At 33.0% G+C, this 60948-nt stretch overlaps 7 protein-coding genes across 8 annotated transcripts; 3 read left to right on the top strand and 4 right to left on the bottom strand.

Moving 5' to 3' along the window:
* Positions 1-686: 686 nt before the first annotated feature.
* On the bottom strand, positions 687-14106 carry LOC130641229 (28S ribosomal protein S22, mitochondrial-like). The gene is made up of 8 exons (XM_057447947.1): positions 14015-14106; positions 13590-13919; positions 5904-6074; positions 5444-5590; positions 5271-5354; positions 4938-5083; positions 3318-3414; positions 687-993 (listed from the first exon to the last, which is right to left on the bottom strand). Exons 2-8 carry the CDS (start codon positions 13896-13898, stop codon positions 916-918), a joined length of 1032 nt encoding a protein of 343 aa, XP_057303930.1. The 5' UTR covers positions 13899-13919; positions 14015-14106; the 3' UTR covers positions 687-915.
* Positions 14107-16531: 2425 nt separating this feature from the next.
* Positions 16532-18081, top strand: LOC130641236 (signal peptidase complex subunit 1-like). Its single transcript, XM_057447955.1, has 4 exons — positions 16532-16663; positions 17404-17463; positions 17666-17752; positions 17936-18081. Exons 1-4 carry the CDS (start codon positions 16580-16582, stop codon positions 18035-18037), a joined length of 333 nt encoding a protein of 110 aa, XP_057303938.1. The 5' UTR covers positions 16532-16579; the 3' UTR covers positions 18038-18081.
* Positions 18082-29486: 11405 nt separating this feature from the next.
* On the bottom strand, positions 29487-31066 carry LOC130641235 (bursicon-like). The gene is made up of 2 exons (XM_057447954.1): positions 30973-31066; positions 29487-30467 (listed from the first exon to the last, which is right to left on the bottom strand). The coding sequence occupies exon 2, from the start codon at positions 30433-30435 to the stop codon at positions 30064-30066; it is 372 nt and encodes a 123-aa protein (XP_057303937.1). The 5' UTR covers positions 30436-30467; positions 30973-31066; the 3' UTR covers positions 29487-30063.
* Positions 31067-35741: 4675 nt separating this feature from the next.
* Positions 35742-36988, bottom strand: LOC130641231 (uncharacterized). The gene is made up of 2 exons (XM_057447949.1): positions 36819-36988; positions 35742-36706 (listed from the first exon to the last, which is right to left on the bottom strand). Exons 1-2 carry the CDS (start codon positions 36847-36849, stop codon positions 36303-36305), a joined length of 435 nt encoding a protein of 144 aa, XP_057303932.1. The 5' UTR covers positions 36850-36988; the 3' UTR covers positions 35742-36302.
* A 3143-nt stretch (positions 36989-40131) lies between these two features.
* On the top strand, positions 40132-45455 carry LOC130641233 (bursicon-like). 2 transcript variants are annotated; one of them, XM_057447951.1, is made up of 3 exons: positions 40132-40291; positions 44529-44689; positions 44813-45455. In XM_057447951.1, exons 2-3 carry the CDS (start codon positions 44542-44544, stop codon positions 45040-45042), a joined length of 378 nt encoding a protein of 125 aa, XP_057303934.1. In that variant the 5' UTR covers positions 40132-40291; positions 44529-44541; the 3' UTR covers positions 45043-45455. The 2 variants fall into 2 exon arrangements, with proteins under 2 accessions (XP_057303934.1, XP_057303933.1); XM_057447950.1 differs by lacking the exon at positions 40132-40291 and adding an exon at positions 41076-41194.
* A 2100-nt stretch (positions 45456-47555) lies between these two features.
* On the top strand, positions 47556-48995 carry LOC130641234 (SCO-spondin-like). The gene is made up of 2 exons (XM_057447952.1): positions 47556-48087; positions 48628-48995. Exons 1-2 carry the CDS (start codon positions 47934-47936, stop codon positions 48867-48869), a joined length of 396 nt encoding a protein of 131 aa, XP_057303935.1. The 5' UTR covers positions 47556-47933; the 3' UTR covers positions 48870-48995.
* On the bottom strand, positions 48102-57234 carry LOC130641228 (serine/threonine-protein kinase RIO1-like). Its single transcript, XM_057447946.1, has 5 exons — positions 57151-57234; positions 56323-56568; positions 54704-54898; positions 50372-50515; positions 48102-49942 (listed from the first exon to the last, which is right to left on the bottom strand). The coding sequence occupies exons 1-5, from the start codon at positions 57206-57208 to the stop codon at positions 48996-48998; spliced, it is 1590 nt and encodes a 529-aa protein (XP_057303929.1). The 5' UTR covers positions 57209-57234; the 3' UTR covers positions 48102-48995.
* Positions 57235-60948: the final 3714 nt, after the last annotated feature.

The following is a 60948-nucleotide window of genomic DNA, read 5'->3' as shown; positions in this document are numbered from 1 at the left end:
GTTGTTTTGCTATAACTTCTGCGATATTTTAAGGCCCTGATATGCAGTCACAGCAGACATACCTACAACACCCCTCACAACGCATGAAGCCGCGAATAAGGAAAAAAATAAACACTTTTAGATATAAAGATTTGTTTAAAAATCGTCCACTAGTACTAAAAAAAATTGTCCTACAAATTATTCGAGTTGTGTATTGTTGTGAATTCTCAAATAACTAGCCACTCTGGCACTATTTTATCGACACACTCAGATACTGTTAATGCTTAATTAGGCGCCGTGGCTTGACTACGAAAACGAATTATTGTTACAGCTGTGGTTGGCGCGGTAGTACGCACGAAAGTTGTTATAGTTTGATCTAGTTGCAGCATTTATGCGCTGAACGAATCAATACATTCCATTTATGCGCTGCACCAATCAATACAATCAATTTAAAGTTAATTTTAAAAAGGCGCTAACTCAGAACAGAAGATAAATCGAGCATTGACGGTATTGTAACAAGGCTACATGTAAGCGACAGCCTTAAAAAGCGAAAAATTAAATGTCCAATATAATAACAAAATTATTTAAAGGGTTGCATCAAACGCACAACACAGCAATACTGAATCATGCATCATAAAATTAGAAAAGGAAATACGTAACTTAACCACGGTGCAATATCAACATGGCAAGAGTGATAACATTCCCGCCGACAAACAAGACAAAAATATTCGAAAAACACAAACAAAGTCGAATCGTAAATTATACATAATTACTTTGTTGTGGCTAACATAACAACAGTTTCTGTATGATGGACTGACTTGATATTGTTAAACAGCCACAAATATTTTCATCATCCATCGAAAATAAACCGTTGGTTTGTTTACCTCATACGGCAAGAAACAATATCACGACCACGACATATAATTATTGTCATAGTTACGTGGATACGGCATCATCAGCATCAGCCTCCATAATTGTGAGCAAATCGTGCAACCCTTCGTGAGTTAAATAGGCCTAAAAAGAAAAAGGTCCAAATTGGTGAAAAACAAACTCCACACGATGATTAGGAATTATGATTCTCAGTTCCAATTTAAAGTTCTATAGCGAAAAAAAAAACGCTTTTATTTGTAAAAAAAAAAGAGAAATAGTTTGATCTCTCTCTACCCAAGTTTGTGGGGCACAAAGTATCTACGCCAATTACAACAACTCGTTACATTTTTTTTATTTTTTTCCTCAATACCAAAAGTTGACGGGTTTGATTGAAACTGTGAAATTTTTAGCGAATAAATTTCTACTTATTAGGAGGTTGTGTTATTATTTTCCGTAAAAACATTTTCTGTAACATTAGCTTTTCCATACCAGTGTATAATGACATTCATCCGTCTTTCCAAAATGGTTGCACCGCAGCGCAACAGGCTGACAAAAAAGCACGAAATATGTATGTATGAAGTATGTACAACGGATGAAAATCTGAGGACTGGTGAACCCGTGCATTTTTTCACGGGCTTGGCTGCCGATATCACTTACACTAAACCTACACAAATACGGTTTTGGCTAGGCGCTACACCCCATATGCAATGACATTTATTCTGGCTAGTCTCTTTTTCGACACATATGCCGTCTCTATGTTTATAACACACCAAGCTGGTTCGCGCTAAAGGACACACCTCTCGCGGAAAAACAAGTTGATTTTATATAAAAGTGCTTAAAAATTTTCATTTTTTAAAAATATTGACTGATTCTCAAAATATTTTATATTTATTATTTAAGGAGTTTTATTTAATGTAATGGGGTAAGCTAATTACTTCGGTATTGTTTATATATTTACATAAATATTAATACTTAGTGATCTTCATTATTAGTCATACCAGTAATAGTTTAAAACATTTAATCCGTAAAGTTGTAATTTCGCATAATGTTAACACATTTATATTGCAAACGAATAAAGACTTTTAAAGCTTCATAGACAAACTTTTAAAACCCCTTCATATGAGCTCATATTGTTGTTTTTTTTGGCAGGATGTCAGGTAAGAGTTAAATTAATTTTTTTAATAAAAAATATAAATTTACCCAAATTAGTTCCATGTTCGATACATAACTTGCCTGCAGGTTTTATTTCAGGTCGGTTTTACGCATGAAAAACTCTCGCAAATTCAAAAACTCGAAAAATTCTAGATATCTAAAACTGTAAGGTTTTCCCAAGATAAACTTTCGTGCCTTGTAATTTAAACCATTTTTTATAAAAAGGATGTTTTACGTATAAAACAATGCGCAACAGCCAAATGCACTTTATGCACATATATATTTCCGAGTTTTGTGAAACATTTGACAATTCGAAGGGGTAACAATGTACAATGTTACCTTAAGTAGATAAACTTTTGCGAATCAGTGATTTAAATTTGTTTTATTACATAAACTTTCGCGAAAAAGCCCAAAAATCGCGAAATTCGTTAATTTGTCAACCCCACTTCCGTCGGCCATAATTTTGTGACCAAACCTAATTTATTACCACCCCAAAATTCCTTTACTCTGCGTTTACGTCGGCTGATAAGATACAATGTTTGAATTGCAATAACAAAAGGTTCTACTTTCTTAAGAAGAGTTTTTATCATGTAATAAAATAGCCAGAATCTGTTATCTGCAATGGTTTTCAACTATAACGTTATGAGTTACCTGCAATGCTATTGACCACATTTCACACCGAGAAACCGGTTTGTTTGGAGACAACCATGACTTAAGCAATCATAGCTCGAAAGATAAATGCCAACATTTTATGGCCCAAACAAGATCACGAGGATAGAGATAGATAGATATGTATATTTGACATTGTTATTCTCACAAATATCGAATGATATACCCTGTCTATATTTCCAGGAGGGGTCATGGCTTAGACGGGGAGTCCTAGAGTATTGAATGCTAATTTTGAGCTACAAAAACCCAATTAGGGTCCGCGCTCTACTAGACACATTCGTGCAACCAATACAGTGTACCATCTCCCTAATTTCTGTCACATGGCTTTGGTTAAACCAGGGCTATGGTAAGATTCACTTGCCCATATTGAATTGCCGCCAAGGGGAATCGAACCCCGGTCTCCCGCACAAAGTGGGAGAGTTATAACCACTAAGCCACGGCATAAATTGGTTATGCCGTGGCTTAGATTAAAAAAAAAAACTGTATAATGTGACTAAGGGGGACTTTCATTATTTCAGAGCCTTGCAAATTTACTTTGACAGCGAAAACAAATTTTACTTCATAAAAAGAAAAAAACTGACAAGTTTTCTATCTACTTCTGTCTACTTTTTAAAATCTGTAAAACGGATTTGAAACCTGTATCATACCTTCAGTAATTCTTCACCCTGTAAAATGTCAGGTTTAAAAGAGGTGTCAGCATTCACCAGCAAGTGCAACTTAATGAGATCTACTCCGTCAGAAATTCTAAAAAAACCCATAAGAAACAACGCATTAGATTTTATAACAGCACAATTGCTTCGAAAGCAAGAACTATACTAATATTTCAAAGAGAGGAAATCTTTACTAGAGTAGGTTATCCCTATTTGCTTTAGATATTTATTCGATTTATGAAATTGAAAAGCTATAAGCTTCATAAGATGCAGTTTGTTAAATAACGAACAAAACACTTCATAATTTAGTACTTTGCTGGTTTAAACTGTTATCACAGTTGAACATGGTGGTTGTGATGTAATTCTAATTGTGCAATTCTTTCTTCAAGCACTTCAGACACAAGCGGTTAGGTTGAAAAGAAAAGTAAACAAACAACGGTAAAGACCAAAAAATAAAAGCAAAAGCCACCAAAAATAAAGTTGCATGATCTATATGCAACTATAGGTGATTAAAGTTAATTTTGAAACCTGCGACATGTAATTTTTTGAAAACCCGCGAAATCAAAAGTTGTTCAGCCCGATTTTTGTGATGTCTCAGAGGCATAAATAAGCTAATGTGCATATTCTCTTATCACTATCATCGCTTGTTTGCGACACACCCTTCTGGTTTGCTGGAGGTTCCGCGAAAATGTGGTGGTTTCCTTTTTTAGTTTATTATTTATTGTTATTCTGAATATTTATACAGGATATAACCACTTTAGTGTTTGAAACACTATTGTGGTTCCTGTGTTCGGAGTGTAAACATTAAGTATAGACCAGCATTACCTACCCAATTTCCCTCACATGGCATGGGTTGACCCGTAGATGTGGTGAAGACACTTGCTAAACATGTGGACCGAACAAGGAACCTTGTGATTACAAAGCAAACTCCATAACCACAAGGCCGCACGCCAATATCTATAAGGTTCTGAGTGCTTACTAAGAACTTACCTGGGTAAGATTATACGAATTATATATTTCAAAAATATTTAGCTATCAAGACTTTAAAGTTACTCTATGCATATTATGTAAATGTTTTGTTTCATTCAAAGCTTAAAAAAAAAGACAAATTCTGTAAAATTCCCAAATACTACCATTGTATGCTAATGTTAAAATGGTTTTATCTCGGAAATACTTAGGACTTTAATTCGCAATGTGGGAATTGTTTGTTATTTGTCCAATTATTTCCTAAACAAATTGTTTAATTTTCTACTATTTATAGACAGACAGACAGACAGACAGACAGACAGACAGACAGACAGACAGACAGACAGACAGACAGACAGACAGACAGACAGACAGACAGACAGACAGACAGACAGACAGACAGACAGACAGACAGACAGACAGACATACATACAGACAGACAGACAGACAGACAGACAGACAGACAGACAGACAGACAGACAGACAGACAGACAGACTATGATTGACGCAAACTATAAAAAGACCACAAATTTTGATATTAAATTTATTAAATGTAAGAGAGAATTGAGAACCTAAATCTAGTTTCCCTAACATCACACAGTCATGTACACATACCGATTTTAAATAGCAAACAAAATCTGTCCATCATACCGATTTTGTCTGATGTAGTATCCTAGCAAGGTGTTAGTTTTCTTTCTTGTGACGTAATAAAACACCATGCCACCATAATGTCTAGTGGAGTCAAGCAGATGATACATTTGACGTTGTTCCAAGTCGTCGTAGACACGTTCATGTACCTGTACATAAGAGATTTTACAGTGAAAGACGTTTAATGATTGGGTAGCAAAAGCTAGATACAATTGATAAGCAAAAATATGAGGTATATTTGCAATTATTTACAATGCTAGCCTCTGCTTACTTTTAGACTCGATACTTGTATGTTATTTTTAGGCTAATAATATGATTTTCATAAGGATAGCTTACTCGTATATAATCAGGAGCATCTGGTTCACATTGAATGTTTATAAAATCCAGTATATCTTCGTGGCGCAACTGGTCAAAAACAAGCTAAAGCAGAATGTAAAAATGAGTATACACAAAAAAGTTTGTTACACTTTATACTGTCTTCCTAAAAAACACAATTTACAACATCATACCGGAAGATGTTCATCTTGAAGCATTGGTACAATTTCGTGGTGTTGCCCTTCTTTTGGCCAATATATGAATTGCATTCTGTCTCGTTCGTCCCATGTGCCCTCACGTAAAACCCCTGTGTCGTTTTCTCGAACTAAAACTGCACGTGTCTATAAGATAAAACTAAGATGAAATTGTTTTTAAACAAGATCTTAGATTTTTCTAGCAGTATTTTTTTAAACTATTTACTTTCCTAGAGGCCCTAGTTAGTGTGCCCTACAAGAAAGATTCTTCCTTATCTTAGTCATTGTAAAATTATCCTAGACACCCAACCTATTCTATAAGAATCAAGGGAGTTGTAACCATCATAAACAGAATTTGAATCAAGGACATCTGGTTTCTAAGTACAATGCCCTACCACTAAGCCATTTCTTTTTTATGATTTACACAAAAGCAATTTACTAAAGTTGTGTATAAACTTACCCTTGAGTCTTTCGAAGGGCTTATGTCAGTGAAAACAATGTTGGCGCCATCCTCATCATGATTTATAATTTCAGGATCCTCTGATAAAACAACTTTAATTGGTTTTCGTCTTGCCATAACTGGAGGCATCTTCAGTAAATTTTCAGCCTTTTTAACAACACTCTCTTCATCCTGGTATAAAAAACTACAATTACAACTACAATAACATTTCTTCAGAGTCCCTACAATTTTAATTTAAAAGTACTTTCTTCGCTAAGTCTAGTAGAGAATTCATTAATTCAAAAACATAAACAGTACAGAACCAGGGTTGCCATTCTTTTTTAACATTAAAATTTAGAAAAATTGACAATTTTTATGAACTCAAAAGAAAGCAAAAAAAGATTTAGGAGTTTTTAGCTTAAGCTAATAAACTTTACATATATTTCAACAACAATGCAAATAAAGTGAACTCTTCAATCACCATATAGCAAATTTTGCATGTTTTGAATAATTCTAATTTGGGGGGGAATGCCGAGAGAACATTTTAAATAATGGTACAGGGAGGACGATTGGTGGGATTTTTCAAAAGACTTTTTAAAATTGGGGAGAGCTGCGGGGTGTTTAGGAGGTGCGGCAACCCAGAAAAATTGAAACAAAGATTTTAAAAGTCAAAAACAATATTAAATGCTCAAAAGCTTCTACAATCGCGTGAATTGGTTCTGCTTTGTAGCTAAATTAAATTCACCCATATACATATTATCAGTTTGTGCCAATGTGAGCAAGCAGTACCCAGTCCATAGAGAAAATAAATCTGATTAACTAAAAATTTTTTAACGTGGTTCTATAATAGAAATATCTAACTACATAAAATTTTGAATTTTGAACTATTCCTGTTTTCCAATTTGGACCTCAAACTGTCAGAATTTAGGCTTTTTATGTTGGACTTCTTTACCACAAAAATAATAACTTAACTTCGCTACAACCCAGGTTCTACTTATGTGCGTGAAAATCAGTGTGTTATTCCCTCTTGTTTCCCCATCGTACATTGAATAATCAAATTGGTTTAGTTTTAGTTTGTTTGAGCGAACATGTTGTTGTAGTTTGCTCTGGTTATCTACCAATATATAAGTGTTGATATTGGCAATTTGTGTTTCGTTCTTTTAAAAAACTAACTGAATAATGAGATCATCAGTTGATTTCTACCGTCACTGGAGTTTACGGATCCGTCCTAGCACGGACTAATCAATAACTCCTCGTGATAGTGGGCCATACCTTGGTTTAGGTATTCTCATCAGTTAGTAAAAACAATTTTCTTTTTTCAACTTACCGTTCTTATTGTCGTGCAACTGAAACAAATTCAAAGGGTCGTTTTGATTCATGATGCGTATGTATGTCTTGCTACGACAGCTACTTGAGTGAAAAGAGGTTGATTATAAGACATGTGCAGCCATATATAGTTGAAAGGCCGTTGTCGACTGTTGTTCGTATTTTTCAAAAAAGCGCAATGTGAGTATTAGTTGTTGCCATAGCGATATGGGTTATAATCAATTTAAGAGACCGGTTGCAACTTTGTACTCAGGTCTCTTTTAAAGTAAAACACAATTTAGGATTTTAGTACAGCTTATTTCAGAGTTGGACACGGCTAAAGGTGTCTGTGCGTTTCGTTTTGTTGAAGATTTGTGTCAACAGGACGTTCTACAGTATATTTTTGTTTGATATTTTGAGGCACAATGTAGGTGCATATTGTTGCTATGGTAATATGAATTTTAGTTGGTTTGAAAAACAGCTTTAGTTGGGTTGAAAAACAGCTTAGGTATCAAGTGTCGTTTAGAAGTTGATTTGGGCATAACTACGTGTCTCTATGTTGTTGTATGGCCGTGGTAACAGACCGTTATTACATGTCGTTCGATTCAACGAATCGTAAATATTTTTTTTCATATAATGAGTACAATGAGTTGCTATGGTGAAATGGATTTCTCTTCTTTTTGAGAGAGTTGGTATATGGTAGCTCATGTCACGATGTTGTTGTATTTTGTGTTTCAGAATTCACAGTACCTTTGTTCGTTACACTTCTTCATAAAATGATGGAACAAGTTAGTTCCCAGTATCTTTTCATTAAGGGTATTGTGATGTTGTGTTTTATAACTGTGTATACTCTTTTCGAAGTAGTATAATGTCCTTTGTTATCATACGATACCGCAGGGCTTGTACAATACTCTGTTTTGTGTGATATGGATGGTAGGAGTTGTAGTGCAATAACGTTCGTGTGTCAGTAGGTTTGATGTATAGCTTTGTTTTGAGGTCTCCCATTTCTGGATGAAGATAGACAGTGGTATCCAGAAAATCTATTTCCTTGATGGAAAATTTATAAGTAAACTTTATTGTTGGGTGTACTGAATTGAGGTACATAAAGAACTCCTTGAGTTTGTTTTCTCCATGCTCCCATATGAAAAAAATGTCATCTAAGAAGCAGAGGTAAATCGTAAGAAGGCCTGGAAACTTTTTAAATATGTGTAAATAAAACAAATCGTAGTTGTTTATCAAAGTAGTTAACAAGTTTAATTGGTAAGAGTAAATGCTCGCTGTATTATGTATATTAAAAATAGTTTTTAGGGTCAGTTTACAATCTCTTTGTGAATAATAGCTGCTTTTTTTCATTTTGCAGTCTTTGATATGACGTTAGCTTATAGCTTATGTAAGTTTTTTAGGTGAATACTTTAATTTTTAAAAGTTACGATCGCAAAATACCAGTGCTGAAGATATAGTGTTAGAAGGAATGCTTGGCTTATATATAACCGTTAAATTAGTAATTTTCTAGTCTATGAAATCGCATTAGGTTGTTCAGAAGGAGGTTGTTTAATTACATTCCTTTTTCTATTGAAAAGCCCCTAGAAGGATGGTTACACCAATATCTATACTTATGCACAAAAATTGATCAAAATCACCTCACATTACACAAAGTTATTTTGAGAGTGATGACGTAATGAGTACATTGATATATGTTAGTTAATGTATGCTAATACATTTCATGCATTTGCCTTCTGGATTTCTTTTATTATTATTGCCTGAGTAGGCTTTTTCATGAGTGATGTATTATAGGACACCAACCCACCCACACATAAATTAATTAAAATAATAAATTAATTGTCGAACAAAGCAATGGAAATAATAAACAGCTTTTTCTAAAAGAATTTTTGAAAGACTTTGATATCCCTGACGATAGTCTTTACCAAGCTTCACCAAGGTTTGTTAAAAGTGAAAGAGAAACTTGGAATGGACAGCTTTCCTTCCTCTCCCCATGACATTAATCCGATTATCAACTCGATATTGTGTTACCCGGAGATAAAAAGAAAACAAAAAACAATAAAAAATAAAAAATAGGGACATATGACCAGTGATGAAAAATCCTAACAATGCAACATGACAAAAAAATAGACTAGAACTAATTAAGGAGGCTAATCAAAAAAGAGATTTGCAAAAGAAAAGAAAAAGCCGCTGCTATGAGCGAACCCACTCTTCCATTATTGAAGATATCATTTTGGTTTGTCTGTTCAGTATTCATATTACTGTGGAAAGTTTATCATTTCTTGAACATGATAGTTTAGCAGGCGACGTTTCGGGAGATCCTTCTCCTAAAATCGAGCAAAGTAAAATGATGTTGAGCATGTATTTATATAATTGCAGAGGATCGAAATTCATAAAAAATTAACCAATCAGAAACGAGCTGATAATTACAGTTAATTACGGTAATTAACATTTTCGGACCTGGTAACCAAATCTCAGGAAGTTGATAAGAGATGCTGTATATGTGTTTGTTACGTGCTATACTGTTGATGGTTTCTTTAATCTTCCTGGCCATCGTTCTGGATTCTCTGTCAATGATTTTCTTCTTATCCAAATTAAACTGATGATTTTGCTCCAGCTGTGGTCCGCAATTTCGTTTTTCTTCACATCTCCGTTTCTCACTGCGCACATATGTTCTTGTACTCGTTGCTTAAACTTTCTATGTACACTGCATCACAATCTTTGCACGGGATTTTGTAAACAACATTGCATTGTTCTTCCAGGTTTATTTTGTCTTCTGGTTTAGACAAAGTGCTTCTTAGGGTGTCTTTAGAATTCAGAATGCATTTGATCTTGTGTTGCCTTAAAACTCGACGAAGGATCTCGCTAGTACCTGGTACAAAGGGTTAGGAATGCTAATGCGATAAATTCCTCTGATGTTTCTTTGTTGTCTCCGTTGCATCTTCGCTTCATTTTATTTTCTACTTGCATTATGACTTTATGACTGTATCCATTTGCGATTAATGCATTTCTTACACGTCGAATTTCTTCTTTCCTCTCCTGTTTGTCTCTGACTACGCTGTTGGCACGATTCAATAATGAAGATATGACACTTTCTTTGCAAGATTTCTGATGGTTTGATTTGAAGTTAAGGTACTGGTCAGTGTGTGTTGGTTTACAATACACTGAAACTGAAATGGAACCATTCTTGTGTTTGACCAAAGTGTCCAGGAAAGCGATACTTCCATCGTGTTCAAGCTCAACAGTGAATTTGATTTGTTGATGTAGGCCATTGATGTGTTCATGGAACTCTTCTAGATGAGATCTTTTGATTATGGCAAATACGTCGTCAACAAATCTTTTCCAAACCTTTGGACGTCTGTCTGATGTGACTAATGCTGTTGTCTCGTGTGCTTGCATGTATATATCTGCGACTACTGAAGATGCAGCGACCGTCATGATACATCTTTAAACATTATAAAAATCAAGTAATTTATGTCATGAGAGAATAGCGCAATTAAATATGAATAATTGTTGTTGTTTTTTTTTCAATCAAAAATATTTTCGTTGTCGTAAGCTTTTTTCTTGTTTAGACTCTAACTTATTTAGTTGTTCTACGGGCCAGTCCGACCCTAACTTTCACGATTAAAAAAATAATAAAATAACAAAAAAACATTTTCTTATCCCATCTCATGAAAAAAAAGATTATGAATCTCGTAACACCCTCCTTCGCTATGATTAATATATGTTTAAAATTACGCTGCTTGCTAAAATCTTAAATAATATAAAATATATACAGAATATGCTTGTGTTGTTTTGAAAGTTATATTTATGCAGCAAGTTATTCTCCTCCCACTTAAAATAATATAAAAAAAAGCTTCAAGTGTTCTTTAAATGTTTTTTCCGCAGTCTTATCAGAAAATCTAAATAAATCTAAGTGCAATTTTTTTTTACGGAATATAGTTTAGTTACCAATATTTTAAGTCTTTTTGCAGCATTAAAGTTAATTAATAATCATAACGAAGGAGGGTGTTACGACAAGCGTATTCTGCTTTGTTTTTATATCACATTTCCTATATGGTAGACTATTTTAATCGGAAGATTATACATTTTAACTGGCGTAATATAAATCGTTGAATGTACAGACAAAAGATATAGCATTTCTTTTGTGTGCAGAACAATAACATTCGCATAAGTGTTTACAAAATCGGAGATACTTTAACAAATAAATTCATGTGTGAATAAAAGATGTTCGTGTGCTAAAACAATAGAGACACGAAGGGTAGTTAACTTTTTAAACATTTTTTTGTGTTAATCCCTTAGCAGCTGCGGTAATTATAAAAAACAATAAGCCACACGAAAATCGTTAAAGTTCTGTTGCTACCGAAAGCTCGAGTAAAGGTGATAACTATCGTGCACATGTAACATTACATTTAGGCGGTACTGTAAACTATAGTCTGTGAAACTTTTTTGCACTTAAATATTAATTTTATTATAAGACTGCACAAAAACAATAAAAGAACACTTAACTTTTTTATTAAAATAAATTTTGTGTTTTATTATTTTAAATGGGAAAATAATAACTTGCTGTATAAATTTCGAAACAGCCTATGTCTAACCTGATGTATATCTTTTAAAACAACAGGTATATTCTGTATGACTTTCGAAACAGCACAAGAATAATTCTTGATGTAGAGCTTTAAAACAACACAAAAAAACTTGCTGCATAACTTTTGAAAACCAGTTTTTTAACATGCAAGTATTTTTATCTTTTCACCTGGAGTACTAGTTACATTTTTTTAGTGAGACAAATTATTATTTTTCCTTGGCAACTAAAAAATATAAACTGTGTGCGTTATGCGAAAATACATAGAAAACGGTTGTTGTAACACCCTCCTCCGTTGTTATTTTTTATTATTATTATTTTGTTGTTGTTCCGACCATACATTCTTATTTTTCCATGAACTTTTATTAACTCGGACATTTGCTAATTAAACATTCGCTAATACAAGCAAAACATACATAGAAAAATATACTTGTCGTAACACCCTCCCCCGTTGTTATTTTTTTTTTTTGTTGTTCCGACCACTTATACATTTCTAGATAAAATTATTTTTATTTCGCCAACCGAAAGATCGTAAACTACTATCTACTTCGCGCTTATAGAACAAGTAATTAAGTTGGAGTCACATTATTTCTAAAATCCAACTTCTAATAAAAATACAAGATGCAAAAGAATTTTTAAATGTAAAAAAACAAAAACAAAGACACAAGATTAGCTATACATATCTATTGTTTAATATTTTTAATGTTATTCACGATAGGATCGCGGATCGTGTCACGCATGATACGCGCTCCCGATGTTAGGTGTCCTGATTCCAGTACTGTATCATGTTCAAGAAATGATAAACTTTCCACTCTTCCATGTTCACTGCCAACCCTGTTTGTTGAACATGCACAGTTGACACTGGAGATCGGTGTATTATAACAGAATTAATTTTTATTATCCCAGATATTTTATATAATCTGTATTAGACTATTAATAATTATTTTAATTCACATTATTTCAGAGATATTGTGGAGAAGACATTTGTCTAATATTTGTTTTAGGGGACTTTTTTTTACTTTTTAGTCCAAATTTCAGACAGGTGTCCAAAAAATAAATAATAACCAATAATATAGACAATTTATCTGCAATTAATATGCTTTTAAAGGATATAAAAGTTTTTTCAAGTGTTCCTCTTTAACTGCTTGGAAAAGCCTGGGCTTGTCTGAAACCGCCTGAAATGGGCCTAAAATTCAACACGCTTGAGCTCGTTGTGCTCATTTAAATTTTGTCGAGAAGAAGAAAGGTGCTATTTTGTCGATGTACTTTCAATTTATTAGTTTTGGGATTGTATTACAACTATTTATGGAATAAATGATATAAAAACAGTTTTTTGAGAAATTCTTCAACTAACCACTGCTTGACAAAAAAAAAAATATCATGTAAAAAATGTTGTTTTGGGTTAATTCAGGTTTTTCTGAGCTCAAGTTAAGTTTTTTTTTTAAATATTGAAGTGGTCTGACAGCCCTGTGGTTTTTGCAGCGTTTCCCCGGAGAAGGTGCCGATAAGTTGCTGAAAAACCCTGCATAGACCCGAACTTTGCCTGAAAAAAGAAAAACAGACACTATTTTGATTCAAAAACTATTAAAATAAACTTAGTGGTAGCGAAGTTTTTAAAAGAACTGTTTTTGATAGGTTATAATAAGATTTACTTGATAAATAACTTATATATTAACTCCTTTATCTTCAGGCACCTTCTTCCAAACTATCCGCTGCCGCTTATCGGCACCCTCTTATCCCCGGCGAGTCGGTGCCCTCATGACATGATCATGGTTCCTACAGCTGCACAACAGGAAAGATAAAATAATGAAAATTACCTGTTGGAGCTCTTGCTCGTCAAGAACTTTATAAACAGGATTCTTTAAATTCTCCTTCCTAGTTTTAAATACTTTTTCCAAATTTAAACCAGTCAGCCTTTTGAGAATATTTTGAACTTCGTTATTTTCAAAAATAATAGATTTTTTGCCACTGAAGTCGTTGGCTTTTGACATCAATACATCCGGTGGAACTTTCGCAGGACTACAAAAGCTTTTACTTGAGATGTTGTGATGCGGGGATACTAGTCGTCGAATAATAGTGGCCAAATTATTATTCGCACGAGCACATTGCATACATCTGGCAGCCATTTTGAAAATGTTGTTTACATCCTGTGGGGCATATATCAGTGATAAATTACATAATGTAACGAAGTATAGTACTTAAACTATTTTTTAATTACTAATATTTATTTTGCGAATAATACCTCTGTGCCAAATTATACAAACACTCTAATCGTCAATATCTTGTAAATTTTGACTTGTTTCTACTTCTTAATACTTCTTTTTATATGTTGTTTTAAGAAAAATGTCGATCATGCTCGTAATTAAATATCCCGTCTGCATGCAAACCCCCCTCTGTTTGGAACACGTAATGGCTGCCATAAATGATAAACAGAATTTCCAAACAGGCCGCAATTAAATTTTCAAATTATGTACTTTAAAGAATCTAATGCCTGCAACAGGATGACATGACGGATAATTTTTCCTGTATTATGCTTAGATAATAAGATTTACAGTTCTTGAAGTTATGTAATATAACCAGCTAGCTAGCTATAGTTACCCCTCCAGTTTTATTTCTATTTTTCAAATGGCTGAAGGAAGTTACGTATGAGTTTTCTTTGAATCTTTCTATTGCCTTCTTTGTTGTTTCCAACAAGGTCACATTAAAAACGAATAGCGGCGGTAGAACGGTGTTAGCAAACCTTTCCACACTACTGTACAACCAAATTTAAGATACAGTCAGGGTAAACACCTAATTATGTGACAGGACCTAATTAGGCGAGTCGTTTAGTTAGGCGACGTGATGTAGTTTAATTAGGGTACCCCTAGTCTAACTAGGCAATCGAAAACTTTCTGTTGTAAATACGTCCAAATCATTGCGTTTCGCACTACAATTTTTATGTGAATCAAATCTGTCCACTTTGCAGATAATTTTGACAAATTATCGTCTTATTTGCATCGCGCATTGGTAACTTATGGCCCAAATCTCGTGTGGCACTATTTGTTGTTTTAAATAATGGATTTCAGCCATTCACGCCGCAGGGAAAAAATAAAGATGGCGAACAAAAACGTCACCTAAATAGGCGACACTTAACCTAATTAGGTTATATATTTCATTTTAACATAATTCTTAGTTGCGCGAACATATCGAGGCACGAGTGACAATTTTGGAATCATGGTCGTGTAGACTATCCATTCTAAATAAAGATTTTTTGCGATTTTTTCTTAGAATGTGTGAAAAGCCATTAAATATTGTAATGTCTTACTAGGTTACATATGGCCTAACTAGGCTACAATGAGTCGCCTAAATAGGTGGTATGCCCTAATTAGCCTACCGTCGCCTAATTAAGTGTTTACCCGACTGAAATATGGCTGCCCAGCTGGGCAAATAAGATGGCAAGGGTTTACATATGCAATTTATATTTATTGAAGTAACTTTATATTATAATACTATTTCTAATTCAACTCCGATAACTAATTTTATAATGTAGCGCAAACAACTAAACTTTTATATTTAATTACTGCAATTAAAAATTTCAAAAGAATTTGCGCAAAATAGATTGCTAAAATTGATCTTGCAACCTATTGTGATTCAACAATCGATCGCATGGGGTCATTGTTTATCAGCGAGGCAATTACTTTCTTAAAATAACAAAAGCTATCACAATGTTATTGTTCTGTGTAACTATTCATGCGAGTTAGGCGTCCGTGCGTAGTAGATTATACATTCAGACTGTACCGTAGCTAAAGCAATTGGCTATCTATTGCCGTTCAACCATTGTATGTAACCTTAATGAACCAGTTCCATTGTAGATATTCCATCGTCCCAGCGTAATATGTGCAACAATGCAGTCACATGGAGAAAAAAATTTATTAACCTGACACATCGGGTAAGGTGGACGAGAAAACTACCAAGTCTTGGGAACAACAATTAACATGAGAAACTGTCTTTAGTTCTATTCATTAGTCGATGTTATTTTTTTCCATTTTTCTGTTTCTTTTAGCAACATTCATTTGGACATTCAATGATGTTTTCTGTTGTTTTTTTCATTTCTAACTGTCTGTTTTTTCTGATGTTATTCCTGATTTCCATCATCTTCTTTATGGTATTACTTGCTTCTTCTAGGCCCATGTCTCTGATGTATAATGTTTTCCTAACTTTTTATTTTTCTGATGTCTTATCTTTTTCATCACTTCTCCTGTTCTCTCCATTTCTTGCTATATCTTTTCCATGACCTGGCTCTCCCTTTCTGTATTCGTCATTGGTTTCAGATTGTCAAATTTAATCCTAATCTTTTTTTCCAATTTTTTCCGTCTCCATATATATACTATTCCTTCTGTCCACTTTCCTTTTGGTCTTCTATTACCTTCTTCTTAAGCCTTTTATCGCAGACGCATCATTTTGATACAGCATCAGTTTTGATAAATAATTTTTTTGTCCATCGTCCATAAGCCCAGTTCCCATGATTAATAGTTTTCTTTTTGGAAGTTTTAGTGCCTTTTCACTATTTTTTTTTCTGCATTCAGCCTTTTTCTTCGCTTTTCTGTTATTTTCGTTCCACAATGCTACAGTTTTTTCATACAGTAGCAGTCTGGTTTCTGTCACCTACCTAAATTCGTGGCTATTTTTTAAAAAAAAACATTTTTTTACAAAAAAATAGTGGAATAAAAGTCCTAAACACTTTAACAATCTACCTATATTTATATACATCTAATTTGTTTGATATGTATTACCCTAACTTTATTTTTTTAGACAACATATAAGTAAAATGGAAACAGTCAAAAATGTTCTTCTAGGCCTCCCTTTTATAAAAGGACCATATGATTACATTAGCAGTATTGAAACACACATGGTACGTATATATGCTATCATTCCTTTCCTTATGTATTTTGGTCTCAAATCATCAAAATGTGATCATATGGAACTTAAAAAACGTCAAATTGTGTTCTAAAAATAGTATTTGTAATTCAAATTTGTTCATGTTGACAATTTCTTGACAACGTAATATTTATTTGGCTGCTTTCTTAACATGTCAGCATTCAATCCGACAATTGCTGACTGCCAACGTAAATCACAAAGGCTGAACGCAAAAATATTGATGAAAAATCATAAAAATTAAATCATATGGAGCTTAAAGAAACTTTGTTTGCAAATATGCAGCTAAAACATAAACTTTGTGGGCAAAAATTTTTTCGTAGATTAATTAATATTTAATTCGAACCCTGTATTTCAATTTTACTAAAGAAATAATATATATATAATTTGTTAATGACTTCGAACTCCCTCAAAATTATAAGGATAAGGCATTTTTTAACAACCCCTTCTTCTTGATGATGGAGTGGTCCTAAAAAACGTAATAACGGCTCTTTATTGCAGTTCCTGACTTTCAAATATTTGTACAAAGTGCAACTTTTCTTGTCAATTATATAAAGCATCGAAAAGTGATTGCATGAAATTTAAAACTTACCTCATTGTGTTTGAAAACTATAAAAGCCAAATCGTACCTGGTTAAATGCCTGTGTATGTTTTGTTTATGTTTTTGTTCCCTTCGTGCAATGTAAAAATAAATTTAAATATCCTAATTGTTTTTAGGATTATGAGGGACAACGCAAAGCTGAAAGGATTTACCAAGTTATTATCACGCTGTTCGGAGTGAGTAACTGGTGGTTTTATATTTTGCTGTTATGTTTTTTATTTCCGATATTTTGTTATCAACTGTAGATATCTGGACTATTCTGTTTCTGGGACTTCTCAAACAACATATTTGCTACACATAGCTACTGAATATCTCTGTAACTTTACTTATTCGTTTCTTAACAAATATTCCTAATATCTCTATCATTTATGATTTTAGATTGTTGGTTTTATTTGGGGATTTACAATTCAACAATTATCAGCCACAGTTTACATTGTACTCGGTGGTTTTGCTCTCTCCTGCTTAGTAAGTCTTTAATTTGTTGTATATGTGTATGAAAAATATGTGTATGGAAAATGTTACACAAACTATAAAATAGATTTGATGTGATCCCAAGAGAGTCACCACGATTTCTTGACAATCGGACATGACACACTCAATATATTCCCTATTTTTACCTCTCATTGTATTATACTCGATATATTTTAGATTGTTCTACCACCGTGGCCATTTTTCCGTCGCGATCCTTTACCATGGCAACCAATCGAAAAAGAAAAACCGTCGAAGAAAAATGAGAGCAAGAAGAAATGATATTGTATAATTGTTTGGAAAAATAAAAAATACTTGTAGTGTTATATTTTGCTGATGTTATAAAGTTTGAAGGTTTTTATTTTATTCAACTACGTAATATCCGAGATGGCTGTGACGTGTGGTAGCCATTTTTTTCTTCCATATTATACAATGGTTCTTCGTCCTAAAATCAAATAAAGAAATAAAAAGAATAAGTACATACACTTTAGATAAATTATCAATAAATATTAGTTTAAAACGGATAAAATCAGAATTGAAGAGTACATAGAAACTGGCTTAAAAATTGCATTACGGTAGAATGAAGAGCGTGATATTGAAACCTGGAATAGAATGAAACATTGAAAAAGAAATCAAACAAGATTGGCAAAATAAAATCAAAAAGAAAGAGGTTAGAATCAAACTGATAATGCACGAGCAAGAGCTTTGTCCCTATAAAATTGCTTTGCTTTTGAATAAAAACTATTTTTCTTTTTTATTTGTCTGACCGCCGAAGGAAGTTTATTAAATATCTTCGCTTGACTTTGGAAGGTTTTCGAGTCATTAGTGTGATCGATCATTGGACCTTCAGCATTAGATCGTAATGTTCTCGTGTGGCTAATTATTTTCAGTTTGAGGTAAACTGGCCAAAGCTCGTCGTTGAGCGCACGATACACCAGTTTAACGACATAGAAATCAATGTTTTCTCGAATTGGCAACCAATTAAGGGACAATACTTCAGGAAGCTTGGCGTGACGACCAAGAACGTATCCAGGAGCACAGTTTTGAAGCCGCTGTAACCGTGTTTGAATGTAGATTGAAGATACATACACAACGTTACCATAGGCGAAAAATTACTGTTTATAATTTCATTTGCAGAAAAAAGTATTTAGCTCAAAAGTCTGTTTCTACGATTGTAATGCTTATATTTGAGTTGCTATAGATTTGTCAGAGATTTAGGTTTAAGCCAATTTGAAAGTTATACAACCGAGCTTAAACGTTTTATTCCCTAAATTTCGCTAATTTGCCTGCCAGAAAAACTTTTAAAGTGAAGTAGGCAATAAGTGTAGAGAAGTGTGAAGGCAGTTTCAAAATTACACGTGTTGTCATCTTTGATGGTCTGTTCTGTTTCTTGGCGTAGGTTTCTAAGTTTTGGACACAAAGAATAAATGATGCAGGGTTCAGACTGACCATTTTCTTTCGACTGTCTGAAAAACACGTTTGTGATGATTTTAAATTTTTAGATAAATATTCTTTCAAGTCAATATCATCAACTTAAATCACTCTGCTTGACCAAGAATCATAGATAGTTTGGTTGTTTTTTGATATCTTTCATACTTTTGTTATTTCTACCAAATCTATATTATGATGCCCATATACGTCTGTCTGTCTGTTTGTCTGTCTGTCTGTCACGCAAAATGGTAGCTTAGCTGTGCAGTAGCGAGAAGCACGCAATGCGGTATAAAAAGGACGGGCGAACCCGTGGATTTTCCACGGGCTAACGACTAGTATTAACTGATTTATCAAACAATCTATTTAAAATGTGAAAAACGCTTTAAGAGCTTATAGTTAATTATTGGTTTCATTCATAATTTCCGCTTAAGCAATTTTGTTAAACAATTATGCTTTCGTGATTTCACATAGCTATTCCACGTACCTTCAACCTTTCGTTCATGATGTACTCTTCAACAAGACATACCATATATTTAATAATAACCTCTTTGTGTGCAATGACAACAAATGTCAATTTCATTGCATTTATCGATTTTACTATTTGATTTTCTTTCTTTAAGATTAACGAGTTTGGAATTTAACAGAATAAGAAAATCTGACAAAATTTGGAATTTAACAAACACTTATCGTATAGTATTTTCCCTTTCATTTTTGTTCTAGATACCTGCAGTTTATACCGACAGTTTTTAAGTGCTTGTTTTTGATGTAGGGAAGTTTTAAAATATATTTCATATCTCACTCCAACTCAAAAGATGCTTTTTTAAGGAATTACATTTTACTCTTTCTTAATTTTTCAGCAGTTACACAAATTTACAGGATGTTCTGGAAGTTCTGACGCCAACATCTGTTTTTTTTCTCAGTTTAAAGTTATATACACATTTAATAACTGATTCCACAATGCGCAAAATATCTTGAAACGAAATTTATTTGGCTCCAGATCAAATGACTATTCTTTTTTATTAACCGCTTGCTCTATTTTCAAAGAAGGGTTCTTAATGATTCAACGTCACCCAGTTGTAACCCTTGATGGTAGTCTCTTTTTTTGTACTATAGTCTGATAATTTACGATAAGAGATACATTCAATCAAATTTTATTTGAATGTATTGATAATACAGTAAATTTTTGTCACTCAGTTTTGACCACTATTTCAATGTTATATTTTCGTTGTTTGCCAATGCAGTGCGATTTGGCTGGCTGTAAATTATATATAGTTCACGCTAAATATCAAAACTCTCAGGAAAAAAGTTTAAAAATATCGAAAGCCCGAAATAAAGGATAGTCAAGATATCGAGCGTCGAGGGGCTTTAAAGTTCGCGATAGTGAAATATCCGTACTTGTTTACGAAAGTTCATATCATATTTCAACCAACATTTTTACCACGAGCTTCCACTTGGTAGCCATTTTTGAAATGAGGAAGATTTCAAAAACCTCAAATGGTACACATTTGAAAGTCTTTTTTTCGTATCTGTCGATCTTTTTATAAAATCGAATGTTTTTGCTCGAAAAATCGGGAAATAGATCGAGATAACGTGATAAAATGACCATAAGAGGTCGGAAAATAGTTCGACAAAGCGAAAGTTCGAGATTTCGAGCGTCAACTGTTAGTAAGGTTCACACAATAATCTTTTAACTGTTTCACGCAGAAATGTGTTTACCAGAGTATGTGTTCAGCTAGAGGTTGTGACATCTTAACAGGGACAAGGCCATTCGAACATCAATAGACACGAATGCAAACCATATGTTCGTCTATATTTTGTATAAATAACAATATGTGCAAATGATTTGCTGGCATCAAAATATTTCGATGCACTAACTTAAAAAATAACCACAATCTTTAGGAAGGACAGCTTGATATAATTTGACTTTCTTGATGGCAGAAGTCAATCTCGAAATTGTCTTTCCATATGCTGCGTAAACTTATCGGAATTTAATCATTCCATTCTTAAAACCAAATTATAGTTTTTGAGCAAACATACCAGGTCAATCTTATATTTCTGCTACTTTTGAAGCACCATGCCATCCAGTTTCTGGAATTGATGAGAAATTATTTGTCTTTTTACCTCTGAATTCCCTAGTTGAAGACTTTCGCAACAACATAAATTAAATCAGAAAATCAGAAATTTCGATGCCAATATCGGCGTTGTCTATATCAATAATTAACTAACCCCTTGCAAATAGGATTAGAACATCAACCCAACTATCATACTCTGGGATAAATTGATAGAGTCGGTTTAATGTTTTATGTTGACCATACCTCATTCAGCATCTGTTTCCTTCCGTAATGATTTGCATTTCCCTTCATCACTCTACTACTAGTACTGTAGGTCAACCGGTAGCCTTAGTTACAAAGTTTTGTCTTTTTTTCTCAACTTACTTGTAATTTTTGTCAAATGTAACTACGGATATGGCGAAATATGTTCTACTATCTGAGTAGTTTATTAAAATGTATCGCAACTTAATCTTAGTCTACTCTACATTCATTTTACTGTTAACAAAGGTAGTTTATGGCATCTGGTTATAATGATAAGCTTGCAGAATTTTGCTGTCTCTGAAGCATAAAAATATAATCTTTCATCTTGCTAGATATTGAATGATTGATTCACTGCAAGCTGGATGTACCAAGAGAACAAGTGGCGGCAACGATGTACGTTCCTCTGGCAGTAATGTAAAAAAGCAGAAGTTGGTGAAGAGCCTGCTTATTCGCCTTATTCAACAGTTATTTATCACTCGGACAAAAAATGCGCAAATATTTGTGAAAATAAAATAAAATATTTTCAGCTGACAATAAAGGGTGTAGTTGCATGGTAAGAGACATTCCTGATATTACCACTTTTAACAGAAACTTTTTTTGTTAGCGTTGCACATGAAAACGTAACTGTTGTAAAAATTGAACGATTCAACTTCAAATTTAGTGATATATCTTTACTACTGTTTTATTACTGCTTTGCTTGAGCTCAACAAATTTAACAGAAAATTTGAAAATGTAATAAACAAGAAAATTTTGCCATTATTTTTAGCATGTTTGAGATTCATTTAACATTCCAATCGCAATTAGGTCAGAACACTTCTCGCAAAAAATACATTAAGATTTTATAATACATAATAATACAGACAGCCAATCCAACGACGATAGATGGTTGCTAAAACAAGTTTAAGACAATTTTTGGAAAATGTCATTTCTGACATTCAGAACAGAGCGTTTAGTAGTTACATTTTTCTATCTGTTGATTATTTAATTTTTTACAACGGAAAAATCTGGAAGATACTAAAGTACAATCAGTATGCTGTAGGTCATTCTTCTATATTAGAAACACTTCTTGAAGAAAAACACTTGAGATTTATAATTGGAAAAGTTATTTTTAGTGTATTAACTATCAAAAGTACACTCAAACACTTAGTGGTAGAAGTTTTGCTGACTGGACAGATCTCTATTTGACTTATTTAATCCTTTCCTTTTTGCCTTGAATCCTTTTAGCGCAGAGCATGCTATATCGGTTACCATTTTGAAAAAGGCTATACCTTAAAATCTGATTACTTTTGCACTGTGGAGTAAATGGTTCCGGGGCCGTCCTTTTGTAATGCTGAGGCGCGGAGAAACTTATGAATTAGCTACTGCGAATCTGCTAGAGAATACAAATTTTAAAAACAAAATTGATCGAAACAACTTGATACCACATAAAAGCCTATTCCAGGTGGAAGCTTTACTTGGTAATTTTTTTAATTTTCTTGCAGCTAAATTAGCCTTCTCGCGTAATAATAACACTGAATAACACTAAAATTTTAGCCACTATCACGCGATTGGGTGGTTATTTAGTTCTTAGTGTGGTATACGTCATAGAGTACAATTGATTGGGTAATAGTTTGTAAAAATGTACCATCCTGTTTGTTAATTTTTTACGTATTAGGTGTCCTTCTGTATATAAACAAATATAGTCCTAGGACGATCAAAGTTTCAAAAAAGCCCAGAGGTTTCCCTACAGTGTGGGTAAAAAATTGATTTCAGCAAGAACGGGATTGAAAGAGCAGCTTACACGCCATTATTAGTCATTTGACCACAACGAAGTGTGACAACGGTACTTAAAATCATTTTTGCTATGGAAATTATAAAAATAGAAAAAAATTCCCCACAAAAAACCATCTATATCAACCTCTTTCATTTCAGGTTTCACGCGGGAAAAAAAACAGATTTCTCGAACGAGTTTCTCTAACTTAGCAGAATAAAAAAGAGCAAAGTTGATATCTGCCTAAATTTAATTTATTATTTAAAAACAACAAAAGTGAATCGTTTTCTTTGTTTGACGCTTTTTGTTCATTTCTTAAAGGCTTTAGCAAAAAAGAGCCAAATTTCTTTGGCAACAGCACATCAAAATCATCTAATTTTCCTCAAAAAATTTTTTTCCGATTCGCAAAGAACAGAAGAAGCTTTACATAACATTTCTCAAGGAGAGCAAAACCACGTTGTGTGAAAATAAATTTCGTACGTGTAAATAAACCAATCAATTGAAGCTATTATTGTTTTTTCAGTTTATACCACAGAATGTTGGAATAGTTCCAACATGTTTTTTGTTGTGTTACGCTAGTGTACATTAAGTGATCTTTGAAGGATTTCCATACTTTTAATACCCCCAAAAAAACTGGTTGTAATTTTTTTATTTATTGCATCATCTTCTTGGTATTGTTCGCAAATGCGAACTTTAAAAGAATAAACTAACCACAAAATTGTACACGAAGATATTGCGTTTTATTCTCCTAACGCCATTTATCAATGATGTTGTTGGCTATTTTGTCAAAATCATATTTTCCTTCGCAAGAGATCGTATCAAGAATACTGTTATTCTTAAAGTGATTTTGGACACACTGTTTTCCATTCTTTTTTCAGTGTTTACGTTATGAAAATATTAAAACATCCAGGATAAGTAATGAATACAGTCAGGACAAGTAATGAATACATTCAGGATAAGTAATGAATACATTCAGAACAAGTATTAAATACATTTAAGACAAGTAATGAATACACTCAAGACAAGTAATGAATACATTTAGGACAAGTAATGAATAGAATCAAGACAAGTAATGAATACATTTAAGACAAGTAATGAATACATTCAAGACAAGTAATGAATACATTCAAGACAAGTAATGAATGCATTCAGGACAAGTAATGAATACATTCAGGACAAGTAATGAATACATTCAAGACAAGTAATGAATACATTCAAGACAAGTAATGAATACATTCAGGACTAGTAATGAATACATTCAAGACAAGTAATGAATACATTTTGGACAAGTAATGAATACATTCAAGACAAGTAATGAATACATTTTGGACAAGTAATGAATACATTCAAGACAAGTAATGAATACATTCAAGACAAGTAATGAATACATTCAAGACAAGTAATGAATACATTCAAGACAAGTAATGAATACATTCAGGACTAGTAATGAATACATTCAAGACAAGTAATGAATACATTCAAGACAAGTAATGAATACATTTTGGACAAGTAATGAATGCATTCAGGACAAGTAATGAATACATTCAGGACAAGTAATGAATACATTCAAGACAAGTAATGAATACATTCAAGACAAGTAATGAATACATTCAAGACAAGTATTGAATACATTCAAGACAAGTAATGAATACATTCAGGACTAGTAATGAATACATTCAAGACAAGTAATGAATACATTCAAGACAAGTAATGAATACATTCAAGACAAGTAATGAATACATTCAAGACAAGTAATGAATACATTTTGGACAAGTAATGAATGCATTCAGGACAAGTAATGAATACATTCAGGACAAGTAATGAATACATTCAAGACAAGTAATGAATACATTCAAGACAAGTAATGAATACATTCAAGACAAGTATTGAATACATTCAAGACAAGTAATGAATACATTCAGAACTAGTAATGAATACATTCAAGACAAGTAATGAATACATTCAGGACAAGTAATGAATACATTCAAGACAAGTAATGAATACATTCAAGACAAGTATTGAATACATTCAAGACAAGTAATGAATACATTCAGAACTAGTAATGAATACATTCAAGACAAGTAATGAATACATTCAGGACAAGTAATGAATACATTCAAGACAAGTAATGAATGCATTCAGGACAAGTAATGAATACATTCAGGACAAGTAATGAATACATTCAAGACAAGTAATGAATACATTCAAGACAAGTAATGAATACATTCAGGACAAGTAATGAATACATTCAAGACAAGTAAGGAATACATTCAGGACAAGTAATGAATACATTCAAGACAAGTAATGAATACATTCAGGACAAGTAATGAATACATTCAAGACAAGTAATGAATATTTTTAGGATTTGTGACTAACTTCTGTGTTTTTTTTGGAAATGCAAAACGAAGTCATTTCGTATCGCCTAAAATAAACAACATCTCATCCTACAGTACATAACTTGAAGTGGTCTGTTTATCAACTTTTTAGGGATTAATTACATGGGAATTTTTTGGCTAAAATACCTTTAGATTTAGCGGAGCAGAATTTCACTCGAGTATCTCAAAGAAAATCGCGATTATATGGAAAAAGATCCAGCCGGGTTAGCAGTGTTAAAATTATGACCGCATTTTTTTTCCGGGCTGAAATTGCCGTAAATTTTCTTTTAACCCGGGCTGAATATACGCTTAGTAGAATTTAAAACATTTCCAAATTTAAAAATTTTGCTAGCGCATTCAAGGGATAATGTTTGATAAAGAACTGTTCCAATGTATATACATTTAGTATTTTTCACCTGGTATTTCCTTATACTTTCATGAGAAACAAAATGCACCAATCCTTATAATAATAATAAAAATAGAAAAAAAAAAATAATCCTTCGTTTTTGCTAATTATTAAAACAAAATTTATTGGTCGACAAAGAATACTTTTCGTCAAATTGAGATTTAGCACTTTCGCAACTAACTGTCAAAATAAGTGCATAGCAACGTCCTTAACAACTATTTCCTCTTTCTTTAACTAACCTTTGTTACGTTACCTGTATTAAATGTATTACAAGCCACACATGGAACTTATGGAACTCTTATCATGGAAATCGTCGGCCTTGCAGGCTTAAGCACTTAGGTGCGGAAGTACCGGAAAGAAAATCTCACGGCATCGCACCTCCCCAGTCGCTTCCCAATTTGCACAATATAAGAAAGAAAAACTGTAAGCTCCGTTTACTGTATAAAATCTCGCTGGCAAGATATCGCAGGGGTATCGTAACTCTTTTTCGCCTGTAGGCATTGTTACGGCCTAAGCATTGAGAAACCGGATTTCTTGCAATGATTTTTCTTGTGTTATTTGTCCACAAAAATGCTATTTTCTCACTAGAGGTTGCGCATGTGTTTGCAGGAAGACGATTCCACCTAAAAAAAAACTTTTTTCCATTCACATTTTAAGTTCGCATACTCAAAAAAAATCTTTCGGTTCTGATCTGTAGAAAATTTTCATGAAGTGGGAAACAGCCTTCATTACTTGTACTACACTTCTTGTTTAACAAGAACTAATCGTTAATCGGCGGTATAATTCACGGGTTCGCCGGTCCTCAGATTTTCGCACGTCGTACATATTTCCCGCATCCGTATTTCGAGAATTTTGTCCGCCTGTTAACGTGAAGTAACGAAATTATTCAGACGAGGGTTCGAAATAAATCTGCGGGGCTGCCATTTTGAATAGACAGACCAAGTACGGCTATTAATAAAGAAAGACTTTGTGAGATCTTATTCCAACTCTTTTCTGACCTAGATCCTTATACAATAAAGAAAATTCAACAAAGCACAGACGTGGAAATATTTTCTCAGAAATCAAGCAGGATAACTACTGTCCTTAAAAAGGCTGTCTTAACGTCACCTTTGATCGTTAAGATTATAACTCCATATTTGAGGGGTGACGATGAAAGTTTGTTATACTTTGTGGTGTGACGTCATTTTAATACTATTAACAATATTTGCTGAACCATCAAATTATAATCTAATTTTAGCTTATATTAGTCATTGTAATAGGCTTTTTTGTTTTCACAAGAACAACACTCGCAGCTTCTCATCACAATCAATGTTTTTTGTAAGCAGATTAAACTGTCCGGGTAAAGAACTTTTCAGAAACAAAGTAATGCGTGTGGTATATATGTGGTGAGAAAAAATAATCGATAAAATTGTCGTGTGATTACTTATGATGAGTTTTCGGATGATTACGGAAAGTAGGAAGACAAGGAGGAGGGTCCTTTTTTTGCTTGGCACTGTTCAGTTTGTTTCAAGAACTGACAAAATATAGATAAATAGGGCAGCCTGGCGGAGGTAATTGTCACATTTAGCAGGTATTTTTAGCGGATAAAATTTTTCTCCGCCCCTTCCTCCTCTGTCTTTCTAAACTTCGAAATTCCTTTAAAATTGAATTTTATTTTTTCATATCTCTTTGTTTAAGGAGTTTTAGTTTAAAATTGGAAAACAAATAAGATCAAGTATAAAAAAAAATTTAAATCAAATGTTTGTTAAAATAAAATCAACAAATCATAAAAAATGGCATGACGAAGAAATGTGTTTCGTGCGTACAAGAAATTCTATGCTAACTAGTCGTTAACCGGTTTAAATATTCACAAGTTTTCGCCAGTCGGCAAATTATTTGCTTTGCGGGGGACCATAAGAAAGCTCCGACGAAACCATTTTACGCAGTTCGTTCGTCAAGGCCGTCCAAAAATCGTCCTCAGATTTATTCCCGTCGTACGTATTTCTCGCATCGGCATTTATTGTATTTTTACCCGCTTGTGAGGAGAAGGTAATAAAGTTATCCGGCGGAGGAGAGGGGGAAAGAGGGGAATGTTTTCGAAGTGAATCATTCTGACCACACAGATTACAGCTTTTATTAAGGTGACAAAGCTAAAGTGTTTAAGAGAACAACGAAGTCCTGAAAACTAGCGGTATAGGTACTGAAACAAATAACCTATAAAAACAAACTTAAAAGTCCTGGTAACAAAATTGCCAATGTTTAATATGGCGCGTGCCGATAAATTATAATTTTGAGATGGCGCGTACGTTATGATTGGAAGAACGATAAAACAGAATGACAGTGCATTTTACAATGAACAATGCACAATGCTTGATTTACTTATTTATTTAGCTACTTAAACTTAAATTGGTTTCCATGGTTGGCTGTCATTTCTAATCGAATTAGATTAGGATCATCAGTATGGCAGATCCAGGCTCCTTTAGCATTTTATGTTAACAGACAAAACTACCTTACAAAAACGATTAACGACAGGCTATGTCAATTAAAGTAATTATTAATGACTTTGTTAACTGCGACCGCTAATAAGGTATATCACGATTATCACAATTATGATTAATTGTGTGGAACGCTTACATTTTAATTACAAACTTCTATATATGTCAATTGTGTCATAAGAAACAAGCGTTAGATTTATTAATTTGATAATCTTTAAGATAGTCTATTTGTAATTCATTTTTTCTCTCAATTTTTTTTTTAATTTCCCAAGGTTTATTAATTTTTTCCAAACGTGAATCTAAAAAGGGGTTGAGATTAAATTCTTTCCGAGGTTTTCATTTTACAACATTTTTAAAGCTAGGTCATGGAATTGAATCAATAGAATTTCATATGGTCTGGGCCATTCTCGTCCCCAGAGCTCTTTGAGAATAAAACCTTGAAAGTAGTACTACTAATTTCAAGGTTAAGCTCTGACGTCGAGAATGGGTCTGGGGACTAGTACTTTTACGTCTAAGAATGTAAACAAATATGGCGACGAGTTAATGACATCGTACTTCACATTAATTTGAGCAGAAATATTTTTAAGTTAAAAAAATTTCCCAATAGATAATTTTTGTTTATGACGCGGAATCTGACAAAATAGTATCAAAACAAACAACCACCCTTCACTGTCATGTTTGTTTGTTTCTTTGTTTTCCTCGATTACAGTACATCCCAAGGCCTTTTCTTAATTTGAAAACCCTTTCAGCCGACACACAAATGTCGCTGAGATGCCGACATGACGTTGTTTTAAATCCGCTGCAAGCAACATCGACTAAAATGTAGCAGTGAAAGACTCTTACAGGCTTTGGTACAAAGCGTGACCGGGGTGTGACCGCTGGGGTGATTCTTCCTCGGTTTTTATTACAACCTCTGTCCCGAGGAAAAACCTTTTTATGGCCTACGAAATCGAAACTAGCTTTTCTGCAATAGACTTTTGTGCAAAAAGTCAAATTAATTTATTTTGACCTTTTATTAATTTAGATCATTTTAGACTGGAATGTTACATGTCAGAATATGTCATATGTCGAAGTGCTCTAATTAAAAGGATGTTCACTTTCAGCTAATTAACTTTCGTTACAAAGAAAGGCCGCAATATTTACCTACGCGCTATCAATGCCTCATTTGCCCTTTCTCTTCTTGTGTCCCTCTGGACAATGTCCGTATACAAAGAGGCGTGTTGGGAAGGAAAAAAACATTGTTTTCAAAAGTTTTTCAAACATTTGTCTGTTTTCGTTACAAATATTATTGTAAATTTCGTTTTTTTCCATTTAATACTGTTCTACAGAAATTTTAACATTCTATTTTTTCTTTTTACTTTAATTGCAAACATATTCATTGAATATAAACATTTCACATCTCCTGACATTATTAAATCTTTAAAAGGAATCTTCGTCTGTCTTTAAAATAGTTGTATATATCCATGGGCGTTGTTTTTAAAAACGGGCGGATGGATGATGGTTCAAGTCGTCTATAAAACACATGCGATAAGATATTAGAGAATATCTCCACCAAATTGCTTATGGAGAACTCGATTTTCTACACGGCGTACAGCTACACCGTATAGGATTCTTAATAGTCACTTTACTAACTTTTGTAACTCCCTCTTCTGTTGCACAACCGATATCAATAACCAGGTCTTCAAACTCAGCCGGTTGGCAGCAGTTGCACATTGTAGATCGACTGCTCCTACTTTCAGGTAAGAGATCGATAGAATGGCATGCACCGATACATTTGTTCATTTTCACGGTGCGTTCAAAGCATCCCGCAATTCGAATTTTTTCAGCTGGAACTTCGAGCGGGAAACATTTGGATTGAGTTAACTTGCTGCTGACGTCATTAACGAAGAGAAAAAGTAACAGTGCAAACAAAATGGCGGCTTGTTTTTCCATTGTGGAATAGTAACTACACAAGTATGTTGTGTCTAAAAAATAAAAATAAATTAAGTTACGGAAGAAGACGATTACACCTTACTGTACTTCTATTTTAAAAATCAAAAATTATTGAAAGACCGCGCATGCGCTTTCACTTGCGGAAGCAATTTTTAGTTTCTTGTTGTTATTCGAGCGTTCGTAATTTTTGTGTAATAATAGAAACACTCTGATATCAGAAAAACCTGTTCTTACTCGTTCTTGAAAGTTGTAGAAAAATACTTTTCAACCATTTTATGGGAAGTGAAACCAAATTTTGTTGTTTAATATGTGCTAAATAACATTACTAAAGTTTTTTAACCAGTATATTATAATTCCTGTTAAAATAAATACGCAGACTTGATTTGATTGAATCGTTTTTGAAGATATCTTTAAGAGGGCTAATCAATAATTTTTTGAGGAAAAAATCTCGAAAGGTTAAAAAAGTAACCTATGAACTATATTATATATTAAATACAAATAGAAATTAAAATAAAAAAGGTGTAGATAATCTCTTACCTAACTTGTTCAATTTTTTGAACCTTCCACAGAGAGTGACTATTCTGTTTATCCTTCAAAACAGTATTACTTCGATTAAATCTCAATTGTTACCAAAGTGGAATTTATCGTAACCACTACACTCTCCTTTTTTTCGCAGACTCAAAGAAGAAAGTTATTGAAGGAAAATACCCCCGTAGGAGAGTGTTAATAATAACACTATCTCCATCAGCTTAAATTTTTTAAAAATATTTTTATCAAGTGCAGTGCAATAGATTTGATTCAAAATTCTAATTGCGTTTATAAAATTAATTACTGATTTGCAATTATACTATCATTTTAAAAATTGCGAGATAAAATACCGTTCGAGAAAGTCTGAATAAACGTGTCAAAAATAGCAGAAGTAGGAGTGTTTACATTGCGCAAATATTTTTTTTTGTTGACATGAGAAACGAAAATAAAAACAACTTCAGGAGTACTGTTTATGTTTGACTTCTCTGTTGAATATTTGAACCAAACGCATTTTAGGAAGGCATGCTAAAAAATATCCATTTAATTTTGCTCGTAATAGAAAATAACATTCTCTAGCCTGTAAACTTTTTGGCCTTTTTATTCTTGGAAGCCTAGGCTTCAATTTGCTCTTAACAATGATTCTTATATATAAAAGATTTTTTTATAGACTTGATGTATCGAGCTGAAGATGAAATGGGTTAATGTCTTTATAAATAAAGATTTCGTCTTAATCAGTTTTAAGCTTCATGCGCCAATGCATTTGAATGTTTAAATATTTAAAATTGCTTGATCAGCATTTTTGCTTCAGTTTCTGTATGTTACTTTTCTTCTGATTTTTAGATTTAATGCTGACGACAGCACATTGTATCATGGTAACAAGTGTGTGGATAAAACAAATCCAAATTTTCCAGATTGTTGCAAAGTAGTTCCAAGCGCCATCTAAAGATAATGTAATGTAGCAGTGAAAACAGTGCTAAAATATTGTAAATAAATTATATTAGGAAATTTAGGTTTTTTAAACACATCCAAACACAGGAATTTCCAGCAGAAAACTGAATGCGCTGGCAACAATGGTTCTTTATCTGTAAATTTTGATGAAGGCGTCTATTTAAATTATTTACTTTATTATTTTTATTGTTGCTTTCACGTTTTAATATTTCACGTTTTAATATAACCCACTAATTTATCCATAATTTTGTTTTTGTTTTTGTTGTTGTTGTTGTTGTCGTTGTTGCTTCATTGTTTGTTTTTATTTTCGTTTTGTTACCATGCCCTAAAAATATCAAATAAAAAAATTGGATCGTGCTGTGATAACATTAAAAGGCCTAAATATAGCGTGAATATTTAAACGATCCCAAAATCCATTGCGACGGTAGACCACCTGCGTTTTTAAGCGATGAAGAAATGTGTGAGATATCACTTATCATAATTTTATCCCACTCGTGTTCGTCTTAAAAACACTTCAGGAGTAAGTGGGAGTTAAAGACGCTCCCATGAACTTTTTCTTAGACATTTTTCCTTATTTTTAAAAAAACCAAGTTATTAATTAGATGTACAACCCATTCTCGTTTCCAGAGCTTCTTGAGATATACTCCTCAAAGAGAAGATGAGAATGGGTACAACCAAAAAAGTTCTTTCTGTTGTTTTTGTTAAAAGGGGTTTAGGTTTTTTAGCGGGGAAGGTGGTGAGGGGCTTTCTTGCATTAATTAGGCACATATTCTTGCATTATTAGGCACGTGTCAATTTGAAAAAACTTGTTTCGTTTTTATTGCATGCTATTTTCAAAATCAAAATTAAAAAAAGGGTTTCGAAACAGAAAAAATGTATTGATATTTTTATTTCGCGGCAGTTCTAAAAAAAGGTTGCTGCCTTTTTTTTCTTGTTTTTGTTTGCTTGTCTGCGGATCGTTGTGACAATTTTTTTTTTACTTTACACAAAGCTTAATTAGCCTAATTAATTACATGACTCTTTAATTTAACTGAGATTTTCTGGAATTAAGAAGCAATAAATTATTCTTTCAAGAATAGAAAAGGTAAAAACGTAAATTAGCAACCACAATTTTTCAAAAACAGATTTATGGGTAACGAGAATGAAAAATTGCCAAAAATTTAAAAGATTAAGGGGCGAGGACGATTTTGCATATGCTGTGGACGAAATTGAAATTGATTTATCGTGAACTTGGAGTTGCTTTATTACTTAGATTGTTGTTTTTCTATACAAAATATTTCATAAAAAAGTTAAAACTATAAAAAAAAATTTCCTATATATTTTTTGTTTATATTTTTGACAAAACTGTCTACTTAAAACATTACATCCTTATTTTTTTAACATATATTAGATTATTTTAAACAAAAGCTTTTCCTAACTTTAGAGACATTAGTAGCCAATATTTAGACATAAGCGGTCTTTATAAAGCACAGGCATGGTACCAGTGAAGCGCTTGTAGGGACAAATATCTCATAATGATAGCGCATGAAGGTATCTCCATGAGCAGCGCGATTAGAGGAGAACAGAAACAAAAACAATATGAGAAAAAAAATTTTAACTCTGACTTTATCTTTTGACTATTTTCATATCTAATTTACGTTCCGCGAAATATACACAAAAATACCGAAAAATATGAAAACGAGATTAGTTATAAGCAAATTTTATATATTATATATAATGTGGCTTCTAAAAAAAGGATGTCCGTATTGTTCATGGGCTGTGTTTTATCGGAAAGACACAAAATTCAAGGATCTTAATTGCAAAAAAATGTAGCTACTTATCTATCATGGTCAGACCAAGGAGGTTTAAGTTCTTTTTAAACCTCCTTGGCCAGACTAACCAAGAAGAAAAGTCATTGCTAATTTTTATTGTTATCTTAAAGAAGCATTGTTCCCAATGGGTAGTACGACTATACTTACAGATTGTGTGTTGTTGAACAAAAGCAAAGGTAATGTAGCTATGTAGAGCTTCTTGAAAATGTAGATCGTCTATTATTATTAGCAGGGACAGAAAAACTTTGGCTATATTTTTATTTTGTTAGCTGTTGGCTAAGAGAGAAAATGGTTGGGATAGCATAATTTGAAAGTATTTGACATACCTCTCAGCCCAAACCTTGCAGGCATAATTTTTCTCTATTGATTAAGAAAATGCCAAGAAACAGTACAGGTTAATTATTTTATTTAAATATTTGTCCCTCAAATCATTTGTCGGTCCATAAAGTCCGTTGGTTCAATTTTAGTCGACATTAATATTCGTCATCTTCTTAAAATGTCATAAAGCGTGTGTCAAAAAGGGTTTTAAAATAAAAAATTGTGATTTAGATTATTTTCACGTCACCGTTGCCTAGGCTAATGCTTTGTATCAATATATAAAAAGGTGTTGTACTTGGTATCCTGTTATTTAATTTACTCACATCTAAAATCGCTAAATTTAATACCCCCTCCCCTGTGTCCCCTGGGGAAACGAACAATTGTGGAAGTATAAAGAGCGAAAAAGAGACAAGAGCACTTACTTTAAATTAATTTCTTGTATTTTTAATCTGAAAAGGAATGTGTCTATTCTGCTAGGCGTTTTATTTGAGTTATATATCCACTTTTGTCCAAGAGTTTTTCCCACAAAAAGGCTAAAAACCTTGAGGACGAAGCTGGTTACATATCATAAAATTTAGTATTTAGTCAAATCGAGTGTAGCCAGGTTTTAAACTAGTGAAAGATTTTTATGTAAATACTTTAGCATGCTGCGGTGTATAATTAACGATCCACGCGCATGCTTGAAAATCAAAAATACAAAAGATTCTTCGTCCCTTTATGGGCCATCTTAGAATGAAAATAAATCCGAATTGGAACACCATGTAAACAGTCGCACTTTTCACTGCAGGGTGAAATTTCTCGTCGTTTATATTTCCCTACAGTCTCTACTTTAATTTTTTTCTATTTAAAAGCTCTATTAAAAAATTTTCGAGGGAATTCGGTTAAACCTTTTAAAGCTATTAACGAAAGTTTGTTAGATGCTAAATTTTTATCACTGAAGTGATTGTCTAGCTGTGTGATTGCTGTGTTTGCACGGGTTTATAATTTTAATGGAATACAAAAGCTAAATAAGATGTTGGTTAAATAACTATGAAAAACCTAGTGAGCTTCGTTAATGCTTAGCTAACGCCCTACTCTTATCTTTGTATTTTTACCACGCAATTCACAAAAAAGACTTATATCGTTGTATACATATGGTGTTTCAGTATGTTGCCCACACGCGATTCAAAGGAGTTAGTTGCGGTATGTATGTGGCGTTGTAACATATCGCGTTGCAGCATATGTCGCGTTTCAAACTGTCGCATTGCAGTGATAACGTCTTAATCTTCTCTTTAAAAAGCAATATGTCAATCTAATGAGCTGTCATTTTTCTTTAACGGAGATAATTGAAAAACATAGGGAGATATATAGTCACAGGTTGGCACGGTACGTTAAGCTCTGTCACAAAAGACCTCTAATAGGACATAATAACGGAGATTAAACGAATTGGTTCAATTGAAGTTTATAATAAGAGTTTTGTTATTGTAATAACAATATGAATTAAACGAATCTGTTATTTCAAATGTATAAAGAAATTCCTCTATAAGCTGGAGATTTATCATGCAATACGTATACAACTATCAAGCCACGATACGCCACCAGGAGTTTTTGTTATCTTGAAAGAGAGGAAAATATGGGAGGCTAGGACGGAGAAAGGAAGTATTTTCCATTAAGAAATAAATAAATAAAAACAGTCTCGACACATCCGGTAGTTTAGTTCATGTTTAGTGTAAAATACAAAATATATTTACTTGATTGTAATAAATAAATTATCCTTAAAAATCTTTAAATATTATAATGTTTGTGTTTTTATAATTATTAAATTTCCTTAACCAAGATCGACGTCGCGTCTAAAATAGCACCTTTAAGTTACGCAAGGTTTATTTTCAACATGGGGCGATTTTCGACATTATCGGACAGCCCAGACTGCAAAAGCAAACAGTAGGAAAATTTGAGAACTTCAACGTTGGATAAACTAACCCAAAATGAGATGGTGCTTAAAAAAACGAGGGTCACAAAGGATTGTAAGGATATAAACAATGAAGCAAGTTATAATCAAGTCAGACAAGGCAACGCATACGCAGTCCGATATATCGACTAGCTTCTTTTCTTAACATGCGTACAGGGAAGCAAATTTTTGAGTGTTTTGACTTGAACAGTATTTTTCAGTATTTTTTTTCATTCGCTATGAAGGCATTTTATTACGATGTCTTTAACAATGCGTTTGACCACTGATCGAATACCACATATAGATAGCATATGTCCACTTTGCTTGAGGAGCATCTAATAATGCGTTAGGCTTCCGCAATTCCGACAAGAGCACACTGTGGGTTCCCAAATGGTAAAATTTTGTACAGTGGTGACCATATCCCCTTTATTACTCCAACACAGAACGGATCTCTGTATGGTTCGCTTTATACCATCAACTGGCTGACAACAAGTGCAAATTGTTTTTCCCTTCCCCAAGGGATACTTATCAACAGATCGACAAGCGCCAACACATTGATTCATGGCTACACGTATATATCCGCATCGGTCGTCGGTTGATTTGACTCTGATGGCGGGAAATTTGACAACTACACATTTTGATTCGTTAGGGCGAACTCTTGCGCAGCAGATGGCGAAATAAATCACGATGAATGCAATGATGTTCAGTCGTCTATTCATTATCGCTGCGAAAAGTTTGTCTATAAGAGAAATATAAAAATTATTGTAATTTATTTCACAATGAAGAACGTCACATATATTTAAGAAACTCAAAAATACTCTCCAGAGAACAAGTTAACTGATGCATCTTACCGAAACTAATTATTTTTGTAGAATTCGCCATTTTGAAAGTTGTAATTTCCCGCTCCCTTTTGCAATTAATCTGCTTAGACAAAATCTGACTGCTCCTCAGCCCTATTTATACACATATCTGAGCGCTTATCAAAATAGAACTCGATGAGTTAAAAAATCATGAATAATGAATGAACAAGCCCAAGCAACCGTGTGAAGAAATTAATAAAAAAAGATTTGATATTTCCAAATTGAATTTTCGTCTTAAAGAAAAACTAATTAGGACATCAGAAAAAAAATTATTTTATCTTAAAAATAAATTTACAAAGAATGATAAAAAGAAATCTGTACTCCCTGTGGATACGTTAGATAAAACGGGAAATGTCTATCCTTGATACCCGTGAAAGGAAATAAATAAAAGTTTGAGACAACAAAGGTGTGGCGAAATAAAAAAAATGAAATAAATTAATATCAACACGAAAAGATAAGATTTTATGTACACTGATCCAGTTTCAATTTACTTACCGTAGAAAAACAACATCCTGGATATATTCTTTCCGTATCAAAAAACAACTCTCTTTTTATTTGCAAGAACAAATTCTACAATTCTGTTTTATTAAATTAAAAGAAAGAATCCTTGCTTATTTTAATGTAATAATATAAAAACTAAGGTAGTTTTCACAACAGCTTCAATCGTTTGTAACTTGCTGTCTTTAGGAATAAAACACCGTATTTTATTAACTTCTTTTTTACAGCTCTCACTGCTAAATATACGTCTCCACTAATTAAGCAGTATGAGGCATTCTGTCGAAACAATGTCTTTATCTCCCGTCTATGAAATGGGATTAAGAGAGGAATCTTGATAAAAAAGATATTAATCCGAGCATTTTGCCTGTATTTTCTAGAAAAATCCCGCCATTTCCGAATTACTATTTTTGTATTTATTAACATAAATTAACATGTTAATTAATTCGCTGTAAAATTATTTTATTGTTTTTAAAATTTTCTCAATCACCAAAAAAATTTTTTGTTGGTATTGAACGGACTTAAGGGCTTAAGTTTGATTTTAAGTTGAAAACAAAATGAATCTTTGTTGTTTGAAAGAAGTTAAGGTGCTCGGATTAAAATTAGCCAATAAGGTCACGAAAATTTGTGAAATAAATAAACTGTCCATAATCTTTTCTCTGTTGGACACAAAAAACATATATATCAATCTATAAACAAGAAAGTATATGCTGTATGTAATGATTTAGTCAATTAATCTTGGTAGTACCAAGCCGAAACGCATTAACTTTATCAGTGGAAAATTCCATTCACCATCCATCAGGTCAAACTCTGCACCTGCGGATTACAAATTAGGTTTTTATTTCTATTTTAATTTTAATGTCTTGTTTTCTTTCAATGTTGTAATTTCATTACCTTTCGTGATGTTTGGTAACCAGCTTCTTTTTTGTTGCAAAAAGCACGCAGTTAATGGACATAACAAAAAAAAAGAAAGGAAGATATATATATATTGCTTGACAGAAAAATAATTTGTTTTTTTGTAAGTTTAAACTTGTCACGATGCATAACTTTTCGTAAGGGACAATTTTAAGTAACGTAAAAATCACTAAATTTAATCTTGGGTGGTCAAAACACCCGTTGCGGCAATTTTTGGCCAAAATTTATCAATTTAAGGATTGCCCTGCTGTGAGATCCATGCTAACTATCTCCGCCCTCTCTCCTGTAGCGCTAGCCCTTACAAAATATAATGGCGAATTCTCAATGTGTGTTAATTCGCAATGGTAAGCGTGTAGAAATTATTTTATAAAATAAAGTTCACAAATGTGGGAGGTTGACCATCTTTAATGGTAAGTGAAAACTTACAGTAAAACTTTTCGTACTCTCTTTTTGCCTGTTTGATTCCTCTAACTGAAAAAGTTGAATTAAAACGGTAGTTTTGTTAGCTCCTTCTTATATATCTTGTACGCCAATTCCAAAATAGGACAAGTAATATTTCCCTAGTTAGATATTAAAAAATGCAGATGCTGGTCCAGGAAATAGCGTGGCTGCGTAGAATGATTACATTACACGAACATGCAGACTATTTCTGTTTAGGTTATTTTATATATTACTCTTGTAATCTGTTTTTTTTTTAATAAAAAATGAAAATTAAATATAATATTTTTTTGTTTTTCATATCAGCGTGCGGTACACGGAACTACTAGAAGTGCACTTGCGCAACGCAGAAAATTATTCACTACGTTGAAAAAAATTCCGTTTTGCAAATCACCCTTTTTGTGATTTTAGAGTTAAAAAAAATCTTTAAAAAGTTAACAAACAAGTAAATAAACAAATATAAAAGCAGACAATTAACCCAAAAATATGCGCAAAATGAAAGCCAAGAAATATTAGAAAAGCACCTAAATTTGTATGCATCAACTTGTTCTCTTCGAAAATACAATTTAGATAGATAACGTATATAATTTTATAAGATAAGCATAAAAATACAAATTCACATAATTATAATGAAATTATAACGAAATTAACACCTACCTTGCTAATATAATTTATCGAGGTGTCTTCTTTATGACACGAACATGCAGTAAAATGACGTTTAGTCCGCACGCCTTTCCCTTATATATAAAAAAGAGATTAATTCGCGGAGAAAAGAGCAAAGTACAAATAATTGCTAATTAAGAAATATCTTTTAATTTTATGTTGATGTTGCTTAACAACGAGGCACGAGATTGCCACAGCATAATACGAGAAGCGTGCCATTTCGGAAGCATGCTTTTTATCTTTTATATTTCTGAGCGCTTAATAGAAAGTCAAAGATGGGGGTAATTATAAATTCGAATGAACTCAAAGAAGAAAGAGAAACAGAGAACGTTTCAACATTTTAAGATTATGCGTCTATTTATATAAGTCCAATTAACGTGATATTATCAATATTTCTTGATAATTACCCATATCCTTCTTTTTTTGCGCTAATTCCGATTTATAAACCCCTTTTGTTGTTATGTGTATTAATATTTAAGAATCCTACCGAAAATGTCAATATTATTTGATTTAAAATAATAAATGGGTCAAACAAATATTCGGTTTAAGAATACCCCCTTGTTAGAGAGGTAATGACATTATACAGCGTTCATAAGCTTATATTTATTGCGATGGCACGTGTAACCTCACTTCACTGGATGCATTTATAAGACGTTGGAATTTTTTTTACAGCTGTGATGTAAATGAATTGAAAGAAAATTTAAAATAACTCAGCAGCGAATTGATTCGAGAATTCATCTCACTCATTGTATTTAAACAAAATTAGTGTCGTTAAAAAATATAAAAAAGATGTTTTCATAACATAAAAATGCTTTTGCATTAATGCAAATTTCAAAACTATTCGGCTGTGTCGTTTGTCGTCGCATCGTAACTCCAAAACAAACTTTCAACACCAACATTATAACCACGTGATCAATTACATCAAAACCGCTAATCGGCAGCACTTAGTTACGGTAAGCCAATAAATATTTTTAAGCTATGAAATGTATCCAAGCCCAAGTATTATAAATAAAACCTGGAAAAATATCACACATGGTGGCGAAATATATACGTGCCATGACACATATCGCGAAACTACACTCATGACGGGCGTCACTTTTTGCCAGAGCTAGCGTTGGCTGTTAGTTTTTGTTGCTGATTGCTGTTGGCAGATGTAAAACTTAGTACGTAGTACACGTTTTGTTATAAGCAATCTGTTTATAAGTCAGAGCTTGAAAATAACTTCACATTTTTCTTTGCTACATTTTTTATATTAGTTTCTTACTTTTTTACGTCTTTTTAAAGTTAAGGATACCAAAGATTTAGATTTCAAGGATACAAGAAATACTTAAATTTTCTGTTTTCGACATCTTTTTCGTACTTATACCATTGTAAAGATTCATGAATTAGTTATTTTTAATTAAAAATATAAATTTCAGACAGGAAAAAGGTAAAATAGAAAAATAAAAAACAACAAACATTTTTATCTCAGTTTTTTTCCTATAAAATCTAACATGTTTACTTACAAAGTTTAAATCTCGATATTTCAAAAACATTTTTTACTCGACATATTTTGGGCTTAAAGGTGCAAAGATTTATAAACATCAATAATAAAATAGTAATGTTTTGGACATGAGCTCAAAAAGGAATTGTCACAGTAAAAAGGTGAAAAAGTATAAGAGAAACGACCAGAAACCTTTTGATTAAATTAGGATCTAGATCTTTAAAATCAAAACCAAGATAGAGTTTTAATGCGACGAACTCTATATGTATACACCTTGTGGGCTCGAAAGTCGGGTACTCAAAAATGACGCTTTTCTATGGCAACTTTATCTAGCTTTTAGAAAATACATATAGTATATTCTCAACATGAATAGGTGAGATATTAGCCAGTTTTTGTTTTGATTTATAGTGTGCGTACTAATCCAGATAGTTGATAACATTGTGTCGAAGGACACGCATTGATTATTTGATTGTTTTTACGGTTATATGAAAACAGAAAAATAGTCTTACTGGCGAAGAAATATCAAACTGCAGTAAACAATCGACAACGGAACATTTCTATCCGCTATTTGCTACCTTATGCGTACTATGGCACATTAGATTGCATTTTTTATACAAAATTGACAGCATTTTGCTGGCAGTTGCTTTAACATGTTGGCATATACAGAGCATCAAACACCCTTTTAACTCTCCGTTACTGACTAGATTTTTTACACACCATACAACAACAAGTTTCTTAAAAATTAAAAAAACTTAATGTGTGATTTAGGAACTGGAGTTAAAAAAGAAATGAAGACCTAATACATCAAGATTTAAATCATTTGAACTTGATTCGACTCTGAATCGAATCAGGAAGCTGACCATAAGGACCCTTCTAACTATATATTCACTTTTGAAGTATTTTTCACACCCTCCCGAGATAGCTACTTAGCAAGTAAAATATGATAAGGCCAGAATTTTTTGAAACACCTCTTTCCTGATGTAAACGTGAATAGACTTAGCGCATGCAAGAAAATGAAGAACCCTCAAACATATACAGAAATAGCAACAACAAATTCAAATGTTTAGATAAAAATACAAACTTTAAGTCATTAACATCAGATTAAAATCTAATTTATTAAGGGATTAAAGTCAATAAATGCAAATTATAAATACATTTAAAAAGAAGGAATCGGGTTAAATAAATAAAATGCATAATTAGGTAGAAGGTATTAATTATTCATTTAGAAAAATAGAGAGAAGCTAAGTTACTGATAATTGTCTAAACGGAAGGGTAGGCTGTATACTGCTGTGAAATACAAAAGTGTTTCTTTAAACCTTGTCTACAAAAATAGATTCGTTGAAAAACAACTGCCAACTCAGCTAGTGAGATGTCACGTAATGAAGGAAAGAAATGAAAAAATATTTTTGTTTTTGTTTTATAAAATAATTAATTACTAAAAATTCTGTTTTTCCGTTTTTATTATTATTATATATATATTTTCATTTATTTTGCATAGATTGTAGCTAAAATTTAGTTTTAGGCTTAGTAGCTGAGATTTGAGGAAATTCACCGTTGAAAAAAATTTTTAATTATAAACAAGTAAGGAATTTGATTATTGAATTTAAAACTAAATAATAAGTATTATTTTTGAGAGACTTCTTGAAACATTGGCGGTTCTTGTGAACTAAACATGATCTGAACTATTTTTTGAATGAACTAAGAGTTCTGAGTTCACACTTACTTTAATAAACATAAACTCCAGATCAGCTTATTAGCTCGCTAAATTAGGCATCGTACGTAGCTAAAAAATGTTGAAAGTAACACAGATAGCTACTTCTAACTCGTTCATTCGGTTGTCAACTAGATCGAAAAAAATAAGACGAATTGCATTTTTATCTTCTTGAAATGATAATTAAAAGATAATTACCAATAGGAATCTCGTAATTGGTGTATATGTCGCATGAGGCCGTTTGAATAAACTTTATGACCTAAGTGAGAAATGATTGAACTAATTCATATTGCAAAATGTTTTAAAATGCTTGAAATAGTTTGGTGGAGATACTTTAAGTGTACACTCACGAGAAAAACAGGATCACTTCACATTCAATGAAAAAAACAAGAAAAAAATAATGCGTCGATCCAAGGAAACACCATTTATGGTGCGTTTTAGATGACAATTCGTAAATCTTAAACATCAAGGGTCAACGAAGTAGCTAGATTTATAAATTACGTATGCATTACAGCATAGATGCACTTAGCCTTAGCCTCTGTTTAAATCCTTCATAACATATTTAAACACATAAAACTTTCTCATGTAAACAAGGTTGAGTGACAGGTGCATTAGAGGATCCTTTGAAGTTTTGTTTAGGCTATGTTATTTTTAGCAGATCTCAATATCCTAAACATGTTTGCGGTTGATATTTTATCTTGTTGTGTCTTCGCTCTTGAGTGACGTAGATGTTTTTTAAGGGTTGCAAGGCTTGGGTGGTGGCGGTGGTGGTGGTGGTGGGAGGGGAAATTATTCAGTGTTCGAAAAAGTCTCTTTAAAGTCCAATACACACGATGCGATTTTTATTATGACATATCGTGTCGTGTATACATTCTAAATCATACACAAATATGTCGTAGAGTTCATTGTATAGGACAAGTAAATGTTAAACACCGTTTGACATTCATATGATATCATACAAGATTAGCTGATTGGCGTTTAGAAAAAAAGAAGAATTTTGGATATACTTTGGAGGTTTTTTATTTAATTTAAACTGAAAATGATTTATAAAACTACCAATGAGGAAATAACTCCTATATCTTGTACTTTTTTTTCTTTTCTTTTTTGTTTTGTTTTTCCATTTTTTCATATATCCCACGGTACAATAGGAATCCAATCTGTTCTTTTACTTCTATAAACATATTTAGTTTCGTGGAAAAAAAATTTGTACCTCTTCTTTTAGAAATTCGTTTTCAGTTTTGTAACTGTTTTTGTCATTCTGCTCGTCACAGTGCGGTCAAGAACGACCACAAATGCTAAGAGTTGGCAAAGCTGCACCCATTGTGGCATAATATGAATGTTGTTTTTTAAGAAACAGTCCTTTTGTGATTAAAGATATAAAAGTGCAACGTCACTTTTTTCGAACTTTTGGTCATTAGTCACGTGATCTCTACATTCAGTTAGTAGTTTGTCAAGATATATTTTTCACTATGTTATTCAGCTATTGCGCTTAGGAATGTATTTCTAACATAATGGCACACTGTAAGTGAACATTAAAATCACATGCACAATTGCGCAATGCTGTGAAGTCAGACTAAAAAGCACCTGATTATGCTAAGTTGTCCCAAAGGCTAGAAAAGGAAAACAGCGATGTCTGTCTACTCCAAGTGTAAAATAAACTAAATCCGAAAACGCTATATTTCTTATACAAAATTTATTTAATACATAGATATCAGTTGTAACTGCGTGTTTGCGACACCATCTTGACACGTTTCAATATTGTTGAGGATAAAAACACTGCGTTTGACTTCGAGAGGGAGAGAGAGAACTTATCCTTTAACACCTGTGGTAGAGAACAGTTAAAACTTATTTACTCTCCACCACACTTGTTAATTCAGAACATTTAGAGTCAGCGGAAAAGACACTAATTGTTATAGAACAGATTGGCTCCATGTCCTAATTTCTGCGTTGCCATGACAGCTTGTTTTAATAGCTTCGATTTATGAATTTTTTTTAGAGAGAATTTAACGATGGCTTCACTCAGTTGGTTTGTGATCTTTTTCTTCATTATAAAAGTTACAAGCGTACGAAGAAATCCTTGGGAAGGCATGGATATATACTGCAAGCCTGAGACGACTCATGTTAGAGTCGAAGAAAGTGGCTGCGTATCAGCGAAACGTGAGTAGATAGCTTTTTGCAGCTTAAAATATATTTGACACAGAGTAAATATTAGTTTTGGTAAACAAACTTAGTTGTGAATATAAAAGAGTTTAGTTTACTCGATTTTTCGTTTACATTTAGCGGTTCCCTTGCAATACTGTCGTGGAAATTGTAGATCTGCTACATTGTATGAGCACAAGTACCCTTACTACAGATCCGTCTGTCAGTGCTGTAAAGCTATCCAAGAAAGAGCGAAATTCATTTCCTTGGAATGTCCAGCAGTTAACGGCAAAAAGACGTCAAAAATTGTTTATAGAGACACAGTGACGAAGTGTGCTTGTGCAACATGTAAAATGAAAAAAAAGAAGTGAACACGCCATGTAAGCCACCATGAATATAAGCGCACCGTAATAAAGTTATTTAAACATAATTGGCGAACCAACGTGACAAGAGAAGAGTACTTTAAAATCAAAACAGCAGTTTGTAAATGTGTATCTTAAAATAAGCCACAGTAACATAAGAGATATTTTTACATATATATCCATAATGATATTCCATAAAGAATTCTCCGATGTATACTTCTGAGCAGCTAATTGGCTTTTGTCAGGACTTAATGTAAGATGATAAAATGATATTTAAATATTCTTGGCGAGGTCATTAGCAGACTAGACAACCACGTCGTAAAAATATTTTACATGCTTATCCAAGCTTCACAAAAGTTGGATTGTAATGTTGATTTTTCTGTAATTAGTATTTTTGTAAAAAAAACTTACATGCGGAACAACATTTTGTCGCAATCATTCTTTCCGCTTCACACAAATAAAATGTAGGTTTTTGAGTATTTCGGCTACGCGAGTCTTAAACGTTTTTTCGTGTGTATAAATTTTGGCAAAAGAAAAAAATTTAAGTTTTTTATGTGTTATAATATTTCTCTGACAACAAACATATAGTGTAAATAAAATATATTGTCGATGTTGTCAAATAAAGTTTCTGCGTGTGTAGTCTGGCAAGGTTCTAGCAATCTCATACTCAGTTCTCTACATCGAGAGGAACTTGGGAACGAAGTTAGTATTTAAGTAGTATTTATTCCCCAGAAGTCGTAGATGGCACGAAAATATTGCACGCAGAAATAAAGTTTAACGTCCGTTCTTGCAGACAAACACAAAAAAACACTGGTGGAAGCTATTATGTATTTTAAATGTTTAAATAAATGTCGTCAGAACTAGGAGCAACCTCATTCTTAGGGCTCTTCTACGTCTTCGATATTCTGACGGGACAGCGCTAAAGTAGAGTCGTCCTGTCACTATATTATAGGCGTAAGAGTCCTGGGGACGAGGTTGAACTAGGAGATTACTTTGCGGTGCAATCGGAGCCACCAGCAATTAATTTTTCAATCAAAGTTTTGTCCAGTTTTTCATACTTCTGTTCCAGTAATAAAAGAGTTTCCATTCTAACATGACAAAACTTGTGTACATATTGATTGAAACAAAGAGTCGTGGTAACGAAGTTGTAAGAAGAGGAGATAACATCTAAAATCATTAAAAACATCGCAGTTCCAAGCTATTGATATGGTACTTCTGTATCCTTAAGCCAAAATGACATGTAGATCATTATATATCTTGTAACAATAGATAATGACGGACACTAAATGTTGTCATTTAGATCTAATTAACAAAGATCTATTAGTAATTACATTTCGGCTTAATCGCCAGTTTTTAATTGCTTTGTTAATGAAGTTAGGTAGCTACTGGTTTGGCACGCGCCTTATCAAATCCACGTTCAAGTATGTAATTGGATATTTAAGTACAATATAGCACAAAATTAGTTTTGAGTCAAAAGAATTACAAAGGATATATCGAATTGTCTAAAATGATGCACTCCACCATTATTAAAATATAGAAAGATAAAAAAAATACAAAATATGAACAAACTCTCGCGTAGAAACACCCTCTGAATGTGTAATTTACAGAACAGAAGGAAGCTTTTAGGAAGATTAAAGTTGAATTGGTAACAAACTTTGTTACCTTGGCAACGGTCAAAAGGTTAAGTTCCAAAATAATCCATGTTACGCCTCTGAACAACTTTGAGATTGTGCAATAGTTTTGGCTGAATTGCCAAATTTGGCTCGTTTAACATATTAAAACAAAAAAGGCGGGAAAAACTTATTGGATTATTGTTCGTGGACTTTTATTGGCTAGTTGCGAACGAATATATATGTAGTCAAACAAAAACATCAAAAACCAAGTATTAAATCACGTTTACACTGCTGCGGATAAATTTCCTTCAGAATGGAAGCATCCCAAACAGCAGTGTTCACACTATTAGAGCAAATAGCACCAAACACTCAAATTATTCTGCATTGTAATTCTAATTTAATTTGGAATTAAAATTTCCAACCTAATATAATCTGCTAATACGACGAAACAACAAAACACAGCGATATTAATTCAATGTTCACTTGAGTTAGATAGTGCTGATATTTGCGGGAACAGAGTAAAACACAACCAAGTAGCAATAAAAATTATTTCTGAGCAAATTCAATGTAAATCAAGAAATCAGAGGAATGAAAAAACTTTCTAGGACGTAAAAGAACCAAAAGTTTATTGAGTAAAGCCTGGAAACATTGCTCATGAGGGTTGAGCAAGGCGCAAGGATAAAATATGAGTGACCAATTTTTCCCAAAAAGTATATTCCTTACATATTTCATTTCCAGGAATTTTGAAAAAAAAAATGTTTTCGTGAATTTTTTTTTCTTTTATTGAACTTCCCGATTTCGCCAAGCTAATGTAAATTATTAGGTTACATAATCAAACAATGACGTAGGCTCAAATAAAACGAGATGCTTTCACAACTGCGACGGCGTCACATGACATTTTTCCGGCAACGTCATATTGTTGGTAATATGTCGTATTTTGTTTGTGAACAGATCTCCATAGTACCAACGTTAATAGCTTTTAATATAAGACATTCCATAAATGATGCTTCTAACGTGTTTTAATGACACGGGGGGTTTTCTTTTGTCTACTATAATAGGATGATGGTCATCTTAGCTGGAGACTTTTATTTTGCAGTTTGATAAATCATAACTTGAAGAGATTGAAATTAATGCACGCTGTATTTACTTTGCATGACCACATGATATCAACTGCACTGTGTCTTTATGTAAACACACACACGAAACAGGGATAAGATAAACACAAAACGCCCAAATTAAGAGCTGTTTAAGATCGTGTTTACTTTAGCGAACGACAACTCAGTTAAAATGCGTCGTCTGTTTCTGTTGGTGTGTGTGGCAGTGCTCGTGCAGTGTCAAAAAAATGTCGCGAGAAATCCATGGCGGGATCACAACATCGAGATAGGATGCACGACAGCTGAAGAAAGTAAAAACATAGACGAACCTGATTGTGGAGTCGCAAGTAAGAAATGTTAATTTGTTTACTTATCATATTTATGAACTTGCCTGAATGTGTATTTGACTGAAATCGTGTAATAAAAACACACACATTCTTTAACGGTCGAGGTAAAGATTTGACTTAAACATTAAGCAATCGCTAAGTAACTCGCCAGGTGAAAAAATTATCTCCGTAAGCAACCTAGAATTAATTCTAGATAGTCTAACCAGTTACTTACAAAAGAGTTTTTTAAAAAATAAAATCTTTTTTTTCTAAAAGACACGAACTTTAAAGCACAAAAAATGTAAAGTTAAAATCTTGTGATTTTTGAATTTTAATACACTCTTAACAATTAAGCAACTTTGAGGATAGAAAAAATGAAAAAGTGGTATTCGAATTGAACCTAAAAGCAGTCTGTTTTAAATCGATATATATATATATATTGTATCAACTCCAGCCTAAAAAATATACCCCATTCCCCCTTTCCTCAAAAAGAAAAAATAATTAAAAGAATAAATAATAATTAAAGCAGTCCTATTATAACAGAAACTCTTTTCTTTTTAGCTATTAAAGTTAAATATTGTGTCGGCTACTGTCCGTCAGCAACGCAGTATAAACATGTTTATCCATTTTACGAATCAAAATGCACGTGTTGTAAAGCGAAAAAGATGAGAACAAGGTTGCATTCTATCAAATGTGATGTTAAAAGTGACGGCAAAGAGCGAACCAAAGTCGTGCCAGTCGACGAAGTTGCAGAGTGTAGTTGTCGTGCTTGCGCTCCAAAGAAAAGACGTTCTACATTGTGAGAGAAATACAATCTTAAATTTATTGTCGTTTATTTTTATTTGCCTCATTAGAAGTGCTGAATTTTATTAGGAGCTCTTTTATTGTATATACTGCATATAAAAAAGAGAGAAAATATAAGAGCGAAATTATTTCTTTTTCCCGCCTTTCGTCATTTTCTCTTTTCTTTTTTTCACGTGCTTTGGCATTTTTTCTTTCCGCTTTTCCCGATTTTCTTCTTTGACCAATTTTTTATGTTCTTTCCGTAATTCTTTTGTGCTTCTGACAATTTTCTCTGACTCCCTTTCGCGCTCGTCTCCTGAATTATCAGACCTGGAAGAAACTGTCGAGTCATCACCCTCCTCCTCAGATTCGGCGACATCGGATTTCGGGACAGTCAAATCCTTCTTCATTCCGACTACATTTGTGTAGTACAAATGCTCTGCGTTACCTTTCTCAGCTTGTGCCACATCACGTTCGAAATCAACTACATCATCCAACCGCTGCGGAATAAACGCGTTCTTAAACACCTCTGCGTCTACTAAATCCTTTTGAGTGACGTCATCGTCCGATCTTTCAGCGGCGATCCTCTGCGCATGCTCTAAATAGTCTTCGATATTTTCATCCGTGACATTAGGATCAGTTATAAAGTCAAACAGTTCTTTAACAGTCATTACACACACCTTCTGCTTACGGAAGAACTCGTTTATATTCGTGCAATCTTTACGCAAAAACAATAAGGCGCTTGGGTGATCATGCTCAACAGATTGCGACACATCGATTATAGTCATTCTATCTTTTACGATATCGTACAGGATATTAAATTCTGACAGGTCAGCGTGAACTAGCTTCGCTTTCCAATACAAGTCACGCATTATTCGTACACACAAAAGATATAGTTCTCTGGCTTTTGATTCCGTAATATTCGCATCTTTCAAAAGAGGAGCTGGAAAACCATTAGAGCCAACAAATTCCATAACGAGAACGTGATTACGTAATATGATTGGCTCGGGGCACGGTATGCCAACAGCGTGCATGCGCAGAAGGTTTCGCATCTCTTTTTCAGCCCATGTTCTCACCATTTTTCTAGGGTTCCCTGTTGTTGAAAAAAAATTTAGAACATTTTATACATTTAAAGCATTACGATTGGTAAAAAAAGTAAATACTGTATTCTTCTGTGATTTACCCCAACCCACCCCATCCCCCTTTCCTCCTCAATCTTAAAAATTATCAAAGGAATCACATCACCTCCCACCAAATACCAAAGTAAGACTCCCTATAAGCATTATCCGAGTTTAATCATTTTTGCCTTTCATTAGCAACGACTCGTGACCTGATGCGTCACAGATCAAAGATCCCGCTCAACAATATTTAGAACCTATTAAGACCACCCACCCCTTAATGTTCGTAATTTACGACAAAAAAACTCAGTATTACATTGTTACCCCTTATTCCAAATAACCTAGAGAGATGTCTATGATAAGGATTTACAACATGACATGGGAATCACACCATGGGGAATCACCTTTGCAGTATCCATGACGAAAACGAAATTCTCCTGTGACATATTTATCGCGATCTTTAAACACCAAAATTGACGTCTTAAATATCTTGACAGCACGGTCGTAGCCCGACGTCGTCGAAGCATGATACACGTTGGCTTCTTTGCCTGAAACGATGACGTAGAAAATGGTAAACATTTTCAATTGGTTCAATTGTTATTTGTTACTCTGTTATAAATAACTTATACAAGTTCTGTATATAGGTGAAAATTTATCATAGCACATCCGTATTTCATCCTCAACAGAGAATGCTTCATCCCGATCAGACCTCTGATCATGACGGGCGATTATAATTTAGGTTAAATAAGAAAATCCAGGTTAAGTAATTTTAGACATTTTCTGGTCATAAATTTCCGGACAAAAAAAACAATTTTGGACAGAGCGTCATTCTATTTCTTTTTTAAGAAAACTAGGCTTAGCAAGAATTAAAGGTACCGTTTTAAGTTCTTTGTATACTAAGACCACCAATTACCTTCGTAACTTATGCTTCATTAGCTTTTTTATTTTTATAATACTTCATAAGTCCTTTAAAAACCGCGACGTATTAGAAACAAAGTGGAACTAAAAAGGTTTTGCCAGTTAAAAGGGGTTCAAAAACATTCAGTTATTGTATGATAGTCAGAAGATATTATCATAAAAGCGTGTGTGTGAAACGCATTCTACTTTTCCTATTGCAGGGTATTTTTGTCCCCACTGTACCCCTACGTGTGTGTGAAACGCATTTTAATTTTCCCACTGCAGGGTATTGTTGTCCTCACTGTACCCTACAAGTTGTTCACAATTATTTTACGATTTGCCGTCCTGCTCTAAATATTCAATAGGAAACTACGAATAGAAAAGACTGAAAAACAAACAAACAATTATTAAACATAAAAACAAAAATGTTTGAAAATATTTCAAAAATTTTCTGCAGAGGTAATGACTGGCATTTAAGTTTAAACTATCAATTTTTTTATAAAAATGTTGCAAGAAACATTTGAACTTCTCCAAATCAGATAGAAATAATTGCATTTTTTCACACCTTCACGAAGGTATCAGACTTTCTGCGAAAAATGGAATACATCGAGTAATCACAGATATTAGATGAAATAATTATGGATGATGGAATCTGCCAAGAGCAGATTTTACAAGACGATTGATTGAGAAAAACAAAACAAAACGTAATGTTGAGAAATAGTTGTTTCAACATCTCAAGGTCATGAAACGTTGTGTAGCTATGCAAGCACAATTTTGATTGGTTAATACAATGAACCAATAGATTAATCTAAAGCGACTTGAAACAATAAAAAAGGCGCGACCTTGCGACGAGTTGTCTTATGGGTATTTAAAATTTTATCAAGGAGTTTCCACATCCCATAAAAATACTAGATCGACTACCAAATGACTTTTAAAACCTTAAACTGCTTAAAGAACGTGTTATCGTGCGTGTTACGAAATGGAATCTGCAAAATAAAAAATTATCACCTAGTAAGCCCAAAAATCATCCCGATTCAGGTTTTGTAGATACTTAAGGACCACAAAAAGTCATAAGATAATTTTTACCTTTTAAGATATGCTTAAGCATGCTGAGTTGGCAAATACCAAATTCTGAAAACTCTTAGGCAAAGTTTCTACGAACAGAGCCAGCCGGCCTTTAAAATTAAAGAAAATTGATTTGCAGAATGAACAAAACCTTAAACAGGCGCTTGTTTAAAGAAATTTTAACGCGCTAAACTTCGGAACGGCGTTATTACTGAACAGGTGGGCGAATGAACACCAAGGGAAGCGATAGACATGCCACAAAAGAAAATCAAAGAGATGAGTTGAAATAATAGAGTGTATTGTTGCAGCATCAAGATGATTCATAATCGCTTGTAATCCGTTTATATTTTGCTACGTACAATCACCGTAGTAGTTATCCGCTGTGATAGTATCACGGTAAGAAAAAGAAACCCGATCATTAGTAAGCACTACGTACCTCCCACTGTCAAATCGCCCCGTTCTGATTATATCAACGGAATGCAATAAACTATCATCTTTCTAATGACATTTCTATATAGATAAAAAACAGGCTCGTGCCTTCCGATAATGTCATTATACGGTAAAAAGATTAGCCAACAGTAGATAATCCTTCTGATAGTGGACAGTGAACAAAGACGTTTTTATTTGTGATAAACAGTCCATTGCTGTCCATTGTGTAAGGGCACGTGCTTTCTTCACGCTACATATAATCTGCGTTAAAATAAACAATTAGAAAGAGCAGGGAAGACCACCTGTCGCTACATTAAAGCAGGAAAAAAAATTCAACGCTGACTGATTAATCTATCTCTAACCTAATCTGAAGCAAAAAAATTCTTAATGAATGAACCTTTTCGAAAGCTTCAAACATATTTCATATAAATTTGGAAAAAAAAGTTCCTTTTAGATATACGCGGTCGGAGTTTGAGATTGAACAATTGTCTCACAATCACTCGTGACCTGCTTCGATTCTGTTAGGTTTGACTAGAAAACAATTTGAAGTTTTAAACTAAGAAATTGCAGCATAGTCACTTCAGAATACATTACGTATACACCCAAATTGGGTCACATAGCATGGCTTGACCCGTAGCTGTTGTAAAGACACTTGCTAAACATGACCGCGCTGTGGCCCGAACCAGAGACTTTGTGATTACGAAGTGAACGTCATAACCACTAGGCCACGCGCCAATTTCCGAGCGACAAAGCTTTAAATAAAAATTCGCAGACAAACTTCAAGATACAGTTCATTAATTTCACACCTACTTAGATTTTTTATTAAATTTTGTGGCTTTCTTAACCCCTAACATGCAACATCTCCTGGCTTATTCTCAACCTTGCCAAATTTTATGTCTTTTTATAGCACTTTTTTGATAAAGACTACCGGTTACTGTAAAACGTCAATTTATTTATTTTATCTAAATTTATACTGAGGGAACACTTCGTTTAGGAGATATCAGAAGAAATTCGGAGATTTATAGCTCAAAATTTTTTTAAAAAAAAGCTATCAAAACTATCGCAACTAATAGGGAATTTTTAGGGAATTTTTACTATTAACTTGCCATTTTTTTAACATTTTTTTCCGCGCAGAGACAGACAGACGACGGCTATTATTATAGAGAAGTGATGTTGCAGTGCTCCTCCATTCGTCACATATGACAAAGACAATACAGTAAGAGTAATACAAACAATTTTCAGGAGGAACCAATTTTTTTCGATCTAAATTTATAGACAGTTATTTAGCAGGCGTACCCGACCTGTTGTAGCTAGTTTTACTTTTTTTAAGTTGAGATATGGGTTGTTTTATATTTGTCAGTTTACAGGTCGATGTCTCATTTTGCTTTTATACATAAGCTAAACATAATTAAACAAAGTGTTGAGTCATGATAAGAAATTCCTTACGAGGAGAAAAAATCTGCTGCCATCGTGGTATAGTCGCTTAATTATTCTGCGTGGGATTATCGCGTAAAACCTTAATAAGAGCTGCTGCGGGAACAATTGGGTGCTCGAAATTTTTTTCGCGCATAAGCTGCGCATAAGCTGCGCAAAGGTCTGATGTGCGCGAAATATTTCTTTTTATAAGATTTGCAAAAATTAGATTGGGCGAAACTGGCAAAATGAACAAAAAGATTAAAGTTCCATAAAACGCTTTTTTCACACAAATCACAATATCATCAGTGTCGGCTGGCACAAGCACAAGAATAAAGAGGGTTATAAGCAGTGCAAAACGACTCGTTTATACAAAAACAAAAGTTAAAAATTTATACACTCTTGAAGTTGAAAGATGTGTAATGCATCTGGGTTCTTACTCGTAAAAAGGGTGCGAGATTGCATTTTCGCTAACCGTAAAAACGCAAGAAAAAAATGCGCAAAAAAGAAAAGAAAGGGTGAAGTGTTTAAATTTAATTAGTGTTGAATATAATTTGACGCGTAATATTATACTCCCTTCTTCTCACAAAAAAATAAATAAATAAATAAAATAATTAAGTATTATATTTTTTATGTTTTCCGCTGATAGGAAAAAAATACCGAAAAGTTCACTTTTCGCACGTGTTACACCGCGCATAATAACTGTGCAAAACATTACCCAAGTTCAAAATTTTTGTCCAAACTATTTGAGACAAAATCAGGTAGTTATGACATACTTTCAGTTGACGTTTGATTTTATTCCCAGTCACAAACTCATTCTGACAAAATTTAGAAACCTAAAGGGAAAGTTTCGAAACTTTGGAAAACTTTATCCAGTTTCTTGCAAATAATTTATCAGCATTCTGAGAGAACTGACAAGCAAAGAATCATACCTGTACTGATACATCCATTAATCTCATTGATAATACTTTTATTCAATAGTTTGAACAGAATCATTTTTGTGCGCGGATCAAGCACTTGTTCTACCGTCGCACGATCTTTACGATCTTTTACACGGCACTTCTGAGCATATTGTTTCTTTGAAATTTCTTGAAAACTTGTCGCTATCTTACCATTCAATAATGGACCTAACAAAAACAAATGAAAATATTACAACAAGCATATTGTTCAATATTGCTTCAATAAGCGATGTCACATTCAACACAACAAATTATACGCAAAAATATAGTTACACAAAAAAGCTTTTCACTCAAAGCAATTTACTGCTTTCCTAAAATAAATATCCCGCACGAAGAATGAAATAAAGCAACGCTGCAGCAGTGAAGAATCAAACAAATCAACACTGCAGTAGTGATGCAAACAAACAATCAACCAAATCAACAGAGCAGTAACATTCCAAAAAAAGAATCAACCAAATCAACGCTGCAGTAGTCCAAACAAAGAATCAACCAAATCAACGCTGCAGTAGTAATTCAAACAAAGAATCAACCAAATCAACGCTGCAGTAGTGATACAAACAAAGAATCAACCAAATCAACGCTGCAGTAGTAATCCAAACAAAGAATCAACCAAATCAACGCTGCAGTAGTAATTCAAACAAAGAATCAATCAAATCAACGCTGCAGTAGTGATACAAACAAAGAATCAACCAAATCAACGCTGCAGTAGTAATCCAAACAAAGAATCAACCAAATCAACGCTGCAGTAGTAATTCAAACAAAGAATCAACCAAATCAACGCTGCAGTAGTGATACAAACAAAGAATCAACCAAATCAACGCTGCAGTAGTGATACAAACAAAGAATCAACCAAATCAACGTAGCAGTAGTGATACAAACAAAGAATCAACCAAATCAACGCTGCAGTAGTGATACAAACAAAGAATCAACCAAATCAACGCTGCAGTAGTAATCCAAACAAACAAACAACCAAATTAACGCTGCAGTAGTAATCCAAACAAAGAATCAACCAAATCAACGCTGCAGTAGTAATCCAAACAGAGAATCAACCAAATCAACGCTGCAGTAGTAATTTAAACAAAGAAACAACCAAATCAACGTAGCAGTAGTGATACAAACAAAGAATCAACCAAATCAACGCTGCAGTAGTAATTTAAACAAAGAAACAACCAAATCAACGTAGCAGTAGTGATACAAACAAAGAAACAACCAAATCAACGTAGCAGTAGTGATACAAACAAAGAATCAACCAAATCAACGCTGCAGTAGTGATACAAACAAAGAAACAACCAAATCAACGCTGCAGTAGTAATCCAAACAGAGAATCAACCAAATCAACGCTGCACTACAATTTGGAAAATAGATAGCAATTTCAGTAGAACTTACGCTAAAAAAGTTTGTGCGTATGCATTTTAGTTTCTTCACTGTCAATTTTCCGGCATTTTTTTAAACGAAATTGTGTGTGGCTTGTTGCTTATTTATTTTATGTCGATGTTGTTTGCCATGAGGTAAAAAGAATGTTAGTTTGAGTAATAAAAAATACATTTTCGGGTATTGTTCAATAAAATAATATAAAAACACCAAAACTTTACCTTCATATTTATCTAATTTGATTTTATTCACATATTTGCCAAATTGTTTGTCTTGGGGTTGAAGGCTGGTTTTTTGTTTGTTTGACACGTTTAATTTGTTCACAGTTATATTTCTTTGCCCTTTGTTGATTGGTACGTCATCCCACCAATCATCATCGTCACTATCTTCTTCATACTCATCTTGATGATATTGCTCTTCATCACTTCTAGTCACTTCATCGCTTCTAGTTTTTCCATCATTTAAACCTGTTTAAAAAAAAGCAAATAAAACAGTTTATTTTAAAAAATTATGAGTTTATTTTAACTACCGATTTAAACGTCTTTTATATTTATATCGTATTTCGTGTGTCCGTAACATGGCTATAAAAAAATTGTGCAGAGACAGAATACTGCTAATAAGAATGTTGAAGTTGGTAGCCCGCTAAGAAATCCACTAGTTCGAGTGTGCTTTATTTATTACATCTTGTGTTTCTGTAGCACAACTTCTTGCTCAAGCACAGACAGATATTATACATGTACTATTAATATAAAGATACGCCAAATTTATAATATTTGACATTCTTCAACAACAGTGCATAAAAACAGAACAAAACACCAACAATGCAGAAACATGTTTTAGATTCATCGAGAATCACACGCTTTGCATTATTCGAGGTGGTCACAAATGTTATCAATGCAATTCCTGCACCTATCTAATTATTCATCTATTCAGCAGAAGGTCTAAAAAGTTAGTATCTTCTTAATTGTGTAACATGTTTATGAAAAAATTTGGGTAACCATACCTCTTTAGAAATAAACAACAAATTGTAAGAAATACTGCAGACTTACAACATTCAATGTCAACATCAGCATCTGAAAACTGACCACTTTCTATTTCCATTGACATTATTATGTTTGGTTAAGTTTCTATATCTGAATATAAAATGCAAATATATTTAGTTCTGTAGGCAACAGGAGTACCTCTTGTTATAAAGCTATGTGAGCCAGCATTGTTTGTTCTGTTAAAGAAAGATTTCTGAAGGAGGATTTTGAAAAAAAAGGCTGTGATGCAAAGATTATTTACTCTGTGGTTATGTTCTGAATTGTACAGATGGTTGCCACACCTCTTATGTGGAACAGATAGTTTATATAAAAAGCGATATGGAACAAGAAATTGAATTTCACCTTTTCAGTGTTTATACAGCAAAATTTCAACTAAAGCCAACTTTTGCCCTTTTCCAGCAAAACAAGTACCATGCATTAATGCAAAGGGATCTCTACTTATCTTTATGTGGAATATAAGCATTTTATTTTCCACCAAAGTAGTTAAATCAAAATACCAGTCTGTTTTAAAAAAGAGCAATTATAACTTGGATTTTCCAAAAAACTTCAACATTACAATGCTGTGAAAATACTATGATAAAAATATATATATTTCTTGTTCATTGAAACACAACATTTATTTGCATAAAGTTTCTGTTAATTTATAAACAAACTTTTTATTGAGAATTGTCTAATTTAATTCTATGAAATAGTATACAGTTGATGAGTAGTGAAAAACTATGCATAAGAATTGTCCAAGGCTCACACTCTGAGAAAATAAGTGTGACAAGTGGAATTTAGCAGAAAGTTCAATGAATTTTTGATTCTTCTGTCAAGTAAAGCAGGACGATAGTTTATAAAAAAAAAGTGTAATGCTGGTGTAACCAAACATAAAACCAACTACTTTGAATGTGCGTTGTCAGCTAAATTAAAAAACCCCGACCAAATCAATTTTTTCCTGTAGAAAATCACAATGCCATTGCATGAAACCTTTCAATAGGGAAGTTCCAGAATTAAGAGCTTATAATTCCTTTTTTCTCATGAAAAATTAGGGCAATATGAGTGATTATATTAGATAGAACCTAAAAACATGTTACAGGCCAGCTGTATAGTCAGCTATATGGTTCATAGCAAACTAAGCTTTTCTGTACGCATTTTTGACTATGGTTCTTAAAAAATCCTGTTATCAATAAATATTACATTGACCAAACGTTAGACTTTTGAAAAAAAAAATTTTATGTAAACTCACAAAAAAGGTTTTTTTGCTTCCCTATGCAGAACAATATTAGATTTATCTTTTTTTAAATTTGACTTGTGGATTATCCATTGCCTTGTAAAAAGGTAAAAACCATTTTTTGATAGAAGAATGTGCACTTCGTTTGTTTTCCTTCTACAAGTTCAATTTATCATTATGAAAATTGTGATATGAACGCTTTATTAAGAATGCACATTATTGACAAAAGTTTTATGTCCAATAACATTAAACACTGAAAAATAGAATAATATAAACATGAAAATACGGACAGAAACATGACAACAAAAAGTTACATTTTAAATACTAAAATGCCATCTCTTCAGAAAAATTAAAATCCTTTTTATTAACGTACACATATAAAAACTACATCTCTAATGCAAATATCTATCACAATCAGCAACCTACAAAAAAATTGTTTATTTTAAAATACTGATTTATTTCTCTTTCTCTCTTTATAACTGTATAGTTTTAGATACAAATAAACTCAAATCGGAATCTTTAGATAATAAACATAACCTTATGCAAATTTTTGTAAAATAGCAAATACAACAAGTTCTAATTTTCTGGTGTCAAAAGATATTACCATCAGCCAGTGCATCATCACCTTGCAAACTTGGTCTCAACTTTTGACCTGGGTAATATTTCTTGGTACACAGACAAAATACTTATCATGTATGATAACAAAAATCATTATTCTAGTTGTAAGCCTGGGAATTTACCAATCGGAAAAACCACAACAATATGCCTGTTAGAAAGTTTATGTAAACTCATCTCTAATGAATCGCAGGCCTGGAAATTTGGCGGAAACAATCGTTCCGTTTCCGCAATTTTTCCGCGGATCAATAAAGACGATAACGATAAATCGTTTCCTTTGGACAATATTTCAAATTATAATAATTTTATATTATAATATATATAATTCATATGGATCGTTTCCCTAGACTCCACAAATTCCCAGGTCTAAATCGTAGCAAACAACTTTGGCTCACAGGCAGAAAGAGAGAATTATAATTATAGTATAGTTGTTAACACATAAAAAAATCAACAGATTCACATGTAAGCATAATGTAATGAGTTACTACACAGGGCAGCTTAAATAAAGCTGTGTGAAACCATTGTGAACATGACGATAATCCAGCATAATTTTTAGCAAATTTTTTTCCTACATAGACAGACAGTATTCTTTTTTATTATTATAAAAACATACTATATAATGTCAATTATGGTTTCCTTTCTATCATATCGTAAAAAATTTTAAAAATTAAATCTCATTTATTTAGAAAAGCAATATAAATGTAGTGTTCAACCAGCAGTTTGAATTTTATTGTCCAAATAAACATCATTCCAAAACAATGGCACCTTAAAATCATAACATAATTTGTCGACTTCGCATTTTAACTTTTCTGTGATTTTGGTATAGCAATGCTCATAACTTTCTTTTCCCACACCACGTGATGAATACATTGTACCAGCTTGTGAATCTTTAGACATTACAGATTTAAGATCTGGTAAATAACTTATGGGCACATTTGCATATTTAAATAAAGCTAAAAGCGTATCTTCTGGATTTGCCAAAAAATCTTCATACTTCAAGGAACAGATTTTGTACTTTTTAGCTAACAATTCATTGTATGCTGCAGCTCCAGTAATCCAAACAAGAGCAAATTTTGCAAATAAACTCAACTTCTCAATATAATGAAATGGATAAAGAGGATATTCTGATATAATTCTATTGTGACCAATCCCACTCCATAACTTGCATTCCTTAACAGATAAAGGTGACGATTTATCAATGGCAATTAACTTTTCATAGGATCTTACAAATGATATTGGTTGACGATACATGTAGACATGGCTTACTATAGGTAAAGATTCCAATAACAGATCAGTAATGTATACAGCAATATTTTGACACTTAAAAAAAACCAAAGAGGATTTTCGGCTATTGGCATGTTTTAACATACACGTCAAGACACTAAAACACAACTCCTTAAGATAAGCTATGTCATGCCGACCACTCCGAGATAACTCTGCTATATCGGTAAATGGATTCAATTCAGAAATGGAGAGTGAATCTGGTATAGCTTCTACAGCCTGTGACAATATTGTAGATCCACAACGGCCATGATTGGCTAGATGTATGATAGGAATCTTAGGTATTGGTATACTTTTCGATATCTGATTGAAGGATGATATGGGTAAAATTATTAGTTCCATAGCAGCAGCAAATTGAACGTTGTAGACAAAGGGACCTTTTGTTGAGTCAAAAACATTCACCTTGCCGCAGTTAACAAATATGGCTTCTTTAGCAGTGATTGTGTATAGCGATATTTTATCTTCCAAGATGATGTTAGGATGAGCTCTACCTGAGTAAAAACAAATAAAATCTTCCTTGCTTGACCAATCTAGTCTCTCAGGTGGTTTGTAACGAAGCAATATCTTAAAAATTGATGCACTTTCTTCATACTGACAATTATTCCCACTGAAAACTTTGAAAACAATTATGTGTAATACTTTCAGGAAAAATTTTAAAATATTGAAAACTTTTTCTTTGACTAAGTCGAGTGTCA

This window comes from Hydractinia symbiolongicarpus, chromosome 4, assembly GCF_029227915.1.
Source record: "Hydractinia symbiolongicarpus strain clone_291-10 chromosome 4, HSymV2.1, whole genome shotgun sequence".
Classification (NCBI taxonomy): Eukaryota; Metazoa; Cnidaria; class Hydrozoa; order Anthoathecata; family Hydractiniidae; genus Hydractinia; species Hydractinia symbiolongicarpus.
This window is presented reverse-complemented; position numbering and strand designations above follow the sequence as displayed.

Bases quoted from the DNA above. Each gene is read 5' to 3' on its own strand.
- LOC130641235 (XM_057447954.1), bottom strand. From the start codon at position 30,435: ATGGAAAAACAAGCCGCCATTTTGTTTGCACTGTTACTTTTTCTCTTC.
- LOC130641236 (XM_057447955.1), top strand. From the start codon at position 16,580: ATGGAAACAGTCAAAAATGTTCTTCTAGGCCTCCCTTTTATAAAAGGA. The intron at 16,664-17,403 runs GTACGTATATAT...AATTGTTTTTAG, and splicing joins GCAGTATTGAAACACACATG to GATTATGAGGGACAACGCAA. The intron at 17,753-17,935 runs GTAAGTCTTTAA...GATATATTTTAG, and splicing joins GTTTTGCTCTCTCCTGCTTA to ATTGTTCTACCACCGTGGCC.
- LOC130641234 (XM_057447952.1), top strand. From the start codon at position 47,934: ATGCGTCGTCTGTTTCTGTTGGTGTGTGTGGCAGTGCTCGTGCAGTGT. The intron at 48,088-48,627 runs GTAAGAAATGTT...TTTTCTTTTTAG, and splicing joins ACCTGATTGTGGAGTCGCAA to CTATTAAAGTTAAATATTGT.
- LOC130641229 (XM_057447947.1), bottom strand. From the start codon at position 13,898: ATGGCTGCCAGATGTATGCAATGTGCTCGTGCGAATAATAATTTGGCC. The intron at 6,075-13,589 runs GTAATTTTCATT...TTTTTATACCAG, and splicing joins ACGAGCAAGAGCTCCAACAG to GATGAAGAGAGTGTTGTTAA. The intron at 3,415-4,937 runs GTATGATGGACA...GGGTTTTTTTAG, and splicing joins TACTACATCAGACAAAATCG to AATTTCTGACGGAGTAGATC.
- LOC130641233 (XM_057447950.1), top strand. The intron at 44,690-44,812 runs GTGAGTAGATAG...GTTTACATTTAG, and splicing joins TGGCTGCGTATCAGCGAAAC to CGGTTCCCTTGCAATACTGT.
- LOC130641231 (XM_057447949.1), bottom strand. From the start codon at position 36,849: ATGGCGAATTCTACAAAAATAATTAGTTTCG. The intron at 36,707-36,818 runs GTAAGATGCATC...TTTCTCTTATAG, and splicing joins TACAAAAATAATTAGTTTCG to ACAAACTTTTCGCAGCGATA.
- LOC130641228 (XM_057447946.1), bottom strand. From the start codon at position 57,208: ATGTCAATGGAAATAGAAAGTGGTCAGTTTTCAGATGCTGATGTTGAC. The intron at 50,516-54,703 runs GTATGATTCTTT...TCATCGTTTCAG, and splicing joins TAATGGATGTATCAGTACAG to GCAAAGAAGCCAACGTGTAT. The intron at 49,943-50,371 runs GTGATTCCCCAT...TTTCAACAACAG, and splicing joins TCGTCATGGATACTGCAAAG to GGAACCCTAGAAAAATGGTG.